Source organism: Excalfactoria chinensis, chromosome 1, assembly GCF_039878825.1.
Source record: "Excalfactoria chinensis isolate bCotChi1 chromosome 1, bCotChi1.hap2, whole genome shotgun sequence".
NCBI classification, from domain to species: Eukaryota; Metazoa; Chordata; class Aves; order Galliformes; family Phasianidae; genus Excalfactoria; species Excalfactoria chinensis.
In genome coordinates this window covers 143107820-143179908 of record NC_092825.1, presented here as the reverse complement: position 1 = coordinate 143179908, position 72089 = coordinate 143107820, and positions in this window count along the sequence as shown.

The window sequence follows — 72089 nt, the reverse complement described above, 5'->3', positions numbered from 1 at the left end:
ACTGAGAAAAAATGCTACACTTCAATGCCTTTATTGGCTCCTTAGGGAATTTTATCTTCCTTTATTAATCACTTACCTGATTTAGTCTGTAATCTTTTGTAGCTTCTTTAAGACTTCTAAAATGAAGTTTCTTCTTATGGATACAATTTACTAAAAATTAAACAACAGCTTTACAACATATTTTGTTCATATTTAATTTCTATTCAAGAGTAGTCATAATCCTACACTACATGCATTTCTCTACAGTTACCAGTATTATTACACAAAATAAAATAAAAAATATTTTGGAGGAGTAGAAAAGGAGAGATATTATATTTGCATTCTAAAAAAAAATATTCTTATAAAGTTTAAACAAAATTAAATATAGTCCTTCTAAGACTGGTCATTTCATTTTGTCTGATAGTATTCTGGCACAGTCTAGTACATCTTCGGTGATATATGCCTTTGTTCACTGTTATTCTGCTTCTTTTGTGAGGTCAATATCACCAGATTTTCATCTTAATAGATTCATAGATTCTGTTTTATGTCCATACACATAAAATGCAATATATATATATAGATTCTTTGTATGTAGTACATAAATGATTATGAAAAGCTAAAAAAATGAAATTGGTTATTGGATATTTTTCTATTTCAGAAGTACAAATATATTCTAAATATTTTAGAATTTTTCTTCTAGAATGGTACACTTAACCTGGAATCTGGTAACTCCTAGTTGTAATTTATCTGCTTGAAAAGTTTTGACACTTGTACATTTTCTTCACATTTCTTTTAAGCAGATAGTAATTTGAGGAAAAACCACAACAAAATAAAACTTATTATGACTTTTATTTTTCCTTTTTAAAACAAACAAATGTAGATTTCTTTTTAGCATTTAAAAATGACTGAAAATGAACATGTTTTCAAAAAATATAGCACTCATCAAAGATAGTTCTACTTTTTAATTAAGGGTATGCATATTAAGTTCTTTATTCCAGACATTCTTTCAGCTTTGTGCTTTAGGGCTTTGCTGATTGAACTTGTCCACCTTTACAGCTCATAAACATTTGTGTCCTGAGCTTGTGTATTTCACATACATTTATTAAGATTTGAAGAGGCTATATTTCTGAAGGACAGAGAATTCGCTTTCTTTGGTATTTTGCAGTTCTTTGATCTGTCTCCTCTCTTTTAAGAGATCAACTGCAGATAATACGTGATCTGTATTCCTGCAGGTGATTATATATCCAGTTACGCTTTTTTTTTAGCAGTCTGTATAATCAACAGAGAAGTTTTTCCATCCATATCCTATTTTCCTATTTGTCAATTACTAGAGATTATTACAATGTGTTTTTGCCTTTCTGTTGTCATTTTCCTTATGAGGAAAGTAAATCATGGTAGTAAGTAGCAAACAAAGATTCTTATCCAATTGTGGGAAGTGCGAATCTTTAGAATGACAAAGTTGTTGGAAAAATCACTGGAAAAAAAATCACTTTTTCCAGTGCCCTCAGATAATAAACTGGCTAACATATTTCCATTATTTCCTTCACAGTCTTCAAGCCAGATTGTTCCTTTTGAACTATTGCTGAAAATAATGATTAAATAGTTATGAAGTTTGTCTTTGTGCTATTTGAATACATATAATTTTTGTTAAGTTATATCACATTCTGTTACTGTATTTAATTTTCTATATGTTATTAAAAATCAGAGAGAAAAGAGCATTCAGCTAAATCTTCTATTTATGATTTACATATTTCTTTCCCCAGTGTACAGTAGCTAGCATTTTTGCTGCTTTGGAATTTCTGCTTAATTACTTCATATTAGGATTCATATTTTTTTACTCAATCCAAACAGGTTATTTCCTCCTAAAAAGCTGCCATGATTAGTCCAAAATATATCATACATATATTATAGCATATCTTAATTTGTTCAAATTTCAGCCTGTAGTAGAAAATAATTCAAACAATTTAAGAATCTAGCAAAATTTTATCTGTCTGAGAGGCATGGTCTAAGACAGGCATTTTAGTTTTCTTTATTGTCAGTGAAGGCAGGTATCACTAATTTTCAATTAATTTTTAAGATGTCATGAAGTGTCATCTGGATGTGATTATATTCTACTATCGTCTACTAGGAGTACAGACATTTCTCCTACTAGATGAATAAAATCATTCAGGATAAATCCCATCCATAGAATTGTATATAAAATACACTTTAAAAATTAACAATATACAACGTTGATTACATTCCGATATTCCAGTCTCGCTTTTTCGCATCCTTCAGCTTTGCAGTTTTATTAAATGATTTCAGTAGACTGACTCATAAGCTAAATAAATTAGCCATCCTTATGTAGAAGACATTCTGTGTAACATATATGCATAACATTAGTAAGTTGAAATGTGTGAATGCATGTAAGCATGTCTGAGTACCTGCAATTACATATATAAACTTAAAAATAAATAGAAAAATAAAATACCATCATAAAATAACACAACTGTTGAAGTGGAAATGGAATTTTGGTGATAATTTAATTCAACTCCACTGCTCAGTACAGGGTCAGATGGACAGGTTGCTCAGTACCATATCCACTCAAACTTAGAATCTCTGAAGATGGAAAAGCCTAAGCAACCTGATCAACCGTTTGACCATCCACAACACAGTAAGACTTTTCATGTTCAAGTTGTTCTTTTTTGCATTTCAGTTTGTGCCCACTGCTTTTAGTCTTGGCACTGGATACTGCTGAAAAGAGTCTGGCTTCATCATCTTTACTCCTTACCAAAATGTATACGAGTGCAGTGTAGTGTCATGGGTGGAACTATGCACTTTGTTTGTAAAAGAGAAACCAGAATATATTTATCGATATAAAACAGTGATTTAACAACGCTTAACCATGAATAAGACAGCAACTTAGAAAGTTACAAGAAGACAAGGTACACTTGATTTTTTACTACAGAGGACAGGAGTAAACACATTCATCCAGGAGACCCTCAAATTGAACCAAAAGATTCAGTCAACTCCTTTGGTTTCTGAGCTCCTTGAACCACAAAATTAAGGAGCCTAGATGTAGCTGAATCCACTCCCAATCCCAGACTTTGTCAAAGGTTTATGTCTAAAGGATTAAGTGTTCTAAGATATAAACTTTGTGAAGTTCCAATAGTTTAACAAACTATTTGTCACTTACAGAGGATCTCAACTGACACAGTGTCTTGACATCAAGGAGTAAAGAATTTCTGCAATAGGTGCAGCCTCAAGTAGCATCCTTACTCAAGGGAAAGATACTATTGTACAGCCCAGTGTTGTACAGGAGAGATCAAATGGTATTAGGCTGTTTAATATTTACTGGATAGCATGATTTGCTCACAGTCATATTGGATACCAATTGAGATATTGACCCAGATGTTAGTTCCCACAGTGTTCAGCACTGTGGTTGGTGTGCTGTGGGTTCACCTAGTTCTCAGCTGTGAAGCAGGATGTTAGTTACTCCATCAGTTAGCCTGGGCTGGGAAGTAGCCATTATTGTGGTTATGCCCAACATGAGAAAGACTTATGACAAAATGGTCAGGCAGGTGAGAGGGAACCACAATGTCACACACAGCACTAACATTATCCCCAGTATGTCCATGTCTGTACACTACTGCGGATCCCAGAAATGCATTCAGCACTTAAGACAACAGAGCTGAATAAAGAAAAAAGATCACCTTCCCCAGCTTACTACCAGAACTCTACCTAACAAAGCCCGGTAGGCTGTTCCAACTCTTTTCCATGAAGGTTCTTTGATAGTTTGGTGGATGTGGGATCTCAGGGTCTTCTCTTTTCAGTAAATGAAAGCTGCTTTCCCTCAAGTTCATCTACTGCATGTCATAGTTTTATGATTTTTGGTTATCAATATTCCACTTCATAACATTATGTAGATCATGTAGGACATTAGGAGTTAAAGAGTTAAAGCTCCAGTTCCATAGATCATGGATAGTTCTGGGTACCTGATTCTCAGTAGAGAAGAACTACATACTACATACCCTATAGAATCTTGAGTTATTCTGTCTGTCTCTATTTTCCCTATTTTCCATCCATTTGGAGGATCAATTCAATTCACAGATCAAGAGATGTCCTTTTTTTTTTTTTTTTTTTTTTTTTTTTCCCCTCTCTGCTAGCTAGACATTAGAGCAAGACCTTCAGTTTTTGGACATTCTCTCTCATTTTATATAGTTTACTATCTTCAATTCCAAGTATATTGTATTATGTTGTACTATATTGTATAGAATCATAGAATTACTCAGGTTGGAAAAGACCTTGAAGATCATCAAGTCCAACCGCAGCCTAACCAGTAGCCTATCTCTTAAAAAACAACCACAAAACAATACCACAACAACAAACCTCTGCTAAATCATATTGTGTTATCTTGCGTTCTTTATCATTTTAGTAAAATAGCTTTCCTCCTCAGATCATTGCCCCAGTTTTATTTCTCTACTTTTTCCCCTTTTCCCCTTTCCCCTTTCCCGGGGTGTGGCTCCCCCTGCCCTGCTTTTCACGGAACTGGGCTGAGCCAGCCTGTAAAACAGAGACACTGTACCAGTGCATAGGGTTATTCTTCTTCCTGGGCAGGACTTGGCATTTCTCTTTTCTGAACTTCATGAGATTGCTGTTGGCACATTTCTTCAGCCTGCTGATGTTCCTCTGAAAGGCAACACCCATCAGCTACATCAACCCCTACTCTGAGTTTTGTATTGTCTGTGAACTTTCTGAGGTTACAGTTGGTCTTGTCCCTGAGGTCACGAATGAAGATGTTAAATAATGCTGAATCCAGTATTGGTGCCTAGGACTCTTCACTAGTGACTGGTGCCCAGTAGACTTGATGTTGCTGATCATTATCCTCTAGGCCTAGTAGTTTGGGTAGCATTCAGTCCATCTCTTTGTCCATTTTTTTTTTTTTTATTGTGAAATCACTTGTGACCTCCTAACTAGAATCATTTAACTCAGTGTCTGTTAGGGACAATAGGTTAGTTGCTAGAAACTGCTCTTAGCTTATGTGGAATACAGTTCAGCTGGACCTAATTGGCATAGTGAAAATAAAAACAAAATGGAAGGAAGATAAATACGGATCAGAAACGTTATATTTCTTTTTGGTCCTTTGCAAGGATGCTATTGTCAAGATTTACAAATTGTTGTCAGTTACACTGGCTGTAAGACTTTAAGGTCATCTCATGAAGATTTTCCAGAGGAAAAATAAATAAATAAATAAATAAAAAATACTGATAAACACTGCTCTCTGACTTTTCTTCTTTTGAATGATATAAAAAGACTAAGCCAAGTAAAACTGCCTAACAGTAATTGCATTTAATTTTAAAATATTTTTGCATCAGCTTTTGTATGTGGCTCCCTGTCCATTTTGTTCTCATTAAAATGCCCTAGGGAATCAGTTTTGAATAACATTAACCAAATAACAAAGCCATACTTGAGATTAATCCTCTTTTTTGAAGAAACGTTTAATAAGCCTGCACATACAAAATCTACTTAGTCTGCCCACAATAATAATTGTGATCCTTGTTAAGAATAAGAGAACAAAAAGGTATGAAACTTAGTTTGCATTTTACATTCCATAAATTACCCTGAAGTATAATGAGCTATGAAACTATTTCAGGCAAGTTTGAATACAGAGCTTTACTGCTGGCAGTAAAACTATTTGAAAGTTCATTCAGTATTTCAGAAATTCTGCACTTTCCCATTATTGTGGATTTGATTTCAGCCTCATAGGCATTTATTTGCCTCTTACACTTTATTGATAGTTTAAAGCCATTATTATTCTAATATTTGAGTGTCCTTATACTTTTTTAAAAAGATTTTTTAAAATACATCGTTTTATTCAAAAGTGGCATATATATATTCACAATACATATACATGTACACTCATAGCAATATGCACTCTCTTGATACACCCTGACTTCACAATAACTGTGGTGCTTTCACTGCCTAGTCATTTTGCTGAAATCTATGTTGCTGCTTGGCCTAGTTTAGTGTTAACGATCCAGTGACAGGCATAGCAAAGTATGCCCCTGTCATGGTAGAAAATTAGTTGTATGGATGGAATTGCAGTCTGGATGATTACTGAAATATGGGATGTAAAGAGGAAAAATGAGTGCAAATGCACCAACATTACTGGGGTACCTTGATTTAATATCTTATTGTAGAATTGTAGAATCATCGTTGAATGGTTTGGGTTGATAGAACCATTTAAGATGACCTAGATCCAATCCCCCTGCACCTCCCTCTTGAACCGGTTGCTTAGTGTCCCATATAGTTCCACATTGTCTGATAAAGGGGGCCTTAAAGGGGGCTATGGCCTGGCCCTGAATTCTTCCAGGAGGGGGCATTCACAGCCTTGCTGGGCAATCTGTTTCAGTGTCTCACTAGCCTCACAGTAAATAATTTCTTCCAGATATCTAGTCTAAATCTACCCTCTTCCAGTTTAAAACCATTTCCCCTTGTCCTGTTGCTACACGCTCTTGTAATAAGTCTCTCCTCAGCTTTCCTGTAGGCCCCCTTATGTTACTGAAAGGCCACTATAAAATTACCCCAGAGCCTTCTCTTTTCCAGGCTGAGCAGCCCCAGCTCTCTCAGCCTGTTCTCATTTGGGATGTGCTTCAGCCCTCTGATCATCTTCGTGGCTCTCCTCTGAACCTGCTCTAACAACTTAGTGTCCTTGTATTTGGGGCCCCACAACTGGATGTAGTACTCAAGGTGGGGTCTCATGAGAGCAGAGTAAAGGGGCAGAATCACCTCCCTCGACCTGCTGGTCACACTTCTCTTGATGCAACCCAGAATACAATTTGCCATATCATCAACCAGTACTCACAAATCCTTCTCAGGGATGCTCTCAAGCTATTCTCCAATCACTTTTATCTGTGGTTGAGGCTGATTTGAACCAGTTCAAACTGATCTTGAAAACGTGTAGTGTATAGCTCTTAGGACGCCAGTGGCCAGTATTCTGATAACTCCAATAATCATCTTGAACATAGTAAGCAGTTAGATCATACTTCTAATTTTAAAATCCATAGTTAAATTTACAGAAATCTTAAATTACACATAAAGTTGCAAAGGGAGCTTGGGAAGGGAGGTTTCTTTGTCACAGAAGTATATCGTCATTACATGACATTCCATTGTGGTTATTTTGATAGGTGATAAATCCAGGCTGTACTGAACTCATGGCATTTTCCAAGACAAGTCTGGCACCTAGTTCTTGGACCAGTATTACTCTGTTTTGAAGCATATGTCCCTTTACATATCAGCTGCATTCAATCTGAATTCTGTTGCAAAGCAGTGATGCTTTACAATTCATTGTTCTTCAGAGAGACACTGAAAGTTCAAAACCGCGCTCAGCATTCATGCAGAACATATTTAAGAGAGACTGCAAATTGTTTGGCACCTCATTTCAATTTCCAAGGGAACTTTTTTTTATGAACAGAAACATTTAAGAATATCTGTTAAAAAGAAAAAACAAAAAAACAAAACAAAACAAAAAAACACACAAAAAACCCACAAAAATCAATCAATCAAACAAAAACCTATGCTACTATGCTCTGACTTTACCTCTTTGATATATACAAGGATCTATATTCCAAGGTAGATTTAAATATCTTTTTTGGACATTAGATTCTTACAAATAGGTAAAATACAATCTGAAGACCCCAAATTGTGTACCAGTTAGTAAAGGTAAAGAAGATACAGTAGTATAGGATAAGTAACATTGCAAGACTGAGGATACCCTTACATTCACAGAAGGTCTTTGAATTGTTGGATTTTGTGTTGTATTCTGTGAGTGGGAGGTGGGATGAAGGAATCAATGTTCATACCAAGTTATTTGTGAAAATTAAACTGATTTAATTATAGAAAAAGAAGACATATAGAAGATACTGTAGAATGGTACAAAAGTTCTGCAGAAACCAATGTACAGAGATGGAGGCATATTTATCTGCAGAGCAATAATGCTCACAACTGTGTTATCACTGATCAAATACTGACCTAAATGCTGTGTAATCACTGAGGAGCTTTTCTCAAAAAGTAAATCTGCAAGCCTTACTTGAGAACATACATTAAGCTATTTCTGACAGTGTTTCTTTACTACATAATTTTTACTTTGCTTTTTAAAGTAGAGAGGTAATAGGGATGTCTTCCAAGTTGTTTATTGTCCATTTACTACCTTTAAACATATGCAACATCTTAGCTATGACCAAAAAACTGGAACAACATACAAACAGAAAAAGAGAAGTGAGAATGAGAGTCAAGATTGATTCATTTTAGTCTCATACCCTTTAGTGTTTGACACAGCTAAATCTGAGTGCCTACATAAAGTGCCCACGACAGTTACAAGATTTCCTTATTAGCTTGGTTTGCTCAGACACCTAAGCAACACTCTGAGAAGATAAACTTGTCTAAACACCTTTTTGCTTCACCCAAAGCCCACTGAATTTTATCTGTGATCAAAGTTGCATTCACATTCCTGCCTATCTTTTCACAGTATGTGCAGAGGTGCGGTTTTCCTCTGAAAACTGAGGCTTGGTGTGTGGTAGAAAACACAGTTTCTTGCTCATTCTATAGTTTGCTAGCCTAGACTGGAGAACATCAATGGGACAACAACTGCTTAAAACTGATTTGAAAAATCTGCAAATTTGTGAAAATTCTTAACAGAATAGTTACAGAGACTGTGATCAGAACTTAAAATGGCAAATTTCCAGCAGTAATTTCAGTCTCTCTCTCTTTCTTTCTCTCTCTCTTTTATCTTCCCCTCTTCAACCTTTTCCCCTTTGCCTGAGTATGAGGAAAATCTGAATTGGAAAACTCAGACCCAGACATGTAATAATGTAATAATTATGAACTGAGAGTTTTCTTTTTTGGTTTTATTATTATTATTATTAATATTATTATTGTAATCATCATCAATTTATTTTTATTTATTTTTATTTTTTTAAAGCTACTGAATCTCACCATTAATGAACTGACACTTACATCTGTCTATGCCCAGGCTGTTATTACAGAATCACAGAATCATTAAGGTTGAAAAAGAATGCTAAGATCTAGTCCAACCACCAAGCTCACTCCCCTCCATGTACACTAACCATGTCCCTCCATGCCACATACACAGAATTCTTGTACACCTCCAGGAACAGTACCTCCCTCATCTCCCTGGGCAGCCTGTTCCAGGGCTTTACCACATCTTCTGAGAAGAAATTTTTCCAAATATCCAACCGGAACCTCTCCGGGCACAACTTAAAACCATTACTTCTAGTCCTATTGTGTTCTGTTGTTTTATTACTGAGAAATAAATGGATCTTATGGATTAAAAAGTATCTCTCCTTCTTTTCCTCTACTCCAGGAGGCCCTGGATAACAGCAAGTCATGACATTTTGAAAAATATCTCCTTGCTCTCTAGCAGCATCAGTGTCTTTAACCATTCTCGCTGCTACACACTGAGAACATAGCTGGGGTCTCCAAATCTTTAAGTATCACTTTGTGATTGCCCTATGTGTATTCAAAAACTAACCTTCTCAGAAGATCTCATTTCTCTGCTTTCTAGAAGAGTAATGCCACCATACTGCACGTAACAGAACATAAAAGCAGTTTTAATATGTTTCACCATTTTTTTAACAGAATTTATAAATTATTTCCAAAACTAACTAGAAATAATAACTACTGCCATCTAAAAAAATAAAAATAATAATAAAAAAAAATAATAAAAAAAAAAGATGGGAAGGAGCACTCCAGAACTTTGTCCTGAAGAGAGTCCATGCTGGAGCTAGTTTGTCTTGAAGGACTGCAGCCTGTGTAGAACACCTATACTGGAGCAGGGTAAAAGCATGAGGAAGAAGAAGCAGAGAGGAACTGCTAGTCATTAACCACGAGGAGTCATATAGAGTAGGTGGAGAATGAAGGAGTAAAGCTGAGCTTGGGGAACTTAATAAACAAACAAACAAACAAATAAATAAATAAATGTGAGGTGAAGAAGATTATTTTAGACTCTCTCTCTCTCTCTCTCTCTCTGTATGTGTTTCTCACTTTCCAATAAATGAATGTCAAATCACTTGACAATAAATGAATGCTCCCCAAGTCAAGTCTGTTTTGTCTCTGATGCTAAATGGTATGTGATCTCTTTGTCTTTGTTTGGATATGCAATCACTTTTATCTACTCTTTTAAGAGAAAATTCCATGTCCCATTGAGTAAAGAGAGTTGCTGTATGGGGGGGGGGGGGGGGGGTCAGGCAGCCAAGGTCAATTCATGTACAGCCTTATAGCAAGAAGGGACTCAGTCTATTAAATGTATACTCAAGGACTTTTATTATTTACAAATAGGAAATTCTGATGGTATTTATTCATTTATTTACATTTCCTACTGAATGTTGCACATATTGAAAATACTATGCTCTCAGTGCATTCTTTCTATAAGAACAAGGATTTATGTAGTAGACTGAAGAAATTCATTCCAGAATTTATTTATAAGCATTCTTAAATACAAAATTAAATGCTGGTTGCTCTTTATAGTCAAAATGACTTTTTCATAAGTTATGATTGAATCAGAACTACTTTAATACTTGGTTCTAACAGTTGATGGGAGAGCATGTTCATGGAAATCACTAGGAACAGAAAAAGAAAATAATCTGCAAAGTCAGCTGAAGTTTACATAATAATGTGGAATAGGAAACAACATAAGATACTATAATTCTGGATCAGTCCTTAAGAAGTGAAGAGCCATTACCTGAAATTCTTCTATGCTTTCCCTAACCTTTCAACTCATACTCTTGTAGAACATTGAACAGCTAACGTAATGTGAGAACTGTTTGAGCTGGAAAGTGCACAGTGAATTAAGTCCAGGACATTCCTCACTGAATCATAGAGGACACGTCCTTTGTGAAACCCGGACATGCTTAATTGACTAGCCTAGCTCATTTATGTTTTCCTATAATCACAAAAGAGAGGAGTCTCCAGAGAAAAAATAAAATTTGAAATTTGAATTACTTTCTGGAAAACAAACAACAACAACAAACAGTATAAAGTGACACTATTTCTTAGTTAGATTTTGGATACATGCTTAAGACTTTTACAATTTTCTTTTTCTGCAATATCTTCAAAAGACTTAGTATATTATAAACCCTAGAATTATTATTATTATTATTATTTTAACAGTAAAAAGTATAGACAAGTAGTTTCTCTTAATTATACCTTAAATTAGTTCTTATTTCATATCAAAACTATACATAAATAGAAATACAAAACTCATGTAATTTCAACACTTTCAGTACTCATACACATATGGTCTGCTCTTATTCTTGATCATATGTCCTTGGACACGTAAATTAGCTTCAGGAGCTGGCTTATAAATACTTATTAAGAAAAAAAAAAAAAGTTTATCTTTGTTGCCACTCTCATAGAAAGTAGGTAGAAAGCTCATATCCAACCTACTAGTTTTGTATTAAGTTCTGTAATTTATATATGTTAAAGATTTTATATATTGTATATTCAGCTCAAGACAGTTCCTTTTCACTCAGTACAGCCCAGGCAAGCCTAATGGTTGTACCTCCAACATTTTAGGTTGGTTTCAGTTTTGGCTCTACATTTACCAGTTCTGAGGAATGAATTGCATGTTACTATCAAATCCTACTAGGTTAAGTGCTTGCAGACATAGAGCGTGAAATATATTGTAATTACTCTACTAATGTATGTCCATGAATCAATGATTATGTCAATAAAGTTGTTATTTGCATGTGAGAATACATTTTATGTGCTTTGCTGAAACTGTCTATTCTGCTTCATTTGCAACCAGAAGTTGTGCTTGAATCAGCTATTCATCAGATGCAGACATCCTGAAATGAAACATACGCATCTACTTCTCGTGTTCTCATCTTACTTTGCAGATTGCAGCAGGACAGCAATGCCTCCTTCTCTGACATTATCTCTTCAGGATGTTATTTGCACCAAGTGATAAGCCACTGAGAATGTGAGAGTGCAACCCCAATATTCCTCCTAATACAGCTTTTACAATCACTCTCTTGATTGTGTAAAGGAAGTTAACATTGCCATGGCTTGCTGTGGAGCTGAGTCCAGATTTATTTTCCTCTGCTGTTGGCACTGCTGCATATTTGTGGTGGGAGTTGTGAAAATACAATTTAAATTAGGAAATATAAACTTCCATAAGATATTCACTCAGATAATATATAGACCAGCAATAAAGGATATAGTGTTTTCATACAGGTGGGCAGCTAAACTTCACCACTGCTGCTCTCACTCCCCCTCAAAGGATCTGGGGGAGAAAATACAATGAAAAAGGGTTTAAGAGTTGAGATAAGGACAGGAAGATCAATCATCAATTACTGTCACAGGCAAAACAGACTAAATGTAGGAAGATAAATATAGTGTATTCCCTATTTCTAGTAGATCTGAACAGTGTGAAACTAAAAGCAAATGAAAAATGCCTCCCTCAAATTCACCTTCTTCTGTCTACTCCCAAGCAGCACAGGGAGTGAATGAGTGCTGTGGTCAGTCCAAAATGCTTTCTCTCTGTTGCTCCTTCATGGTCTCACTCTTTTCTTGCTCCAGCATAGGGTTTCTCCCACAGGATGGAGTCCTTCCCAAACTGATCCTTCATGGGTCTCCCACAGCGCTTTTCAAGCACTGCTCCAGCATACCTCTCTACCATGGGGCCAAGGATTTGTGAATGTACTGCTCCACTGCAGGCTGCTCTTCACAGGCTTCAACTCTGGCCTGGAGTGCTCCTGTGGGGGCTCTACATGGACTGCACCTCCTTCAAGCCTCATCTGCTGCCCTCTGGGTTCCTCCGTGGAGATCTGCTCCATCTGGTGCCCTTGGGCTGCAAGGGGACACCCTGCTCCTCCATGGGCCTCTCCTGGGCTGCAGGGAGCTGCTCTATACCTGGAGCACCTCCAGCACTCCTTCTGTACTGACCCGTGTGTCTGTGGGGCTGTTTGTCTCACACTTCTCACTCCACTCCCAGCTGCTCTTGCACACCAGTTTTTCCTTTTTTTTCAAATCATTGCTCACTGGTTCAGCTCTGCCACCACTGGGTCCTTTTTGGGCAGCTGAAACTGGCTCCTACCTGACATGTGGCAGCCACTGGGCTCTACTTACCAAGTCCATGCCTGCAGCTTCCTCTGATACAAGAATCTTGGCACATAAACCCTGTAAAAATGTGAAAAAAAAGAAATAAAAATCACTTAAATATCTACGTGATCACTTTCCCATAAGCTTTCTCAGCAAATTTATGATGATTGTTGCACTTTTTTTTTTCTTTCATTTCCTGTTTCAAATGTTTTGATAATATAGTTACACACCATGAAAATTATCTCTTGTAGTTCTTTTGTTTTCTTTTAATTGGCTTTCCAGCAGTTGTTTCAGGACTGACAATTTTCAGGCCAAGTCTATTTCAAAACTAGCTGATGTGGTAAATTATGAAAAATTGCATTTACAGTAAAATTATGACAAAACTATAGGAAAGCAGAAGGGGCACTTCGAAGATAAGAATATCCAGCAGCTCTTTTTTTATTTTTTTATTTTTATTTTTTTCCCCACACCTATTTTTGCTGCTAGCCCTATAGAAGCTTAAGCAAGAAATCCAAATGCAAATCAGAATGCAAATCAGAATGCAAAATGACCAAATTCTACTTTCTCCTTAGGAAAAAAAAAAAAAAAAAAAAGAAAAAAAAAAAGAAAAAAAAAAGGAAAACAAACAAACAAAAAAAGAATAAAAGTTTGTTGTCAGCAGAATGGTTTCAAAACCTGACTCTGAACATAAATTATGGCTATGATTGATTAGTTAACTCTGAGAAAATAAATAAATAAATAAATAAATTAAAATCTTCATTTTAAATAAAATATGGATTTAGGATGAAAAAAAAGGTAGTAACATGTAGATGACTTCTCAGCTTCTTCTGCTACACTGCCAGCAAGGAGCTGGGAGGGTACAAGGAGCTGTGATGGGAGGGAACTAGGACAGATGATCCAGACTACCTTTAGTTTCCCTGTTGCCATCATCATCATAAGATGCAGCAGGTTGAGGGTCTGCACTAACATTTTGTGCCTCTAACTTAGCTATGCTATCGTGCACCTTGTCATGGGCAGGCTCAGTATCATCCCCTGCCCCCTTCAAAGCTAGTTTAAAGACCTGTCAATTAGCCTAGACTGTTCCTAGCCCAGAATTCTTTTCTCCCAGTGATCTAGATGGACCCCATCTATAGCCATCAGGCCAGCTGCAGAGTAAATTGCCCTGTGGCTGAAACAGCCCAAATTTCAGAGGCAGCACCAGCCTCTTAGCCGTGTATTTATCAGATGTGTTTTCCTCATCCTCTCAGTATCCCTCCCTGCCACTGAAGGGATAAAGACACATTTCTGGGTAGTCTGTGTTCTGTTACTAAAGGTAGCTTCTGGCTTTTTTTATTTATTTGGGAGGAAAAAAGACTGTCATGTCAAGAAAGATGTATTGCAATCAGTAAGGACAGTCATTTAAAAAATATAATCAATATAAGATGTTATAATTCTAGTGAATTGTCACACTCAATATCTGTCAAGTTAGTTAAGGAATTGTGTATATATATGTATGTATTTTTGTTAAGTAAGATGGTACTTGCTTAAGGACTGTACTGTGCTTCACATTCAGAAATTATCTATATTATCACATTCAGAAATTATCTATATATCTAGATCTGTGGTGAGCAGGACTAGGGAAGTCATCCTGCCCCTGTACACAGCATTGGTGAGGCCTCACCTCAAGTACTGTGTTCAGTTTTGGGCACCTCAGCACAGGAAAGACATGGAGGCACTGGAGCAGGTCCAGAGAAGGGCAATGAGGCTCATGAAGGGCTTGGAGAATCAGCCCTACGAGGAGAGGCTAAGGAAGCTGGAGCTGTTTAGTCTGGGGAAAAGGAGGCTGAGGGGAGACCTTATCGCCCTCTTCCAGTACCTGAAAGGTTCTTACAGTGAGAGTGGGGCAAGTATCTTCTCACTGGTGAGAAGTGACAGGATGAGGGGAAATGGCCTCAAGTTGCACCAGGGCAAGTTTAGGTTGGATATTAGGAAGAACTTCTTTACAGAAAGGGTAGTTAAGTACTGGAATAGGCTTCCCAGGGAGGCGGTTGAATTGCCATCCCTGGATGTGTTTAAGAGTCGTTTGGATGTGGTGCTCAGGGATATGATTTAGCAGAAGGTTGTTAGGGTACTATGGTTAGGCTGTGGTTGGACTTGATGATCTTCAAGGTCTTTTCCAGACTGGGTTATTCTATGATTCTATGATTCTTGAAAACTTGCTGTCACCTAACTCTTCTGAAATTCACACAGCTGAAGAACATGACCGCAGAGATCTGGATTTGCCCTCCCATAAAAATTATAGTCAGACAGCCACTCTCCTTTGCCATTGTAGAGGAGCTGGCATAAATGATATGTGAGGAAAGAATTAAACTAGTGAGGAATTATTTTCCAGCTTGGAGGAGATAACTATGACTATAGCAGTTACAATTAGAGTGAATAGGGAGAAAAAAGAGAGCTCAACATCTATTTCACCAAATAACTGTTTTGTTAAAACAAAAAAACATAAAACCAAACAAACATACAAACAAACAACAATCAAACAAACAAAATCAACAAACAAGCAAACAAAACCATCCTTTCTAGAAACTGAGACAAGTCCTCATTGGATTTATTTGTATGGACAAATTATGTGGTTGCAGAGAGTGTACTTTTTTCTTACTTTTTTTAGTCCAATTATGCAACACCCAAACTTGCTTAGTATTTTACACCAGGAGATACTTGCCTGTTATGTTCCATTGGTTCCTTGGTCCTCTAGACTTGATAGTTTATAAGAAAAATCACTCTTCCTAATCTGAGGGCTAATATTTTGTTAATCTATTTGGGAATATTTAGTTGTGTGCTTCATTTATTGTAAGTAATACAGCTGAAATACGTATTTTAATTAATGTCTTGATCTTTAAAATTTATATAATATAATATTGTAAATAAATCATTAGATGAGATTTTATGGAATATTAGAACTAATTTAATTTATCTTGCATATTTCAAAAGTTTTAAATTTCATTTCAATTAAAAAACAACAACTAGAATCCTTTATTGATGCATTTTTCCTGCACACAATTATTTTCATATGACAGTTTTAACTTTACTATTGTTTGAAGAATCAGAATATATGTAGTTTTTTAGAGTTCTCCTTCATCTGGTCAAGTTGATGAACAGTCTGCAGTAATAGCAGAATTATGAAGTGAAAGGGAAAAATAAAAACCAGACACAACCTCACAACAAACACCTTTCTGTTTTGTCTTTTGTTTGAACAGACAGAAAAAGAGATGGTGGAAGGGAAGAATGACATAAATGTCTTCATAGTATTCCAAAACATCCTCAATATTACAGAAAATTTTGTTGTTTTACTTTCTTTAAACTAAAAACAAGCAAACAAAAACAAAAAACAAACAAACAAACACATCTAAATAGTAAGAAATACCATTTGCTGATGGCATATTTGCAGTGTCAGCATGTAGTTCAGGCTTCCTCAGGTGCATTTCAAGTTATCATTTAGGAATATCAAGCTTGTTGTTACACAGTTTAGGACCATCTGATAAAACACAGTGACTGTTTTATAAAGGATAGTAAAGCAGAGTTAAAGTATAATTCTCCAGCAGATACTTGACAACGTTTTTCTGTACAGTTGCTTATTGAAAATAGCAAACTTGGTTCTTACTAACGTGAACATACAATATGTATATAAGCAGACTGAATTTATAGGAGTTTTATATATTTTTCTAAACTTTATCTATTTTAACTAAAAAATGAAAAAGCTTCAGAAAAATGACTGAAGCATTCAAGAGATTTTTAGCAAAATTTGTGAGTAATGATGGCATGCTTCTCCGTAGTGGACACTACAGGATGTATAACAAAGACATCAGTGCATGCTAACCTTGCATACAAACACTGTCTTAAACAGACTGAGAAGGTCTTGTCAATATCAAACTATTTGTAGCATAATATTTTTCTAATAAGAATCAAAGAACAGCTGAATCTGTGTCCTTTGGTTAAATATGCCATTGCAATTCTGTTCTAAAAGTAGACATTATGCTGTTCTGTACTTTAAAGTATTCTTGCATATTCTCTGTGGTTTAAGCAATTTGTACTAGCCATTTTCTCACAGAATTAAGACCTAAGCCTAGAGACTATGAAGACAAATTACTGGTGAAGACTAGCTGCAGAGAAAAAGGATTATTAAAAAAGAAAATCGCAATAATGATGTATTGTAAAATTCACAGTCTGTGTAATCCACTTATAACAATGCAATATCTTGCTATTAAAATACTTTTCCGTAATTAAGATTATTATTATTGTGATGCATATCGAATTCTAAGTTCAACAACTTTATTTTCTAGAGTGTGGATGCATTATGCACTTCAAAGAAGATTTAACTGTAACATTAGTTTCTTATTTTATGGAACTTATTAACAATAAGATTATTAGCAAGTAAAAAAGAATTGAAATGTGCTTGAAACATTTCACTGAGGGTGTGTTATAAATCACAACATAGTTTTCTATTTTATTTATTTATTTATTTTTATTTATTTATTTATTTTCTCTGTGGTACAACAGTACTCTAAGAAAGTGTATCTCTAGGAACAAGACACAATAGTCAACTCTGACCATTTAACTGTTAAACTCCTGTGCTTAGGTTGTGGATGAATGCTTCCAAGGTTGAGGCATTCACAACTTCTCTAAGCAACCTGTTCCTGTGTATCACCACCCTCTGAGTGAAAAACCTCCTCCTCATGTCTTACCTAAAGCTCTCTGTCTCAGTTGAAAACCATTCCCCCTTGTCCTATCAATACCCACCCTTGTAAACACCCTTGTTCTCCCTCCTGCATATACACTCCAAATACTGAAGGACCACAATGAGGTCTACTGGGAGCCTTCTCCTTTCCAAGCTAAACAAACCCAGTTTCCTCAACCTTTCTTCATAGTAGATATTCCATATATTTTATCTACCATGCTGCTATATAAAACATTTCATAGGAAATCATAAAGAGAGAATTTTAAACACTCCTCCTCCTATGCATTTTGGAATATTCAGTCTATTCAGTATATCTGTATATCATGGATGCGCTTAGATTAGGGAGAAAAAGAAAGTATTGAGTATCTGAAAGTAAAGATATTTTTGAAAACCCAAGGTCATTAACCATTTAGTTGTTTTAATAAATCTGTCTGGGAAGCCCTTACTTTCATGAGGAACATAGGAAATATTCACAGAATAAAAATCTTAAAAAGGAAATGTTTTCTTTTGTTTTCAAGAAGAAATGAGAAAAACCTCATACAAATGAAAATGGTTTTCATCTTGAAATTGACATAAACTATCCTTATACTAATGTACCAGTAGATATGTGTATTATATACATAAATCTTCAGATAGAACAAGCCATTAAAAATTGCTTTGTTCTGGTACTTCTTCCACGTGAGCAGCCTGCAGTGTGCTAGTGCATTCTTTCTGTCTTATCAGAGGTGCAGCATATGCACCAGTTTTTTAGTCTACAGTCAGGAAAGTTCAGCCTGAAGTTTTGAAGACAGTAAAAAACAAGCTAAACTAGGGAAAAAAATGAAGAAAATATAGGAAACAGAATGAAATAGTACTCTAAAGGAAAAATAAGTAACATAAAACAATTACGAAAAAATATACCAAAAGGATGCTTATTTAAAATTTTCTAAATATAAAGTTTGAAATGAACAATGTTCTGTGAATACATATGTTTTTCTTTTCTCTCCTTGTGGTTTTACCCTGATAGCTAAATTCCACAACACTGCTCTCTCAGTTCCCCTTCTCAAAAGAACTGGGACAGAAAATGCAATGAATAAGTACTCAAAAGTTGAGGAAAGGACAGGTTGATCACACACCAGTTATGGTCATAGGCAAAACAGACTCAGTGTAGGGAGACTGATATAGTCAAACAAAGTAGGGCACTGAAAATTAAAGCAAGCTGAAAGCACCTTCCATGGGTGTAGAGAAGCATGCGCTTTTATGAACTCAACAGTGTGTTAACTGCAGTATTCATTAGTGTTATCTGCAGGTATCTTAGTGATGGTTTACCAAGGTGATTAGTATTTTATAATTTACTTGCTTTTAACACTAGCATTTCTGATTTTAGCTTCATATTCCTTAAGCCAGCATGGAAGTACAATGTCAAGATAGGGAAAGGCATGTGACAAATAATTCTTCCCTTTTTCCTCTGATATTCTCAAATCCAATGGCGGTTGTCAGGAATTTTTGTTCAGTTTTTAGGCAAAAATAAAACTCATCACATTATATATAGTTTCTCTTATTTTTATTTTTGTTTTTTACATATTACTTGTTAAAGCTTCCAGCACAATGTAACTAGGACTAAAGCCAGGATTACAGGGAGAACACTGTTTATGCCCAACTTCTAAATCTGGCAGAAAAAAAACAAAACCAAAACCCAACCAAACCAACCAACCAACCAAACAAACAAACAAACAAAAACCTGTATTAACTGTTATTTTCAATACTCAGATAGAAGAAAGTGTGTAGAATAGACTGACAGTTCTGTGATGCAAAGGTAGTTTATCAAAATGAGATACCAAACTCTTTCAAAAATATGCCTTTTCTTAAATGCCTGCAAGTACAAAAAACGCTTTAGAGAGATAAAAATAAGAGAAAAAAATAAAATTAAATCTTCCTAAGTAGATCTTCCATTAATATAGGAGCTTAATATTTTGTTATCTCATTGTAAAGACAAAGAAACAGCATTTAATTCAATCCAGCATAATATGTGTAGATTAAAAAGTTATAGAATTTCAGACATGTGCTAAAATATTAATCAAACTGTAGTACTTAGTTACATATTTACCATTTTTTCATTGCATATTAACTTGGCAAAGATAGCAGGACAAATAGTTATTTGGTGTCATATTTTGCTTCAGTATTTTTATTTAATTTGGCCTTTTTTCATGGTAATATAAAGATTATGGTTTTGATGGTAGCTTTCTTTGATTCAGGTATAGTAATTCTGAGGCAGCTATGCATAAAAGGTGTACTGTTCTGCTATGTGAGACAGACTTCAACATGATAACTTTAAATGTTCCAATCATTTACTGACAGAGAAACCACCAGAACATACTGTATAATTTAATCTTCTCATTACATTGACGAAAAGCTAATTCATCTGATTTCTATTTTTCACTGATTGCCATTTAACTGAAAATCATCTTTCCATACATCATTATTTATTATCAGAGCATATGGAAGCATTAATCTGTGTACAGACGTACTTACATGTAAAAAGCAACGTATGTACATACCGAAGAGTATTTCTCTGATATCAAATAATTAGCTCTCCAGCTTGTTTCTTGGTTGTGGTTTTCTGTCACCTTCATTTTGAAAGGACAGATATACAAACAAAAAACCCCCCAATCTTCTCTAACCTCTCTTTGAGAACCAGTTTCCTTTGAAATAAAACCTGCTTACAGTTTTGGATGTCGTCTTGTACAGGAACTATTCTCAAAATGCCATGTGGGTATGACTGCACTGATTTCCTCAGTCCTGCAGAGTTCCCCAGCCGTCTCTCTATCCCTCCCTCTTCAATAAGACATCCCTTTGAAATTCTTTTCAGATCAAAGCTTTCCAGAATTTTTTAAAGTCATTATTATCTCCCCAGCTATTTCCAAGATGTGATCATGATAAAAATTAAAGCTTTCTTTTTGTAAGACAACGCACACACTAAAGCATTTTAGATGATTTTGTTACTGATTCATTCTTATGAAACTGTTTCTTTTTGTTTGTGTAATATTTTGACTTCTGTTTTGTTTGTGTAAGACGCATTATTTTCTTGGCATCCATTGCTTGAGTCCATTGCTAGAGTTTTTTATTGATATGTCTACATACTTGGATGTTTCTTTGCTTTGTTTGTAATTTTATGTAAAAATCCACAAGTCCTGGAACAGCCCTTTGAGAATCAATGGTATATGAACTGGTTAGGAATTAGCTATGTATTTCATATTGCAGACCAGCACACAACAGAAGAAAACTAATGACAGTCAGGACAGGTGAAAGCAATATCATGTTTTGCAGGATGTGAATGTCAGACAGCACAAAGGTTGAGCTGTAGGTCAGATGCAAAGATGTGAATCACATCATAGAGGTGGTGTTTTTTTGTTTGTTTGTTTTTTGTTGTTTTTTTTTTTTTTACTGCTCAGTTTTGGAACAATAGCACTGCAAAAATAAGAACGGAATTGCAGTTTGGGAACTCATGCTGTGAAGAGCATTATGTTTGTATTACTAGTGCTAGCTACAAATTGGACACAGAAGGCCACTCGAATTATCAGAATCAGGATTTCTTTATGACCTGTTGCAGAAATGTTTCTAAATATCACCGGTTCTTCAAGCACTTTCAGTATATAATTTGTTCATGAAAGGAAAACAAATACATTTTAAATACCTACAGGCAAAGCAGTTTAGGGTTACAGAAAAAGCAAAGATATCATCTGACAAGCAGCATTCAGAAATAGTATATTAACTATAGAAACCCAACATCCATCTGAGGTACTGTGTAGATCTCTTGGTTGACTGGTAGAGTGAGTACTCATAGTTATTACACTGAAATAAAGCATTGCTTGATGCTGTGTTTTTAAAATGAAACATAAGAGAAACAATGCTTCAGGTGCTAAAGTGCTAATTAATGTTTTAAAATCCTAAATTGCTTCAGAATAAACTCTTAGCGAGGAGCCATCAAGCTAACTATATATATATATATGTATATATTTATTTATTTATTTATTTGGCAAAAATTCATACTATTTTGATAGATCTGGTTGTTACTTGATGTAAATTGTTTTAACTCCATTGACTTCATTGTATTGAAGCAATTGAGGACTTGGTCTGATGTTAGTGTGAAAAAAAGAAAGAAGGAAAGAAAGAAACCAAAACATATTCCTGATGACTTCCTTTTGTTGTCCAAAATGTAACAGATGAATGCAGCAATGAATAACAAAGTTATGCATGCATTCTAATTACTTATTACTTATTACTCTATTTTTGCTATTCAATTGTGAGTTATGTGTTTTAGGTTTTTTTGTCGTAATTATAGGACACAACAGATGGTAAAGGCTTAATCTGTATTGAAATCTCAGCTGCCCACTGACTATACATTTTAAGTAACAGACATTTCATAATAACAGAGCTTAATGTTCAGCCAAATGCTTCGGATCTTCTATAGAAATTCATAGACTCAGAGAATCATAGAATGGTTTAAATTGGGAGGGAACTTAAAGATCATCTAATTCCAATGCCCCTGCCACTGGCAGGATACCATTTCCACCATGTCATATTGATCAGTACTCCCTTTGAAGTGGCCATGAAAATCTCCAGGGATAGGGCATCCACAGTTTCTCTGTACCACTTGTTTCAGCCTCTCACCATCACGAATGGTTAATAAAAATGTCATTTTAAGCTATATAGCTTCTTCATTTTTTTTCCCTCTAACTTCATGTCTTTATTTCATTCAATATTTTACCCAGTGGATACAAAAAACAAAACCAAAAATGTTAGATTGTTGAGTTCAAATAAAGAGGATAGAAGTTTTGTTTATTGAGTATGTGTAAAAAAGGAGATGAGCTTGCAAGGGAAACCTACCTTTCAGAATCAGAAGCTGCAGTGAGATTGCTCTGCTGTGCACATATATTAATTAAAAAAACAAAAACAAAAAACAAAAAACAAAAACAAAACAAAAAACAAACAAACAAACAAAAAAAAAACCAGAATGGCAGAGAAAGAAATGTACATCTCCTAACTATAGTTTCTTGTAAAGTCCTCTACTAAGACAATGTTTAATATTTCTTCCTCTCAATGCCTGTTTCCTGAGATAGTAAGAGGGGTACATGGAATGCAAAACAGTGAAAAATAGCAATAATAATAATAATAATAATAATAATAACATGCAATCACTTAAATTTTCTGCTTCTCCTGAATATTTGAGATAGCCATTTCACAGTTCCATATGCTTTCAGCCTGGGAGAACTCATGTTAATTTGGTGTAACCTCTTCAAAACAAGACTTAGAGTATCCATGTAATCTGTAGGGAACGGTTTATTATTCTATGCACTGCTGTGCACCATCATAATAATGTGCATTTACTCATGCAGAATTTATGGCTGCATGCAAAAATTATCGGATGACAGTTTTCCCTCTGTGTTAGAGGATGTACCAAATGGCTTAAATATCAGGTTAGTAATTATTCTTTCAGATTTGAAAACTGTTGAATAAATCTGTAACACAAAAGTTAAGGGGGGGGAGGGGGGCGGAAGAAAACAAAACCAACCATCTAATTAACCAAACAACCAATCAACCAATCACTCAGATATCACCATCACAAAAAACAAAACAAAAACAAAAACAAACAAAAAGACTATCAGGAGGTCTACTGAGAAACTGTCTGGTGTACCTGTATCAGGCATGTAAAGGAGAGATGCATTTTTGCTCCCAGATCTCAGTGAATCTAGTAGCTGTATCACAACAGCTAATAGGCAATATATGAAACTGTATTGATAACACAGTGTAGTAGGATTCATTTGAAAGAAAATCTTTATATATGGACTAGAGTCCATGTATCCTGATGTCTCAGTCCAGATGAGAAAAATATACACTATGGCACTCAGTCACCTCAAAATGTGGAGACTTGATTTTAAAACAATTTAAATTCATTTCACAACTAGTTTCTCTATGTCCTTATGATGCAATATTTCAGCTACATTTGAATTAGTCCTAAGTGAAAGTAATCACACAGTTGTTCACACTGAGGATTTCTTTAATTGTCCACACCCACCATGCATATGGAACAAGCAATTAAGACAAAACTTGTCTTTAACTTCTAAGTTCAACAATATGTCTTTTCAGTAAGGGATTATGTCTTCCTCTAAAAGCCCCTAAAAACTATGTAAAAAATATATTCACAAAATGCGAACAAATTAGCTGGTGTAGAATGGAAATAGAAAAACACTAGTCCTTTAATGTAACGATCACCCTCTCTTAAATTTATATTCAATCACTCTGTTGCATCTGGCTTTGTTTACCATTTTATTCTCTGTAACAAAATGACTCTAATAGTTATGTGGCTTTGAGTGATATAAAAATGCAGGAATCAGTAATGAGAAAGAATGATTTTTAAATTTCAGCTTTGTGATAAAGTGTGAGTAGCAGTAACTATAAATGACATCTGCATTAGCATTATTTTAATTATATGTTGTTGTGTGGTGCTGCTGCTTAATCATCAGTAGAGCATACACTGGAGTACTATAGAATATTAAAGTGTTTGTGGGCCACCATTTCAGACATCAGTACAGTAAAAAAAAAAAAAGCAATAATTCAATATGCACATCAAGCAAAACGTATGCCATTAACACATGTTGCATATTACCCTGAAACAGAATTGTAAGGAGAATAAAAATGTGGTTTTATTTTTCCATCTTGAGAAGTTCTGAAAGACAACTGTGAAAACTGCAAAAACATTTTCAATTGAACAACAAAGAAAACAGGTTGCTTTGGTTTGTTTGTTTTGAATATTAAATCAGCCCTGTCTCATGAGATTGTCCAGAAATTAAATGTAGGCTTCAGTTATTATAATGGTGTACACAATCAAACACACAGCTCCATGGCTAAATGAGGGCCTGAAACCCTCTGATTTTCTCTTAAAAAGTACAAGCACAAAATTTGTAGCTAAAGAGAGCAGTAGATAATGAAAGTCAATCAATAGAGACCAAGTCCTCAAGCCCATAACGATGCTATTCTTCTTTATGTTAAGCAAGCAAAAGTTATTGAAGTGTTTTCTGCATGCTGAGCATATACTAGAGCTTTTGGAAAGCTTGTGCTGATTTTCCTAACTGACAAATAACATTTTTCAAATATACTTCAGAGTACAATATTCCATGGTTTGTTTTCTGAAGAAAATGAGGTTGCAAATGCAAATTCAGAACAAAAACATCCATATACCAGCATTTGTCACTCAGCAGTTAGAATTGATTCAAATATGCTAATACACTCTAATATTTCCCTACAGAGCAGTAGAAAAGTGCTTTAACAAATTACTTCCCCTCCCCCTCCCTGCTTTTTCATATTGGAGCTACAGACTACTTTCACTATCATAATTTGCTTGTTTTCCTCATCTACAGGAAATGTTATTGCCCAGATTCTCTGCAAGTACAAAAAGTGTAACAATGTCAAACGCAGTGGGATGCTGGAAAAGAAAAAAAAACAAAACAACAGCAATATTGGATATGCAAACCTCCTGAGATCTGGTCCTAAACCAACTGATTCATTATTCTTATCTTTACCTCATTAGCACCTAGTGATGTGAAGCACCATAGGTGTTGTGTGAGCAGTTAGCTGCAGGTGTGCACATCCAATTTGTGACAGCAGTTCCCCAGTGAGATAGGATTCCTGTTGTTTATAACTGTGATCATTAGAAACTAAATTACAGAAGTAGGGATTACAACTGAAAGGAGCACACGAATCTCTTTGAAATCTACAGTGTAGCACAAATCTTAAAATCTGAAAACCACTGATATGCAGGGAAAATTATACTAGCTCAATGAAAATAGCAGGGTGCTGTTCTATTGCTGCTAAAGAAACCTCAGAAAGAAAAGCTGACACAGTATCTGCTTTAAATATTGGCTAAGTTAAACTGATATGCATATTGCTTGGGTAGTTATTTAAAGCAATGGTCTATATTCAGACAGGGCTGCTACTCTATGGATTGATGGCTATTTAGCCACTGTTTATATATGGAGCTACCAGTTTCTCAAATGGCTAAGCAAAGGCCCTCTCTGTCAGCCTATTTTTCCCCATCTTAAACAAGGAAATGTTCTCTAATGTAGAAATATCAGGGCTTTCATTCAGAAACCAGTTTTTCATAGTTGCACTAAAACAATCTATAACTGATGTCACTGATTTCAGATGAATAAATGAGTTCTAATGAAGGTCCACATAAGGCAGATGCAGTATGCTCTGAAATGGATCCAAACAAATAGCTAACAGCTGTACCTCCTGCTAGGAATTAAAGTTTGTGATTATCAAGTTACTGTGCTCCTGAGACAAACTATTACTTGAGAACAAAAAGTATCTAGACAGGATAAGGGTGGACTTTAATAGGAAGATAGCTGAATTGTGATCCTAAATCCATTTTTGGCATGTTGGTTAATAAGTAAAATTTTCTCAGCACTCAAAGAATTTAGGTACCATGACCTTGTCAAAAACACTGCAATTATTTGGTATACCACAGTTGATTACAAAGAGACAGAGATGAACAAAATGTAAATTCAGCTTTTGATGCTTCAGTGTAAATAATTACAGTCTCCATATCTCTAGACCAGAAGCTTTCACAGTCTTTTGTGCCACATTTAGATATGCCCTCAATTACATGAAGTTGGGCCCCTATTTTTCAGCTATACTTTTTGGTTGGTTGGTTGGTTTTTCTGCACAATGAAGATGAACATACAATATAGCATTCAGGACCTACCAGTCTGAAAACCACGCTCAGCTGTGTAAAAGTCTTGGTATGTGAGTGGTTGGGCAGAGAGACAGAAAGAAATAGAAATACACCTACAACTTTGTTAGTATTGTAGCAATTTCAATTATATTCATGTTCTCTGACACCAGAGCTATTAAACCATCACTGACTAAGAATTTTCATTTTAAGTATTTCTTTATCATAGAATCATAGAATAGTTTGGGTTGGAAGTGACCTTGATAATCTTCTAGCTCCATCCCCTCTGCCATGCTGCTGTAGGCAGAACAGCCACCCGATAGATCAGGCTGCCCAGGGCCCATCCAGCCTGGCTTTTAACAACTTCAGGGATGAAGCATCCACAACATTTTTGGGCAACCTGTAGCACTGTATAATCTGTAAAATTATTGTACCTTCTTACTCTTTTAACTATTTAAAAAATTTCAATTTTTGTAATTTAACCTGTAATGAATTTGAGTTGGCAAGCACAGATGGATTTATTTCTGTACATTTCTGTTTCTATACTTCATTGTCCCAATGTATTTGTGATATTAGAATGTAAACTCAGTACTCTTTGAAGTGACTTTGTAAGTACCTATTGTCTTAGGATGGGCTAAATTTCCATGTTGCATGATGTCGCTGTGGTATCTTTGCATACAGATTATTGATACTATTATTATTCTATTTGTGTCATTCAATTTAAGGCAAGATTATAGTATTTTTAAAGTTCTATAAAATTTTTATTACCAGTTCTCTGAAACAGAAGAAAATCAGTGATGAAACACTCTCCCTCAATTAGCTCTTTATTTTATAGCTAGCTACCATTCTTTCTCATCCAGTATATAATTAAAGAAAAAGTAATAGTTGTAAAATGCTGTAACATTTTATCATTCTCCTTTCTATTACTTTATCTAGGGCACAACAGTCCTCTTTATCTTTTTTCTGCAGACCATCATTCAGAAAGATTAGTCAGTACACAGAACTGCCAGATTTACTGTACAATATTTCATATTGATCTCTAAGCAACTTGCTACAATCATTCATAATTCAACACATACCATCTGGACAGAGTCCCATGTTCCACATTTTGTCCATATATCTCTATTGTTTTGTATTTATATATACATACATATATCTTATAAATGAAATCATCTTAATTCCACAAATTACATTACTAATTACTGAAACTTAATACATTAATAAATCTCTTAACAAAATTTACTGCATTAATATATTCAGCATATAAGCTTCTCTTTTTTTGCTGTTGTTTTTAAGAATTCTGCTGCAGTAGAAAATTGGATTAAGACTGGTCATAGAAATCTGAACAGGAAGTCTATAGGAAGGAAGTGACAGGATTAAAGTGCTCTGAGAATTTGATTATTCTGTGGACAGATGATGGCAAAATGTGAAAGAAGAGAAACACAAAATGAACTGATTTTATTATTTATTTATTTATTTATTTATTTATTTTTAAATTCACTAAATGGTATTAACATGTGTTTTGTCTAGAAATTCCCCATTACTAACATACAGGAGCACTAAGAAACTAAAAGCAAACTAAAATCACTCTCTCTGCACCCCATTCACTCTCTTCTACCTTTTCCCATCAGGTAGTGCAGAGAAATGAGGAATGGGGGATGCAGTCAGTCCATAACGCTTCATTTCTGTGACTCCTTCATGGTCACTCTGCCACTACTCCAAAATGGGGCTCCTCCCATGAGGTGCTGTCCTTCCCAGACTGATCCTATGTGTTCTTCCCACAGAATGCAGCTCTCCAAACTCTGCTTCAACTTGGCTCTGTACCACAGGGCCCACTGTACAGGAGCTGCTCCACACAGGTCCCTATAGGCAACAGCTCCTCCAGCACTCTTGACCTACCACAGGCTGCTCCCTATGGGCTGCAGCTCCAGCCCAGAGCTGCTTCTGCAGGGGCTCTGCATGGGCTGTACCTCTTTCAGAACTCATCCACTACTTCTCCATGGTTTCCTCCATGGTTACACATGGTGATCTGTTCCATGTGGTGCCCATGGGCTACAAGGGGACAACCTGCTCCTCCATGGGCATCTTCTGGCCTACAGAGAGCTTCTGCTGTGCACATGGAGCACCTCCTGCCCTCCTTCTGCACTGACCTGGGTGGTGGCAGGGCACCCCTGCACAGAAAGAGGCCAAGAGCTTCTTGGGCTGTGTTATTTTGTTACAAATTTGACTTTTCTTATACATTCTATACCTTGCTGTCCTGAACAATATTTTCTATTCCATCTGTTATCCCACTGTATTTACTGATCTCATCAGCAATCTCAGTACTCCCTTTCAATAGAGTTTTGTTGTTGTTTTTCCCCTGTGCTGTATACAATTTAATAAAAGCTATTCATTTATTTATTCTACCTGCCAGTTTGGTTACTCACACCTTTAGAAAGTTGTTTTTCTGCTTTTTTTTTTTTTTTTTTTTTTTTTTGACAGTTTTCTGCACATCCTGCTAAAACTCTCATTAAGTTACTTTATTTAAACATTCTTTTTCTTCTGACAAGAATCTGTTGGTGATTTCTGATTGTAATTGGGTTGGATAGCTCATGATAGTTGCTAAACGAAGTGGTTTCTGTGACCTGCAGTTTCTAATTCTATATGTTTAGATCTGTCCATTCTAAGAAGGGCATAATTTTTAGTACACAGACTGGAGACTTGATATCAGATGTATCAGTTAGAGACTACTAAATAATTTACCTATTAATACTTTGGCAAGTGCTTTAGTTTCTAAATTACGTAGGTCAGTCTGAGTAAACACCATCAGGATTTGAGAAAATTTAATCTCAGGAAAATGCAAGGAAGAACCATTTCCCTATCATTATAAACCACATAATATGTGAATACACAAATATTTGAATCATTTTTTCTTCTTTCCTCCAACTCCTTGGCACATAATGGAAAATCAAAAATATAATTGGATAAGTACTAATACACCAAAACCCTGTATCTCTGAGATACTAAAATGTTCATTAGCTTGACTGTAACATAATTAAAAGTCTTAGGTGAACACAAAAGATTAAATGCTGGAATCTCATTTTTCATTACAAAGCTTTTTTTTTTTTTTTACAATTTTTAACTTATTACAGATGACAAGAAAGACAAAATTAAAGCTTCAAAAATTCTGAAAGGAAAAACAGATTACTTCATGGTATTCCAGTGTGGGTCAAAATAAAAATTCATTTCTATAAATATGAGTGCTTCTTATTGGCTAATTGTGTTAACAAAGGTCTGTATCAAAATATCAAAGCAGTAGCATGCCTCATACCATAGCTATTAGCAGTTGGAAAAGAATTATCAGAATATGTGTTATCCTGTTGCAATGCTGAAAAAAAATGCAAACAAAACAAAACAAAACAAACAAACAAACAAAAAACAACAAACAAAACAAAACAACCAAACTGTGCTATATTGCACAGTTTTTCTCACACAAATCCTGTTTTCTATGTTAACCTAAGCATCCTTACCATTTCAAAACTTTTGGAATTATTAATTCAAAGCTTATCACATTTTGTGATAAAGCACATCATATGAATTTAATTTTATTTGACCAGACTGGTAGACAAGGGAAGGCTGTTGATGTAGTCTACCTAGACTTCAGCAAAGCATTTGACACGGTCACTCAGTATACTCCTGGGGAAACTGGCTGCCCGTGGCCTGGACAGGTATACCCTTCTTTGGTTAAGGAACTGGCTAGAAGGCTGTGCCCAACAAGTAGTGGTTAATGGAGTTAAGTCCAGCTGGTAAGCCATTACAAGCAATGTCCCCCAGGGGCTGGTACTGGTGCCTATCTTGTTTAATATATAATTATATAATACATAATTATAATGTTTAATATATAATTATATATATACATACATATAATACAATTTCTCAAATAAAGACTATGTCAGTCACCTCTGTTTGCTCAACAGAAACAATAGATATCAGTCTCAAGCCAGTTAAATGCATCCTTAGTTATCTAAATTCCCATTTGTTGAGAGTAGGTAATTCTCAGATGGATCAAAAGTAAGTATACAGTGAAATTTGGTGCAGTATCCAAGTTACCAGCCTAGGGCTAACAGATATGACCTAGAAAATCTGGAACCTTTCTGAAGACAAAGCCGAGTGTTAGATAGGGCTTTTCTAGTAATACTAAAGGCCACGTTTAGGCAACTGAGTAAGCTCCTTACACTGTATAAAACCCCTTTTGTTTATATGAAACCCCTGTTAAACGTTACTGTTATCTCCAGGATAAATGTTGTAATTATGTTGTTTTGATGTTTATATATATTTAAAAAAAAAAAAAAAAAAAAAAAAAAAAAAAAAAAAAAGCTAAAATCATTGTGTTAACTATTTCTTTAGTAATTTCCTAACAATCCAATTGCATCAAATATTCTGATGCTGTAAATGCATTAGTTCCAGAGTATGCCTGTGTCTGCCTTCTCTGCATATACTTTATTTTATTTTTCTGCTCAACTGGCAATCTCAGGGAGAAAAAATAGCTATTTCTGCACTGGTGTATTTGATTTATTTTTGATACAGCAAGTGAAGATGGACTGCCCAGTTTAGAAGATCAAGGTTCAGCTGGAGATTGAGTTTTCAAAAAGAGTAAACATTATTTCCCCCTAGAGTGCAGAGAAAAGCAGAGAAATATGGCTAGTTCAGCTGTGTCTGAAGTATTACACAGTCAGCTAGGAAACCCTAATCTAATCTGAATGAAGTTTCTCCATTTAATCTAGACATTGCTTTCTTGCCATAAATTTAACCAATATCAAATGCAGAACAGGAATTGATGCTGATTAGTAGCACAAGGGCTTTAAGCCATGATTTATTCTGCATTTATTACTAAATATTTTGAGGTCTCTTTCTTCCCCTAGAAAGAATTCATATATAAATTTGTATTACTTTTGTTTTCTTTCTGACTTGCTTTTTCAAATGATTTTCATGATACTGTGATAGTCTTCTCTGTTGCTTAGTTAAGGCCTGCACTTCTAAACACAGCTGTTAATGACAATACCTTTTCAAATATGACAAAGCTGTTTGAAATTGTAGAAAGTAAAACATGTTTTTACTGGATAAATATGTGGCAAGCTGCATTTTAATGGTGCTATCAAAAGGGTATGACTGTATGTTTTGGAGTAAAAACTGTTAAACGTGTGTTTATTTATCAGTTATGATAAATGCAATGCCTTAAGTGCTCTAAGTTTTATTGTAAATAGCAACAGGAAATTTCAAATGAGGTATCGGGATGCTATAAAATATTATTTTTTAGCAGGCATATTTATTTTAAAGGTTATATAATGTATATGATTTTAAGCTTATCTTACAAGCTTTTCTTTCACACACACACACACAAAATAATATATATATATATATATATTTCTTTTTTTTCTATTGATTTCTTCAGTTATGAAAGAAGTCTCTAAGAAATCAAAGAATCTGTGTATCCTCTAGTGTTTTACTTTCATCCTCCTGTAATGGAGCAGGAAACTTTAAGTTTGATCCAAAAGTAGCTCTGCCCTTCTGCAGCCTGAATGTCATTTGTCAGACACAGCTGGTTAGCCCAGGGTCTGCCTGGGTCTGGCATATGGGATCTGGAGACGACAGGCTTTGTGTGTCAGTGGTCATACTTCAAGTTCACAGGCACAGTGTGGTCTGACATGAGTTGTGCCTCCTCATGTCTATAAGGAGTTTCACTTACACTGTTGCGTTGCACACCAAGGCACACTCCAACGCCAACTTTTCTTTCTACATGGTAGATTTAAGGGACGATTAGAAGCAATGACTGTCATTGCAGCAATTGTGCAAAGTGGAAAGAAGACCTAAGCCATTTTATAATTAAGCCCTTGAAGCTAGAAGGTAAAAATTGCTTGAGATGTGCAGTATTGCCCTCAAAATGGAACTAGAGAAAATTTCCTTGCCATTAGTCCAATTGCTTTGCTTATTCTACTTTCACTTAAGGCATTCCAGTGCATTTAAAAAATCTAACGAAGTCCTCCACTCAGCTCTTGAGATAAATAACCTTTAAACTTTAAGCTCTTCAGGGCAGAGACTATGTCATTTTAACGTATGTGGAGTTTTAAACATTATGAGTCTCCTTTGAAACTTATGACTTTAATAAGTAATGATAATGCTGCCCAAATGCTTAAAATTGAGCTTTACTGGAAAGGTATTTTTGCAAAGAAAATGACAGGTGAAACTTCCTCTGATGAATAACACCAACACAGGAAAGCATCAGAATAATTGTATTAGCTAAGTTCTGCTGGCGCCTGTGTTATGAAATGAAGTCAGTGCCTGCTATGGACAGATAAATCAAGTATTGCTTCATAAAATGCAGCTGGACTTATTCAGTCATATTATCCATAAAAGTGTTATTCCCATCATGGCCATTTTGAACAGCACATTCAATGAATAAATAAATACACAATATGCTAATGTAATTTTTGGATGATTTAGTAATGGCATGCAAAATATACTCAGTTGCTGTTGTACTAGGCAAAGGAACACTTTATTCTTGCCAGAAAGCTATGATTTTTCAGTATTTATATTTCACCTATACAAGGTCAAAAGAAGACTCCTATCAGAATTGTTTCTTCCTTGTCTGCTTTTTGAGCTTGATACACAGAGATAGAAAACTTTTGTTTGTCCATCATTTATCTGAAACAATGCTGCAAGTATAGTAGGATCACCTCTTATTTTAGGATACCCAAAGGCTTTGATCATATTCAGAATATGTTAATCTATACTAAACACTTCCCAGCTCATGGTTTTCATTAACTGAGGCAAATGTGTGATAGAGGCAGATTTCATATCTAATTGTTATCATTTGGGTCTCAAATTCTCTTAGGAATACAGTACTAAAGATAAATGTATAAATGTAGGTGCCAGTATGAAAATCAGGTATCTATTTTACTGTAATGGTCAGTGAAGGAACAACTGAATTAACATTAGTTTTTAAGCATTAAGACAGCTGAGATCTTGAAGATATATGGATGCAGCTAACCGATGTGTAACATGCCAAAACCCTTCTGTAATACTGAGGGCACTCAGTGACATCCCAGGTGACGCAGAACATCCATGTTGAAGCAACTGAATCAGGTTTGTATTGATTATAACACTCTCATTTAAGAAACCATTTATATTTGGAATTGTGTTTAGATACCTATGCTTTAGAACTGGAAATTTTAGTTTTTTCCATACATGACATGCCTTCTTTTCTTGAGTAATTAGCTGTGAGGTAAGATGATTTATACTTTCATCAGTTTGTATTTCCTTTATTTCCTTTTTATCTCTTGGATGAATAACTAGATTATCAACAGAAAGCTTGTACTCAGATTGAATACAGATACAAATCTTATTGTTTCTATTACTCCTCTTAAGCAAAACGTTTTTTTCATTTTTTTTTTTTTTAAATGAACATTCATGAGTAGATGTTTATTAGTGTGTGTGTGGTATTCTATGCCTTGTCTATGTGTGTACACACACACTTTGTCCTTCTGTTGGATTTACTGAGGTGGTCTGGTGTTTTCCAATAAGTAATTTATTTTCATGTATACACATATAGATGTGAAGTGACTCCCTCCATGGAACTAAGCTAAGGATAAGTGTTAATTGTCTGGCTCCTGCTTTGAAATGTATGGAAATCACAAGGAAATTTCATACACATTCAGGAAAAACAAAACAAAACAAACAAACAAACAAAACCATATCTGTCTGTCATTATTTGTTAGTAATTTAATTAAAGCCAAAAAGTAGAATATTCTCAAAAAATACCACTAGAATATTCTCAGAAAATACCACAAACAAACAAATGAAAAACCAAAGACCTTAATTTAGGTATGAATAGATATGATTTTAATAACTTTACATTTCCATATGGAAAATTTTCCATGGCATTTAGTTCAATACAGTCTGTATTTGTGTTTATACTATTTATTCCTGGTTGCCCTAAATCCAGCAATATATACTTACAAACCATGTAGAACCATACAAATAAACCATATAATATATACACATAGTGCTTACAATGGAATATGTGAAAGAGTAGTAGAAATTTAAAGATAAACAAAACAGAACAAAAAAAGCTTCAGGATTCAGGCAGACTCTGATTTGACATTAGATGTGTTGGGAGTTGAAACTGAGCTTTGGATTAGAATTTGATCTAATTTTTAGTTACTTCAGGTAGAATTAAGCTAGGTCTTACCTCTTTGTTGGGACTTAGTTGCCTATGAAGAGACAAGTACCACTCAATAAGTCTAATGAAAACCTGAGCTTGTCTATTGCTGCATCAGTGGCCAGAAAAGAAACCGAAAGACATTATAAAAAACACTAAAAACTTTCCAATAACCAAATTCTATCCTCAAAACACACAAAAATACAGTTAACTAAATCTCTTTCAAATCTCCTTCTGTCTTTCAAATATCATAATACCTTGATCTTTTGAGATTTTGTTTTGGATGCAACTGCATTTAAGTAGACTGTTTTGTTAACAGTTAATAAGAAAAGATTATGGTTTCCTTATTTTTACTATATAGCATAAATTGACAACATGAAATTCTTTAGTACTGCATACAAATGTATATTTTTATACAATCACAAACTCATATGCCTGTTAGCCATAGAGTAAGTGGTTCACTTGAAGGATTAATCTGTAAAGAAAATAATATGTTTTAAGGAATTATTAATTTTGCAATACATGCTTGCTGTTTCACTTTATATGTAAAAATCACCATTGGAACTGGTGAACTTTGGAAGAAGCACTTGTAACTTAAGGTGAGAAGTCTTACAGCTGATGTTTGCCACATCTGACAGCGCAAAGAGTGCTGTCAATACTCATATGTTGTTTGTATATCCATGTGAAAACTGTCAAATGTTTCTGACACAGCTGTAAGGAAAGGTTCATATTTTTTCAGTACTGGTTAGGTCTGCTTATAGTGCCTGTTCCTCACAGCAAGACATGACATATAGCATGTCATGATGGCCAAATCTGCTTGTCTTTTCAACGCATTCCTGTAACACCTGCTGGCTGAGAGTATTTAGATATCTCCAAATTCCTTTAAATGTACAGAAAGATACAGTGTGAATAAGATTTATAAAAGTGGCTAGAAAAACATCAACAAATGAATTTCTATAAATATTCCCTGGAGGCATTGCTTTAGGTATTGATGACATATGACATAGAAAACAAAAATAATAGCTACAAAGATAAATACTTTAAAGCTACATGGAACTGATTTATATATAGTTGAACAAATGATTCTTCAAATGAGCTTACTGGAAAATTTAAATGAATGAAAGAATGTAAGAATGTTTTGAACAGAATTTTCTTTCAGAATCTGTCTTTTGAAATTTAAAAAAAAAAAAAAAGGATGAAAGAAAAATAAAAAGAAGAAAAAACAGAGAAGAATCTTTCTGTGAAACTTTAGCCAACATAAAACACCATTTTATGTCACTATATAAGCATTTATGTAGTTAATATGGGTGTGCTTTGTGGTTGTTTTGTTGTTGTTGTTGTTGTTGTTTTCTTTTTTTCTTTCCATCAGAGACATACTGAATTAATTTTTTAAACAATGATCTCTTCAGTCCAAGACAGGGAGATAAATAGCACGTGCTTTTCGAAAACTTTCTTTAAAAACTACTTCAAAGTTGTTTCTTTTCAATCAGAAGTATATTTCATAATTACTATACTTAATATCTTCCAAAACATCTGTTCACTTTCATGAAACATACACAAGTGTTGTATTCCTCTACTGTGGAGATTTCCTTCAATACTTTCCCCTTCAATACTTTCCCATTTGGTACTAGATCTGTTTAAATAAATGTATTCACATGGGGTTTAAGTGCTGTGTTAAAATTAACCATACATCTGAAAAGAAAATTTCATGTATGCTTTAACATTTATGGCAGTTCACCAGACATCTGTAAAACAAATTGACTCTCTCTCACATTTATGTCTGCAATCCCATTTTGCCTTCTTTTGATTTTAATAGGCTGTTTGTAGTTCTGGCAGATATTATTTGGGTTTTCCCCATTTGTGGGCATAATTTTTTGTTTTTCTTTTTTGTTTAGGTATGGTTTGTGTTTACAGTGGAAAAGGGTCTATAAAATTACACTGCCCATCAGCTTGTCCATCTATGGATTTTGATCCCATCAACCAGTTGCAACTTACTTTTAACAAGAGATTTGTAAGCCTAAAAGATAGGACATTCCTACAAATTTTGTGACACCAGTAGCTGAAAGCTAGTGCTCTCAGTGAGTCCAATAAAAAGGTACTCCTGTCTGATTTTCTTATCAGACAGGTGACAGTCAACACACACTTCTGGCTTTTAGGCTGGTATAAATATACCAACAAGCCACTCATACCAAATACTTGTTGAAAAGGGAGTATAAAAAAAATTTTTTTTCCTATGCGAAGGAAAGCAAAATGAGTAGTGCTTGTAGAAGAAAAAAATATTATTTATATAGCATTGATTATTATTACTTTTGCTGCTACACAGTTTTGTTAGAATTGGGTTATTTCTTGACATCTAAGAAGTAATCAATGTCTCTGTATTCCTCCCATGCTACCTCTCCTTACTTCTACTCACTGTACACTTTTTGGGTTGAGTTTGGCCAGGAGCAACTTGTTCATCCATGCTGGACTCTTGGCATTTTTGCCTGACTTCCTATACACTAGGGAGGACCACCTTGGAAGAAGCGATTCTTGAATATTAAGATTTTTTTGTGTCCCTGAAGGCTGCACGGGCTGTTGCATCTGTTAGCTGACTGCTGTGCTCTCTGAAGTTTTCTTTCACCTCGATGTTTATTTTCCCTTGTTTACACTTGCAGCTACATGATCACTATTTTAATATTTTTCTGTCAATGTTAGCAGGCTTCAGTATTTGTATAAAACTTTGGAAAAATCTAGAACAAACAAATTAATTCCTTAGATACCCTTAATAGACTATACTTGCAAGAGCTGAGTCTGTGAGAAAATAATGAATGTTTTGATGGGAATGCAAGGGAGAAGAGAACACTGAATAGAAAAATCTAGCCATGGATGTGCCTGGGCAGATAAAAGTCAGCTACTCTCTCTAGCTGATTAATCATTCTGAGAGGGAAGGTTTTCTTTTTGCAGTTTGACTCTTGTTTAGTATCTGCAAAATGCTGATATATGAGGATACCCCTTGCTGATTTGCACAAAGTGTTTTTCTTGGTGAAATTTTGAACTGCTGCTACATTTCACAGCATGCTTTTTATCTGCAAACATTCCTTATGCATCAACAGAAGATTCACTTCCTTCTATGCTTCTCAAGTTTAGAACTGACTTTCATCTGCCTCACTTGGACATAATGATTTCATCTCACCAGTGCACCTCAGTGGAAGTATTTCCAGAGTTCATTTAGATCTGTCATTTACCTGTAAAATTTATTACCAGTGGTTCAATACTGAATGTGGATTATATTTTGGCAGGATTAGGCTAATCTTTGAAGTCTGAAGGTAAGTCAGTGCAGTGGTAGGAACTGTCAAAAGCTGAAAAGTGTCAGAGAAAGGAGGTAGGACATATGGTACACCAAGGAGAAGGAATCAAGGACATTCATCAGTTGTTGGAAGGAGAGGTAATGATTGTACTCTGTATGGAGTAAAAGTTACTGATTAGAGAATACCTGAATTTTCATCGAGCTAAGTGCTTCCTTCAAATCCTAAAAGGAAATGTTAAGACTCAGAGCCCTCTGTTCTAGCTTTTCAGAAGACAGTTTTATGAAATGTGAAGTTTCTTTGGAAAGAATTTTTCCAAATATCTAAAAAAAAATACAGAACATCACGAAAAGTACTACTTTCTGCAGTGAATTCAAGGTGCTTTTCTTTGACTTTATCCCTGCAATTTACTTTACATTTCTATTACATAAAGCAATAAACAAACAACTAAATGCATATGTGCCTATAAAATTCTGAAAATAATAGCTTTGAATATCTGCATTGCAATCATATCTGCAAAGAATATGACAGAACTCAGACAGCACAAGTGTTACTCCTGCCTTTAAAACACTGTTGCTTAGATGCAACAGCAATAAGCGCTGTGTAAAATTTTGTGTGGGATGGAACTGGAATATTCTGAGATGGAGAGCAGTCTTTTTTTGGAAATGTAAAAGAAAGAATATGCTCCACTTACCTTCCGGTAACACCTTCAAAATATGGCTCAAGTAGAGTTTGAATGATGTACAAAAAAGTGTTTGGTGTCCCTCTAGTAAACTAAATTTCACCCATGATAAATCACTTCCTTCATAGGTAAGTAGCTCATAAATTCTTCATAGCTTTTCCACTTCTAAACTGAAGTGCCTCTAACTCACAACTAGCAAATCATAATCAAGTTATATGCTTCCACACAAAAAAACAAACATTTTCACACAGCTATTTTCCACTTTATTTTATGTCTGTAAAGAAAAGCTATCATATACAATATTGACATGACTATACATGTATTTATTCCAGTGCTAATTTTCATTTCTTTCTTTTTTTTTCTCCTATTTCTGTTGAAAATTTGACCAAAAAAATAAAAAAAATAAGCCCCCTCCCCTCCACCACCCACCACCCCCCAAAAAAAAAAAAACAAAACAACAACAACAAAAAAAAAAGCCACAAGAAAATAAATAATCTATAATTTAGGTTCTGGAGATTTTGAAAACCTTGACAAATGATATTAAATGTCACAATGATATGAAGTATACTGAAGTGTCATAATGCAGTTTGCACAAGAAATAAGGAATAAAATTTGAGAGGGTATAGAACTATTCATTCATGAAAAAGAAAAATAAGAATCATGCACAAAACTGAGTGTTCAAAATATTTTCTCCGTGATGATTTATGCATGACTAAATTCTGTGCTTAATTTTTTCACTCATTTTTGCACTTTTTAGTTCTCACTAATGGAAGTGTTTATAAACAGAGCCAGAAACCTTTAAAGAACCAATTGAACCTTAAATTATTTACCTATTTTCAATAACATAATCAGATTTAAAATATGTAAATAGATTGACTTGCAATTGCCTAAGCACTTCTCAAATACATCACCATCTTGAATATTTTCATGGAATCACAGAATCATTAAGGATGAAGAAGACCTTCAGGATTATAAAATCCAAAATTCCGCCTGACCCACCAAGTCCTATAAGTAAACCACACCCTTAGCATCACATCCATATCTCTTAAATACCTCCTGGAATGGGTGCTCTGACTGGTCCCCTGGGAATCCCATTCAAATACTTAACTACTCTCTCTTTGAAGAAGTTCATTCTAATATTAAATCTAAACCTTCCCTGGCACAACTTGAGATCATTTTCTCTTGTTTTATCAGTTATTACCTGAGAAAAGTATCTGATATCTTCCTTGCTGCAATTTCCTTTCCAGTAGTGGTTGAGAGTGATGAGTTGTCCCCCCAGCTCCCTCTATTCCAGACTAAAAAACTGCAGTTCCCTCAGCTGCTTCTCATATTTTTTTGTTTGTTTGTTGGTTTCCCCATCTTTTCTAGTCTCTTCATCTGCTTTGTTAGTCTTTACTGCACATGCTCAAGAAACTCAATATACTCCTTATAGTGAGGGGCCTAAAACTGAGCACGATATATGAGGTGTGGTCACATCAGTGCTGAGTACAGTGAGACAATCCAAACCTGCTGGCCACCCTATTTCTGATGAAGGGTATGCTTTCTTTGTCCTTCTTAACCACTTTGTTTCACTGCTGGCTAAGGTTCATATCTATCCCTCTTTAAACATAAAATAAACATAACAGGTACCCTTACAACTGCTAAGATATCAAAATCATCAAAATCCTGTTGAATTTTCAAAATAACCATATAATGAAGAATAAAGTGGTACTGGGGCAGGAGAGGGGGGGGTAGAGGGGGATAGGAGGGATGGTTGAGGGGCAGATTGTATTTAACCACAGATTGCAAGAGGATTTTATAGGAAGATTACCTATAATATGATTTACCCCAGTGGCATCTGTGACAATCTCTATTCAAAGATCTATAGAGTTACTCTTCATATTCATCTTTGCTTGGATTTCTTTGGAATTTTCTTCTATTTCCCTTTTGCCTTTGACTGTTTTTTTTTTTTGTTTGTTTTTGTTTTTTTTGTTGTTTGTTTGTTTTTGTTTTGTTTTGTTTTGTTTTGTTGTTTTGTTTTGTTTTTTTTAGAAATATTTCTATTCCTGCTATTAAAATACTTAAAAAAGAAGTAACTCTATCAGCTAGAGTAGGATTTATCTAAATTATTTTTAATCTTGCAGAAAATAATCAACACTTAGTGACCCCTCAAAGAGCTACCCACTGTTGTTTTAGACAACAAATTTTGCACCACAGAGTGTCTGGAATATCTAATGAGAACAGACTTCTGTGTTTAGGCAAGAAAAGTGCAGCTTAAAATCTGCATGAGTTGAACCTACTCAAAATGTTGTTTTAAGTTTGCCTTCAACAGCACCTTAAAGTAAAAAAATGCATTTTTCACAGTCTGTGGAAAGAGATGGGGAAAGTCCAGAGAAAAGTAAAATGTATGTGGACAATATTCTTTTTAAGCCTTTGCTGCCTTCGAAATATTTTGTTTGTACAATTTTCAGCACTAGGCTAAAGAATGCACTGAATAGTTTTCCTTGGGTGGTTGGTAAGTGTAAGCCAAACAATAATGTAAACACTCTTCTGTCATTTCAGTTTTTGAGATTGTTTAACATTTATCAACTCTTCTTATATATATAAAAAATTACTTTTCCAATATGTTTGTGTACAATTTATAGAGATTCATCTAGAAAATGCTACTTAAAACTCACTGACAACTTTTTCTTTTTTTACTTTTGCTGGTTTTAAGGAAAAGCTGTATTTTATAGTATTGAGTATATGAAACATGTATCATCTTTATATGAATGTCTTGGAATTAGAAGAAATGTGAAGAATGTACTACTGTGTAGTTACCTTTCTGTGCATGAACTAACATGTTCAAACTAGCCTTTGTTCAGCAGGCAGTCTTTAACCTACGAGCTTTCTGAATACTACAAAGCAGTACAAAAATGGAGACAGTTTCCTTCTTTTCTATGGCTTATACTTGGTTTATTTATCTCACAATTTGAAAAACACAAAAAAATATATCAAATGTAAATACCTTGATAAAAGAGTCTCACTAGGCCCTGCCCTCCTTGTCTTCCTGACACTGCTTATGAGATTGTTCAATGAGGCTTATTTTTATGGGTAAAACTATAAATAACAAATACGTCAGAGATGCTGATGAGGATAAATAAGAACAAAAGAATTGTCAATAATATAATACAAGTTTCTAAGAAACAAACATGAATGGGTTTCCTGCTTGGGTATGCTGAAGCAATTTTTGTTTGAAATAAATTAATTTTGTGACCAATATAATTGAATACAAAGTAGTATTAACAAAAGAATGATGCAAAACAAAACAAAAGCTTCAACATCTCCTTTTATCTAATAAAAGAATATAACTACTGCTTAATAAAGGAATACAACTATTGCTACCTTTATTAAAATAAATACTGAAAAGTTCATTGTTTTCACTTCTTACAAAAGATTCACAGACAATTAGAAGAGAGCAATGACAGTGACTGATAAGCTGATTGCAGTTGCTTTTTTTCTTTCTTTTTTCTGTGTTCAATATTGTTTATATTCCAGTAAGGTACTGGAACAGTCCACTCTCTGGTTACTTAAGGTTTACTTCTGACATGGATTTAAAATTTATTTTGGAAATAAAAAACATGCTTTCTATTTCTTTCTTGATAGTGGTTTTAATAGCAACACATTTTAAATATACCTTAACACATCAGAACTCTGCTAGCTCTTCATGAAAGCGCTTAGCTTCTTTGACTCATCTCTTGTACAATCCCACGTGAAGGACTGTGTTGAGCTCTGACGACATGAACATAAGAGAGACAGGGAGCTGTTGGAGTGGGTCCAGAGAAGGGCCATGAAGGTGGTCATAGGGCTGGAGCATCTCTCTTATGTAACAGGCTGAGAGAGTTGGGCTTGTTCAGCTTGGAGAAGGCTCCAGGAAGACTTCATTGAGGCCTTCCAGTATCTGAAGGAAGCTTATAAGCAGGACATAAAACAACTTTTTGCACAGTCTGGTAGTGATAGGAAAAGGCAGAATGGTTTTAAACTAAAACAGGAGATTTACATAGGTGGCTCTGAAACTATTTTATTCTGTTTATTTGCATGGAAGCTACAATAGCTACAAAGAGAACAAAACTATTTCATAGAGCAAACATTCAAATTCTCAATTACTAAATACTATTTTTTAACATGGTCACCACCATTAGGTATGCACTTTTGACAGCAACAAACAGAAATCTGCATGCTGACTTTCTAAAAGTCTGCACCAGTTGGGGTGACCGACTGTCATTGTCAGCACTGCGTATTGGTCACTACTGTCTTGAATACTGTGATTTTTTATTTTTTTTTCCCCAATTATTTGTCTCTCCTTTCTCTTCCTCCTCCATTATGTTTAATATTAATGGAAATTAACTGAGTATACATGACAAAAATATATATAGAGAGATCTTTTACTTTCCAGAAAAGTGGCCACTCATTAGTCATAGGTTAGTCTAGGAGTATATAACTCTATTTCTTATTGGAGCTTTACTGAACATAATTTCAAAATTTAAGGAGAGGATTTACTGCCTATAAAGGAAAAGAAAATTTTATTTAACACACTTCACCTTAATTTAGCAGAAACTTTATTGTATACAAGCAGTAAATAAAATGAAAATGCATAAAAGGATCTCCAAATTTTTTATGCCAGGTGATATTACCTCTGTACAGTAAGACTAAATGAAGTGCTTGAATACACTTCCATCTTTCTTAATCAATGCTATTCACGTAATTGAGGGTGTAATATGTAGGCAGCCATTATAACACCTATTTGAAATACGAATGTATTCATTCTTTAATTGAAAACTATAAAAGATATCATAGGTGATTCTAATGCTGAAGTTGTAAAACATTTCAGTAACTCTGACAATATCAGAATAAGCAGTAAGTGTATTCAATGTACACATGTATACAATTTTGACCATGTAATATTGATTCAGAGAAATTCACACAGAAAAAGTAAAAGCAGAAAAACAAAGATACAAACAAAAAACAGCTAATGCTAAAAAGTAAAGAAATAAGTAGGTACACAGTAGTATAGATGTCGCCTGTGCAGCCCCTGATAATTTTGAAGATTAATTTGACTTTGCTCATAAGCAAATACTGATCCTTAAACAGTTCTTCAGAAAACATAGAATAAACTTTATGTCTTGTCAATGAGGAACTTTAGCCTTCTTAAAGAAATTTACTTCTTCTCTGTACTACCCTGATTTCCAGTCACTTCTAGTTTTTGAAATAATTTTGTCAAATATAGGTATACATAAGTTGAAACTAATTTGGACATGATGAATAATTTATTTCATGATAAATAAGAATTTAGTTGTTGTTTTTTTTTTTTTTCTTGTCAACTTTTTTTTTTTTTTCCCATTCTCAATTCTGTTCTTTTATATATATATACACAAATATTTAAATTAGTGTACATGAAATATCAGACAGCAGAAATATTGAATGAGTCATTATGTTTCATACACTTTATCTCTAAACAGAGAAACTTACAATCCTTTAATGAAATTCTTTAATGAAATGAATTACATATATTCTGTAATGAAAGTAAAAGAAATAATTTCTGGCATAGCACTGACTATAATTGGAAAGTAGTATACCGAATATACTTTTGATAGTGATTTGATTATTATTATATGTTATGCTCTAATATTCATTGCTTTCTATTAATAAATATAAAATATTGCTGAACATAGCTCTATGTCAATAATTTATTTGAATAATCCTGTTGAAATTTATCATCTCATAAATACTTCTGTGTGTTTATTTTTCAGATTCCTCAGCGTCTCTTAATCTGCATTATAGTTAAGTAACTGTGTGAATAGGAAATATATATATATATATATAGTATTCTTGGGTTGAACACTTTTTAGCATCTTTATCAGTGACAAAGCCAGTGGGATTGATTGTACCCTCATCAAGTTTTCTGATGACACTGAGCTGAGTGGTGCAATTGACACAGTAAAAGGGAGGGATGCAATCCCAAGGGACCTGGACACACTTCAAAAATGAGACTCTAAAGAGGTTTAACAAAGCCAAGTGTAAAGTATAGCACTTGGGTGGAGACAATCCCAGATATGACTACAGACTGGGAGAACTCCTTGACAACAGCCCTACCAAGAAGGAGTTGGAGGTTCTGGTGGAGGAAAGACTGGACATGAGCCATCAGTGTACACTTGCAGCCCAGAAGGCCAACAGTATCCTGGGTTGCATCAAACGAGGGGTGTCCAGGAGGGAAAGGGAAGTGATTGTTCCCCTTCTACTCTGCCCTTGTGAAGCCCCATTTGCAGTACTGTGTTCAAACCCTCATTGCAGTAAGGAACGCTGAGCTGTTGTAGTGAGTCCAGAGGAAAGCCACGAAGATGATCAGTGGGATGGAACACCTCTCCTGTGAAGAAATGTTTAGGGAGTTGGGGTCTTTCAGACTGGAGAAGGCACTGGGAAGACCTCACTGTAGCCTTCCAGCATTGAAGTGAGCTTATAATTAGGAGGGAAACTGAATTTTCATATTGTCTGATAGTGACAGGACAAGGTCCCCCTGCTTGAAACTAAAGTAGGGTAGATTTAGGTCTGGTGTTAGAAAGAAATTTTTTACTCAGTGTGTGGTGAGGCCCTGGGACAAGATGCCCAGAGAAGTTGTGGTTGCCCAGTCTCTGGAGGTTTTCAAGGCCTGGTTGGATAGGAACTTGGGCAGCCTGATCTAGTGGTTGGTAACTCTGCCATCGCATGGGCAGTTTAAGTCCCTCCAAGCTAAACCACTCTATGATCCTATGGTTCTGTGATTGTTGGCATCTAAAAATGTACAAAAAAAAAAAAAAAAAATTACAGTTTTATAGAAGTTGATACAGAACTGTACTCAAAACTCTTTCACTGTGTAATGTCATATTGCGTTATGTCAACAGTGTCACATTATATTACATCATGTTTTGATGTGGTCATAATCAATACAGCATGAAATAATGTGCACGTCTGGCAAGAAAAAAGATTTGGGGAATTTTATTACGTTTCTCTACTACAGGACAGACTCATTTATTGGAACCAACAATGGAAACTGAAGGTTTTTTTAGAAAGTTCGGTATTGGAGTCCTCCACTTGGGCCCGAGTGTCCTAAAATCCTTCTGAAGTGAAATTTTGGTGCATTGTTACAGTAGGATTGTCAACTCTATTGTAGCTCGGAATATTACCATGAAAAAAAGGTAACAGAAGTATCATCTCAGTCTGAAATCTGCATTCATCTAAATGGGAGGTGTAAAAATAGAAAAGAAGAAAGAATGAAATAATAACTAAACCCAAAACATAATAATAGCAACAGTAAGAACCCACAAATACAATTCATGTCAGTATGTAATACTTGAAAGAGGTGATAATAGTTTTGTAGAAAAATAGTTTTTGATGAAAAGCAAACTGCAAAGATGAAATTTCATTCTAGATGAAGTCAGTCATCATCCTGACTTGTAATTGTCAAGTCTTCATTTAGCAAAATATTCAAGGCATCCTTCATATTCTGAAAGTATCTATTAAAGAGATGGATTTTGATCATTAATTTCTACTGGAGAACTGTGGAAAGGTTTGAATACTGAAAAGAAGCTGAACAAGTAATACATTCTCTACGAAATTCCATTCTACTCTTTCCTTTATCCACCGTGCACTTTAATAAGGCAAGTAGCATGAGTTCATGGGAGTTACTCTCCTGGCAACTCTTCAAGAGAAGCGTATGTGGTTTGAATGAATCATTTCATGTGCAGATCATTCAAAAATGGGTATTGCAACCTTGAGAGAAGTAAGGCAGAACAAAACACAAAGAATTCACAGTACGTTTCTTGACTGAGAAAATTCAATGTAATTTGATTGGTACTTACCTGTGCCTGAAAAATAATGAAAATCTTCTTTAAATATATTTGTTTTCTGGAAATATATATAGCTGTTATGCTTATGTACAATCTGAAATGATTCTTCAAAGTTAGCTATAAGCTAAAATTTAAAATTTAATATTCTAGATTCAAGTCAGAATGGACATAGAAGAATGAATGTATCCTTTTCTCTCTCCAAACTCAGAGAAAATATATATGTTTCTGGCAGATGTATCAACATTGGTAGCAGATTAACAGGAAGACAGAGGAGAGGAGAGGAGAGGAGAGGAGAGGAGAGGAGAGGAGAGGAGAGGAGAGGAGAGGAGAGGAGAGGAGAGGAGAGGAGAGGAGAGGAGAGGAGAGGAGAGGAGAGGAGAGGAGAGGAGAGGAGAGGAGAGGAGAGGAGAGGAGAGGAGAGGAGAGGAGAGGAGAGGAGAGGAGAGGAGAGGAGAGGAGAGGAGAGGAGAGGAGAGGAGAGGAGAGGAGAGGAGAGGAGAGGAGCTGGTTGTTCTTATGACGGAGGAAATAGACAAAGGAAATATTCAGTAAACACTTGAAGATAACAGTATAAATTCAATACTTTGAATAAATGCTCTATGTATGTCAGCTATTGGCAGAGCTACATGTCCTCAGACAGTAGATATTTGAAGAACAGAAAGATGTGAATCTTTCTGTTAAAAAAGTAGATCTCTAGAGTCCTGAACTTGTATACAAATTCTCTGCCAGTATTCACTGAAGGACTTACTGTTCTTTTTAGAACCAAGAAAATGTCAGAAAGAGACATGCTAGTAAGAGTAGAAGAGCATATCACTAATAGATGAACTGCAAAGAAAATGGACAGACAGGTCATATAATATGAGTGAAAACACTTTTAAATCATTCAAAATAACTTTAAAAGGATTAATGCTACATAACATGTTTAATGTCTTTAAAATATCTAACTATCTACAGGCTTATATGGAATATAAATTATTGCTTTCAATGACCTTTCTAGCTTCATAATATATTCTAGGTACCCTAACTATGAGAGATCATTTTATTCCCCAGAAGACATTGCATTAATAAAGAAGTTATAGATTTTCAAAGTTCAGCCTTCAGTTCTCAAATACTCATATATAATATGAAATCTTCTGAAGTGCTGGAGTAAACAAAGTAAGCTGGAGCCCTACTGCAGACAGACATTGGATGTTTTTTAAGTATTTTTCTTTCTTGGAGTTGTATCAGTAACATGATCATTACAGACAGAAAACCTGTGTTTTTCTTCTTCATTCTTCATTGTGTGCCTCCGGTGGCGCAGTGGTATAAGTTGCTGCTTGCAACACCAGAGGCCCGGGGTTCGAATCCCCCCTGTGGTGTAAGTGGAAGAAATGCTGCTCTGCTACACAGAGGGCTCGAATCACGGGAGTTGGACTCTATGATCTGAGGTCCCTTCCAACTCGCACGATACTGTGATTAATGAACAATCATATTTCTCATGATTACAAATAGGTATGGTTTATGATGTACATTTTAGTATACCAATATAGGCATCTAGCTTGCACGATCAATTTCTACTGATCACATAGGAATTAAAACACATACTTTGAAAGTCATATATGTCTAAAATATAAGAGTTCCTGAGGTTAATGGTCTAAATATCAGCATGCCCCAGATGATGATGTATTTTTACCATTCCTCTCTCTGCCACAACGCTATATATCATATCCAGTCTAAACCTACTTTTCTGGAGATACATTTCAAGGTTATCTAAAATGACTACTGAACAGTTACTTTAAATTTACTTCATATGTTTACTCCTAGTTTCTTTGCATTACAGTAATCTCTCATGTCTTGTTTTACAATTTAGTTTTACTTCACAGGAAAAGTGTGATCTGTGGACTGCAAATGTTCATATTAAACTGTTTTCCTTCCTGCTGTGATCTGTGAAAACAGAAAATACTTTTATATGAAGTATATTTTTAAATTTTATTTTAATTAGAGACTTTTTAGTTTCCTTATTTCTTTACATGCATTTTTAACTAAATTGCTGTAAAACTTTCATCTTAAAGATTTTTCTTATAAATGCGATTTTAATAAGGCAGCTACATAACAGCAATGCTGTGAAAATACACATTTATTCCTTATGTTTTTTCTCTTCTTTAATTATAACAGAAGAAACAAAAAAGTTGGTCAATGGTTAATAAGCCACTCTTAGAAGTTTTCAGTGAAAAGAGAAGTAAAGTTAATTTAAGATGATGCTCATTTTAGTTGGCAGACAGTACTGCCAACTGAAAATCCATTAAAAGGACACACAACAAATTTCATATTTTATGATGTTACACAGAAATTTGAAGGTCCTGATTTAACATTAAGCAAAATTATATGAGTATTTTAATTCTAACTTTTTACGCAGTAAAAGATTTAGTTTGATTTGTGGATATTGTTTGAATGCAGCTTCATCTGTTATATTTTTTTCTAAAATCTTTTGATTAAGTAAGATATCCTAATGTCCACAATACAGCAGCAAGGACTTGGAATCTTTTGGCTTTTTCTACAAGCTGAAATCATCCTTACTACTTGAAATTTACATTGATAGTTCAAAACAAGTCATGTGTTTAATGTAAATTTCTGACATTCTGTATGAAGTCAGGTTGCTTTATGGCCAGAATATGTCACATTCTGTTATGTCATAAACTGTCCTAAATACTATTACAGTAACAAGCTATGACAAACCAATGAGACATACTAAAAGAAATGAAGTATTTTTAAGACTATTTCCCAATTGCTGGAATAATGAGTATCCACTCTGAATATTGTATATCAAAGGATGAATGTGACTTCAGCTGTTTGTGCCTAGCTGTCAAGTTAAATCTCCTTTTACACAGAATTGTTCTTTGAGTATATGCAGGTATAGGCAATTTAAACACACACACACAACAAGATCATTTCACATCTTATGCACAGTTTCACATAATGAATCTAAGGCTGGCAGTGTGGTGTACTGGCTTTATCAGTATATTTCCATAAAAAAAAACAAAACAACTAAACAAGCAAACCCACAGCTAATTAGTTAATTCTAATGGATGCATCAATATCCATAGTATCTATGCAAAGTTTTCTTTAAACCAAAGTGTGAAGGTGGCTACTGTGGTCTTGCTACCCCATTCTTATCTTTTGATGCAAGATGGGTAAGAGAACCTCTTTAAACACTTCAGTTCAACTACAAGTACGTGACAATTGCTGCAGTGTACTTCGCTGAAGGAAATATATTAAAAGGAATGACTGTCACGCTCAGAACAACTTTTATCTAAAACGACTGAACAAGAAATCCTGCTCAGCCTATAACCAGAGTTTCTATGGGCATAAGCAGAAATGACATGAAAAAATATATTTATCTACTTATATATATTTATACACATGATTTTTAAGATAATCTTTCACAAATGTACAAAGATTTACTTTTTTCTTCAGAAATAATAATAAAAAATTGGAAAGATATTAAGATTTCTTAATATCTGGAGACTTCTTCTCTGGAGGGCATTACATCAGAAAAGGGAGTTTTTAAACTGCTTTCTCACAGTTAACACTGTACTACATCCCAAAGGGAAGCAAATAATTACTTGCATCTTGTTCAGAACCAAGTACATTATCTATGTCCAGTATAATATTTCTCTCCTAGAGAAATCTTCTGTAGAAAGAGCTATCTAGAAGCCCTGGAAACATGAATAACATGACTGCTGATGATCTTTGATTTTCATATCTTTAGTAGACGAGACATACAGATTGGAGTCCCATGGTTCTCTTTGATTAGTCATCATATCGTTTATTTTCCATAGTTACATTTGCCATAAATTGATCCTGTACAAGTATTTATCAACGTAACAGTAAATCAACACTTGTTGAAATATAATGTAGTGAGTTTGACTCTGAAAACTGCCACATACATCTGATTAATTTGAAAGATATATTCCATATAAATATACAATATATATGAACTCAGGAATACTGAGTCCGGATTTAGGAACACATAGTTTCTGCTGATGCATTTGCATGGATTCAGTTTGGTTTCTGATCATGACTTCAGTCTAGAACTACATTCAGTCATCAAATACAAAAAGTCCCACCAAACACATGTTGTACCACCACTGGGCAAATTTCTTTTTTTAGATAAACATTGATGAATGTAATACATAGAGACTGAGGAACTGGCACATGCTGATATTTGAATCAGAAATTCACAACATAACCAGCATCATTTTTTCTCTTTGGTGCCTAAAAATGGACACTGGGGATTCACTGACTTTTATGGAAGAAGAGCTTTCTAACTTATTACCTGTTCTAAAAGGATTCTTTCAGGTTCCTGTAAAATTTAATTGATAATAGAACTGCTATAAAATTCTTCAGGACATATGAAACATTACAGAAGAAAAGCAAGTCTCATTCAATTTCGTAAGTATTACTTCCAAAAAATTCACCTATAATATTATTATCCTATGTTGTATGACAGGATCTCCCCTTGAGTAGGTGCACCTCTGGAGATTACTCCCACTGCAAAGATCTTTGATATCAAAAAAGCCTTGCTATCAAGATGCCTTGCCATTGCAGATCCTCTATGACTGGTAGTTCTAACACTAGCTTTGCAAAGACTGTGCCTTATTGTACACATGTAATCCCTCAGACAAAAACCATTGACCAAATCATTGGACAATAGGACAAAGAGTGGGTTGAGACAGATCTACAGTCCACTGAGAAGGAATTCAGAAAGCAATCTTGTGACTCAATTGGACTCAATTGGATGAGTGTAATTAATCCTACCCTCTTTGCTGTAAATAATAAAGTGTACATAGGTTTAGCACAGTATTTATAAGCTGACTATACACTGATTAGGATATTGTTTTATTAGTAAAACCTACTTTTTTTTTTTTTTTAATGTTTTATTTAACATTTTAATTAATTTACATTCCAGTACACTGAGTGTAACTTCAAATACAGTCACAGAACTTTGCACATTTACTTCAAGTTTGTCTCATGCACACCAATGGAAGATGGTTTTAATATCTGAAAAAAGTTCATGAGAATTAGGAAGCAGAGGGGATGACAGAAATATTCATTAAAAAAATAAGCTTACTGTAAGTGAATGTATTCAAATGCAACCAATGAATAGATTATGAACTTAAAACTGAGTACTGGAAAAAAGCCAAAGGTAAAAATTAGGAGTATGGAAAAATTTCAGAACAAATGATTACCAACTTCACAACTTACATTTTATATTATAAAAATATTTTAATTTTCATTTAGAATTGCGCTTTCAGGTCAGATAAAAATATGAGGTGTTTCAAACTAATCTTGTCAAGACCATTCTGAATAAAAGCTAAAGAAAGGAATTTTAGTACTTGCTATGGGCATACACTGTTCTGTGCAGTTCCAAAGTCTTGGTTCTGTATGGAAATCCTTGGACTGTGACCATACAACATGACAAGGTATGCATGACATTATTCTGTGTAGTTTAATTTCTTTTTAGGATCCATACAGAAAGTCTGTGCAGTGAGAAGATGTTTAGGGATTTATTATGAAGTATATTGGCCCTATATATCAAATCGGTCATTAGTGATGAAAGATTAGAAAAGGACCTTTCTGTAGGTTATACAATAATCTTAGTAGTAAAGCCTACTATTCCTTACTTTAAATAACACAAGATATAAAAATGTTTGGAAATAATGGGTGTATCTTTGTGCAAAATATAGAATCATATAGAATTATAGATATTTTCTCTCACAGCCTCACTATGGACAAAATGTAAAGCATGCAACTAGATGAGTATGTAAATGAACAACTGGCTGATGGGTTAGGCTCAAAGGATTAAAATAAATGGAGTCACATCCGTCTGGTGACCAGTCACTAGTGAGGTTCACCAGTGGATTTTAGGGACAGATCTCTTCAGTGTTTTTATAAATTATCATCAAACTAAGTAGATGAGTAGATGACATTAAATTAGGAGGAGCTGTTGAGTCCCTTGAAAGTGCAGAGGTCTTGTAGAGAGGAAACAACAAATAAGAGGGGTGGATAATCATCAGCCATGTAATGTTTGTCAAGAGCAAGTGTTAGATTCTGCACCTGGGATGGAGCAATCCTGAATATATGTACAGGCTAGGGAAGGAGAGCTGGAAAGCAGATCTGTGGAAAGGGATCTTGGGGTTCTGATTGATGAAAAGTTGAATCTGTGCCAGTAGTGTGCCTTGACAGCCAAAAAGGCCAGCTGTATCTTGGGATGCACCATGCCCAGTACTGCCACCAGGCAAGGGAAGGGACTCTTCCACTCTGCTCTGTTCTCCATGGCCTCTACCTGCAATGCTTCGTTTAGTTTTAGGTGCTTCAACATAAAAAGGATATAGAACTGTAAGAGCATCCAAAGGTGTACAACAAAGGTAGTGAAGGGTCTAGAAGTAAAGATGTATGAGGAATGGCTGATGTCCCTTGGTTTGAGCCCAGAGAAGCAGAGACTGAGGGGAGTATTCAGCTTCCTCATGAGAGGGGTGGAGAGGCAGACACTGATCTCTCCTCTCTGGTAACAGCAACATGACTCAAGAGATTGGCATGGAGCTATGTCTGGAGAGGATCAGATTAGGTACCAGGAAAAAGTGCTTCGCTGAGATGGTGGTTGAGCACGAAACAGGTAGTGGCCACAGCCCCAAGCCTGCCAAAATTCAAGAAATGCATAACTCATGATGAGATGTTTTTGTACCTGCTCTGAAAGCTGGATGATAACAAGTCCATGGGGCCAGAGGGATTGAACCCTAGAGTGCTGAGGAAATTGGCTGATGTGATTGCCAAGCCATTCTCCATCATCTATTGACAGTCCTGGCTAACTGGGGATGTCCCAGAGGATTGTAGACTGGCAGATGTGATGCCCATCTTCAGAAAGGGCTGGAGAGATGATCCTGATAGCTCCGGAACCATCAGTCTCACCTTGGTGCTGGGGAAGGTTATGGAACAGATAATCTCGGGAGTCATTGTGGGTCAGTTAAAGATCAACCAGGGGATCAGGACCAGTCAGTGTGGGTTTATGAATGGTAGATCGTGTTTGACAAATCTAATTTTGTTCTATGACAAGGCAACACACTTAGTGGATGAGGGTACAACTGTCAATGTGGTCTACCTGGATTTCAGTAAGGCCTTTGACACTGTCTCCCACAACATCCTTGTGTAGAATCTGGCTGCCCATGGTTCAGATGGGCATACTCTGTGATTGGTGAAACACAGGCTGGATGGCTTGGTCCAAACAGTTGTGATCAATGGAGTTAAATCCAGTTGGCAGTTGGTCATAAGTGGTGTCCCCCAGGGCTTGGTACTGGTCCACCCTCTTATTCAATGTCTTTATTGATTATTTTGATGAGGGGAATTAGTGCACCTTCAGTAAATTTGCAGATTACACCAACTTGGGATGGAGTGTTGATCTTCCCGATGGGAGAAAGGCATACTTGGATGGACTGGATCGATGGGCCAAGGCAAACTGTATGAGTTTCAATAGGGCCAAGTGTTGGGTCTGAATTTTGGTCACAGCAATCCCAGGCAACCCTATAGGCTTGGGAGGAGTGGTTGGAAAGCTGCCTGATGGAAAGGTACCTTGGTATACTCATAGATAGTTGGCTGAATATGAGACAGCAGTGTGCCCAGGTGACCAAGAAGGCCAAAGGCATCCTGTCTTGTATCAGGAATGGTGTGATGAGCAGGACTAGAGAAGTCATCCTGCCCCTGTACTCGGGATTGGTGAAGCCTCACCTGGAGTACTATGTTCAGTTTTAGGCACCTCAATGCAGAAAGGACACAGAGGTACTGAAGCAGGTCCAAAGAAGGGCAACAAGGCTTGTGAAGGGCTTGGAGAATGCACCCTAAGAGGAGCGAATGAAGGAACTGGAGCTGTTTAGTCTCAGAAAAGGAGGCAGATGGGAGACCTTGCTCTTCCAATATCTGAAGGGTGCTTAGCAAGAGTGGTACTGGTCTAATCTCACTGGTGACACATGACAGGATGAGGGGAAATGGCCTCAAGCTGCACCAGGATAAGTTTAAGTAAGTCAGACATAGACTCCCTAGGGATAGGTGGTTGAGTCACCATCCCTGGATGTGTTTAAAAACCATTTGGATGTGGAGCTCAGGGACATGATTTAGAGAAGGCTTGTTAGAATTAGGGTAGTATGATTAGGTTGCAGTTGGACTCAATGATCTGTAAGGTCTTTTCCAACCTGAGCTATTCTATGATTCTGTGATTAAATACTCGGACAGCACTCTCAAGTATTTAATTTTTAGGTAGCCCCATGTAGAGACAGGAGTTGTACTCAACTATCCTGTGGGTTTCTTTCAACTTGGGATATTACCAAGTTTCTATGATTCTGCATCTTCAGAATGGAAAGGCATGAGACAGAATGGAAAGGCAAGACAATTATGTGGATGCTATTATTATTAGGAAATAGCAGAAAAAATGTTTCAAGATTCTAAAATGAAATATTCTATGTACAGAGTTCTATAAATAATGTAACTTATGCTCTTATAGCTTCTTATCCTCTTGATAGACTACATACTGCATAGTATATCCTTAATTCTTTCACCACTGATTTTCACAGGCACATAGGTGGAAACACAAAATAGATCCACAACAATAGTAAGCAAAATTTACCAGTCTCAGCAAATATGAGTTGAACTTACTATCACATGCTATTATGTCAACTGTTTTTCTCCTCAAGAAAAATGGAAGTTTCATTACAAAAGGAAATAATGTTGAAACTTATTAAGGCATATAATACTGATAGCAAGTATTTTAGAAAACAATAACAACAAACAAACAAAAACCTTTTACATGGAATAATGTGTTTCCTTTGTGCATTCCCTTATATATTGTACAGAAAGTGTACAATACAAAGTGTTTTTTGCTGCAAAATTGTCAGCAAAGCTGCAATAATTTTAATTATTATTTTATTTTCCTCAAGGGAGCTCTGCTGTTCTGAAAACTTAATTGTCATTCCTACAAAAAATGGAATTATGTATGTGAAATCCAGTTCTTTATGTACCTTATAAATCTTACTATCCCATGGGTAACATCCTTGCTGAAAATGAATAAATAGATAAATAAAAAATAGAAAAAAAATCCAACCCATTCCCATCAAATACAAAGTACCATCCTCCCAGAATATAGCATTATGCAAACAGAATTATAAAGAGGAGTAATCAGTAAGGCAGACTGTGAAATCAACAAAAGACTACACAGTTTTGTAGTTGTTTAAATGACACTATAATTTTATGATCAGATTCTGTGGAGTCATTATGTTGGAATCAAGTCAGAAAGAACCACTTAATTGCATACATGAGACAGAAAGAGTACTCTCTACAAACACAAAGGCTAGTATAAAATTTTCTTCAGGGAAAATGTATCCACTTCTCATATCTCTCATTTTAGAATTTAGATTAATGTACATCATGTATTTGGCTTCTCTCTATGCTTTTCTTTCCCAGCATAATTTTTGCAACAGATTTGCCCTGCAGCATTTACTACCCTTGATAGTTTTATCTCTTACTGTCTGATTACTTACTTAGCATAATGACTTTTCTGCTTTTTTAAATTAGTGTGGTGTCACAGGAATTACTGGCTAGAAAGTTGACTTAAACGCAGTATGATAACATCAGTAATGGGAAAATATACACAAAGTTAATGTAATTACATTTCAGATGTCCTTAGTAACCTTTCAGAATTTTCATGGTATTTTTGGCCTGATTGAAGTTTAAAAAGACATTTTAAGTATCCAGAACTGTGATATGAAAATAACAAAACACATTTGAACAAAATTTCCCAGCAGAACTTTTTTTTTTTTTTTTCCAAATTAGGAATGGAATGAAAAAAGCTGCTGTGTCATTATTATTATTTTATTATTATTATTATTATTTTTCTGCTATTATTAACTTGACTTACCATTACAAGATATTCAATTATGATCATATAAACCATACACTCATGTAGTATTTCTGTAAACAGATCTTCTATAGTATTTATTAGACTTTATAAATTGTGTGAATTGCAAATTATGCATAAGTTCCTTTTTCAAATTTTAAAAATAAATGGAAAGAAATTATTATTATTATTTTTCTCAAAAAATGTCTGTAATGAGTTTACAATTTACATTTCATTGTAAAATTGTAATATTTTATATTTTGTTCAAATGAAGGACTTTTTTTTTTTTTTTAAATTGGAATTTGCAGTGGACACAATTCTAATTTCTCATCCCATCTATGATTTAGTCAGTCAGTAGTGTAGAACATTGTTCAATCACCCTTCCATTTGGTTTTATTTAAATGTAAAAAAAAATAATGGAAAGAATTCTCACATATAGATGATTTCTGATTCAATAAACACCACTGACAGTGAAGGGTTTTTGCTGTCAGATTTTTACTGTTGTTGTCAGTGATAAGTTTAAGCAACTTAACAGTAAAAACAAGCCAACATAACCTTTCCAGGAGTGTAAAGTTTTCTTCTTTCTTCCTGATTCATGTGAAAAATAGTACTGTGAGAACTTCCGAAGGGTATAAAAAGCAGTTTATTTTTAAGACATTAGATGGTTAAATTTTATAACTCCACTCATTATTTTGAGGGAATCTTCACACAAGACAAGGATTAACTGGTAAGAAGGAACCAATGAGTGTTTTTGTTTTATTCTCTTCTGAATGGAAAAGATCTCCTATACCATATGCTATACAAGAAGAGAAATAAGTATTTCTCATAAATAAGCCCCTGAAATTCTATTCTTTTGAGTATTAAAACTATACTAGCTCTGTTCTGCTTAGTTTCTAAGCCCAGGGAAATGCAGATGTGCATGTGGATGCAAACATTTTTTGAAGAAATCAAATAAATGTTACATTAAAAACAAACAAAGCAAAACAATACAAACAAGCAAAGAAAACAACCATCACTTTTCACCATATAAATATTGCATTGTGCATATAAATAATGATACACTCATATAAATGTTTACCTAATATAAGTAAATGCAAACATTTACATATAATAGTCACAATAGTTTCATATAAAAGTGGCTAATGTAGTACAGCTGCAAAGAAATATCATTAACTTTCAAGTACAAGGAATGCTTAATACAGTAATTATAAAGGAAGCCTTGAAATAAACAGCTCGAAGAAAATTAAAATGGACTCTTAAAATAGCTAACCTGAACAAGCTTCTAACTACTAGTACGAATAATGTAGTTCTCAGTGTATTTACTATCTATTCTACTAATCACTTTAATGATTTCTTTCAAAATCTCATTATACTGGCATGTAATCAAAAACATAATAACTGAAAACCAAGGTTAATGCTCCTGGAAAAATGAGATTAATAACACTGGTATGAGTTAACTATTATGTGAGATATATTGTTGCATTTGTCAAATATAGCTTTGGCACTGCTCTTCAGTTTCTGATCTACGTCTGCTTCAGTTAGCTAGTAAGCAGTATAATCGTTTGAACAGATTAAATATATTTTAATTAATAGAATTAAGCAAATTTTATCAAACATCAACGTTTAATGGAAAACTTGATCCAGGACTTTTGAAGTACTGACTTAGAGCCTAAATGTGCTGCTCGCTCCACCCCTTATCAACTAGTTCAGGGCCATTCATTATCTTATCTTTGGGTATGGATGATACACACAAATATACTTCTGTATTTTCCACATCTTCCTTTCTGTCAATTTGAATGCTTTTCCTTTCTTTTTCTATGTATGAAGCTTAGTGTTGAAATATCTGTGCTTTAAGGCTTTTCTTCACTTTGTAAAAATTCTTCAAAGATTTTTCACACTGTAACATCCAAAAATCTCAACCACTCCCTGAGGCTGGTACTACATTTCAGTACATCCTCCTGTAGCCACACTGAATTTGCTGGCCTCATGTCATTTCTGAAGATAAGCTTTAATTTCCTCCAAGAAGAGGCCTCCTAGAATGTATCTTTGTTTCCTCCCACTTTGCATGTCCATTAGAGTGTTGAGCTAACACAGCTCCTCTTAAATGTGCAGGAGGGACAGAAAGAGACTAGACTTAGTGCCAGAATTTAAGGATGTACTGTAGGACACACTCCCCTCGTATGAACAACCTTTAACTGTAGAATATATTGCATAGTTAACATGGCACCATCTTGCTACTTCTATTATGTGTCAGGGATCTGTGTATTATACCATCACTAATAAATCCTGTTTAGTAAACAGGCACAAAATGACAAAACAAAACGTCAATCCTCAAACCAGTAGGAACAATTTTTTTCAATCATGGAGATATCTAATTAGAATTGTCTCTTATCATAGAATCATAGAATGACGTAGAATTACCGAGGTTGGAAAAGACCTTGAAGATCATCAAGTCCAACCACAGCCTAACCATAGAACCCTAACTCTAAAAACCCTCTGCTAAATCATATCCCTAAACACCACATCCAAACAGCTCTTAAACACCGATGGCGATTCAACCACCTCCCTGGGGAGCCTATTCCAGTACCTAACTACCCTTTCTGTAAAGAAGTTCTTCCTAATTTCCAACCTAAATTTGCCCTGGAACAACTTGAAGCCATCTCCCCTTGTCCTGTCATTTGTCACTAGTGAGAAGAGACTTGCTGCACTCTCACTGTAAGAACCTTTCAGGTACTGGAAGAGAGAGATAAGGTCTCCCATCAGCCTCCTTTTCCCCAGACTAAACAGCCTCAGCTTCCTTAGCCTCTCCTCAGAGGGCTGATTCTCCAAGCCCTTTATGAGCCTCGTTGCCCTACTCTGGACCTGCTCCAGTACCTCCATGTCTTTCCTGTGCTGAGGTGCCCAAAACTGAACACAGTACTCGAGGTGAGGCCTCACCAATGCCGAGTACAGGGGCAGGATGACTTCTCTAGTCCTGCTCACCACAACATTCTTGATACAAGCCAGGATGCCATTGGCCCTCTTGGCCACCTGGGTACACTGCTGGCATAAATCCATGAACTTGGATCAACCTGTTGTTTAAGTAGGCAATATATGAACAGACACTTGATTCAAACAACAAAAATAACCTTGAATTGTTCAACTGCTCAAGGAAGTGTATCGCCAAACTATACAAATAACATGCCAATCATTATGAAATGCAGCATGCTGAGAATCTGGAAGTATGCCTTTTGACAGCCAACAGAAGCAACGACAAACCAGAAAGCAACTATGTAGACTGAACAGACCTGACGTCAAGGTGGTATACCATGTATAATCCTGTAACTAGGAAAGGAAAATAATTCTGAGAGAAAATAGAAAAATAGAGGCTCTAGGCAGTCCCACCCCAGCACCAAGAACAGCTAGACCCACTAAACCAACTCCTACTAGACTGCCTGATTGCTTCCAGGACATAGGGAAATTGAACAAGGAACTGCTAAGCTGAAGCACCTAACATCTGCCAGTTAGTACATTTCTCCCCTAAATAAGGAAGTCGTGTTATTTATAAAAATGCAATGTTTGCAATGAAAGAGTAGTTTGAAATCATCATACAAAGAAATAAACTATATGTAGATTAGAGAATGTCCTTTTTCATGAAGATTCCTAGATTGCTAACTATATTATCACTGTTTGCTAAAGCTTTACTTAGGAAAAGAAATGATATGCAGTATAGTGAGAAGTGATATCTAATCCAGTGAGCCTTAACTACTGTAGAGGAACCTAATCTGGCCACAGAAAATTATATACATAGGTAGAGAAACATGAAAGAAATAAAGTGCTTGATCCTGCAGAGCTCAGTCCATTGAGACTGGGAGCAAATGAATAACCATTTGAAAGGCTATCAAAGTATTGTGCTCATATTAAATAGCTATATTAAATAGCTTTATGAAAACAGACATTTTGCCTATCAGTGTGTATTAAAATAAGTTTTAGTTAGCTCCACTCTAAACAACCATTATGAAATTACTGTAAGTCTTAAGTTTGTTTCACTAAATACTCAGACATGCAATCACACTAACCAAACTGACTAGGAGCTTTTGAAAGAGTGTTTTTTGAAAGAGTTCTTGGTCTCACACTGATTATGTCAGTGCTAAGGAGGAAGAAAAAAAAAAAGTATGAATGTATTCCTTATTCTATTCTGAACTTAACAGTGGCATTTTATGAATAATCCTGTTGCTATCTCAAAGATTTTCACAGTTGTAATGAACTTTTTGCCTCTTGCCAGGGAACAAATAGTACACAGCAAACAGTATCACCAAGTTCTTTTGCTTGTTGAATATGCTCTACTTTCAGAATGTTCTATCAATAACAGTAACAGACAGCTGTTTTAGAAAAGTATTAAACTACTATCAATAGTTATAGTATTTATAAATATTGTGGTATACTTATATATATATTTTTTTTTTTTACTTTGTAATTTTATTTTTAGAAAGAAAATAATAACTCTAAATTCAAAACTATATGTGTGGGCAGATAGGATGCATCATCTCTTTGTTTTGGTTCATTTTACATGGTGATTTTACTAAGTATGCTAATATATTCTTTTGCTTGGCTCTCCTTGGGCTCAGAGAGGGATTCTTCTACCCCACAGAAGTGATGTTCAGATGCAGAATGGAAAAACAAACAAACAAGCAAACAAAAACAACAAAAACAAAACAAACAAAAAGTGCTAAATTATTATAAAAGAGAGTAGATGGGCAGATGATTATATGCCTTCTGTACTCATTCTGTATTTGTGGGGAAATGTTCTCTGCACAGCACTTTGTTCAGGATAAGGAAATAATCTGCACTCATAAATTATATCCTTTAAATCTTTCTTGAACTAAAAAAGGCACAGTCCTTATTCTACGATTAGATATTTCAGAGATCCACCTAGGTCTTCAAAACCACCTTCAACACTTTTCTCGGTGCAAAGCACACTTAAATGTAGATGGGTTTAAGCTAACTTTCCTAGGAGAGTCTTTAAAGCTGAAACTTTTTCGTTACCAACTTATTTTCTCCATTACTTTTAATACAAATGGTTTTGTTTTTGTTTTTTTTTTTTAATGATAAAAGCTTTTGTTTTCCAATTCCTTAAACAAGTATTTCCTTTATCTATGTTTAATCTCTTTAATTAAACAAGATAGATATTTTTTCCCTCAACAACAACAACAACAAAAAATGTTATAGAGAACACTGACAATATGTTTTAATAAGTGGTTTTATTTGCATATCTTCTAGCAAAAATAACTGGTTCAAGGAGAGTGAGATTATCTAAAGACATAAGAAAAAGAAGTTTGCTGATCATAGTCAGGAAAAATATCCTTGAAAAAACTTTTATTAATAAAACAGAGAGCTTGTAGGTTGTCATAAGTATCCATCTAAAGCAGAAAGACATATGGAATTTAATCAATATTATTGATTTTAGGGACACACTCTAATCATTTTTTTTTTCCCCTGTGTGAACACTGTCCATTTTTCAAATTAAATTCATTATGCATTGCCCTTGTTAATATTGGCAACGGTATTTAATTCCTGGTTTTCATAAATTCTGCATTCAGTGTGTTTTTCATCACACTGGCATCAAATTATATGCTATCTGATAGCTTGCATGTGTTTTTTGTGCATCTGCGTGTATATTCAAGTGTGCACTAAGTAAGCGTACTAAAAACATATAGAGCAAATAGAAAAGTGCAATAACTTGTGTGTTGAGATAGTGACAGTTTAATAGGAAAGGGAAAAAATAAAATAAAAGGGAAAAAGAACAATAACAACAGCAATCTGATGACAAAAACAAACAAACAAACAAAAAAACCAAAACAAAAAAACAAAGCAAAAAGTGTACAATGCAATTGCCCACTAGGTGACCAGTGCCCAATCAGTCCTCAACCTATGGCCTGGACAGGTATACCCTCTTTTGGGTAAGGAACTGGCTTGAGGGCTGTGCCCATCTGGTAGTGGTTAACAGAGTTAAGTCCAGCTGGCACCCTGTTACAAGTGGTGTCCCCCAGGAGTCAGTACTGGGGTCCATCTTGTTTAATAACTTTTTTGATTACCTAGATGAGGGGACTGAGTGTACTCAGTAAGTTTGCAGATGACACCAAGTTGGGAGGTGGTGTTGACCTGCCCAAGGGTAGGGAGGCCCTTCAGAGGGATCTAGATAAGCCGGATCGCTGGGATGAGGTGAATGGAATGAGGTTTAACAAGGGCAAGTGCCGGATCCTGCACTTCGGCCACAATAACCCCATGCAGCGCTACAGGTTTGGGGCTGAGTGGCTGGATGATTGTAAAAAGGGACGTGGGGGTGTTGATTGATGCTCAGCTGAACATAAGCTGACAGTATGCCCAAGTGACCAAGAGGGCCAATGCCATCCTGGCCAACATCAGAAATAGTATGGCCAGCAGGAGCAGACGTAATCATCTCCCTGTACTCAGCACAGGTGAGACCACACCTCAAGTACTGTGTTCAGTTTTGGGCCCCTCACTGCAAAAAAGACATTGAGGCTTTGGAATGTGTCCAGAGAAGGGCAACACAACTAGTGAGGGGTCTGGAGCACAAGTCTTATGAGGAGTGGCTCAGGGAGCTGGGATTGTTTAGTCTGGAGAAGAGGAGACTCAGGGGAGACCTCATTGCAATCAGTTTCCTAAAGGGAGGCTGTAATGAAGCTGGTTTGGCCTCTTCTCCCAGGCAACAAACAGGACCTGAGGAAATGGCCACAAGTTGTACCAGAGGAGGTTTAGATTAGACATAAGAAAAAACTTTTTCTCTCAGAGAGTGGTCAGGCACTGGAATGACCTGCCCAGGGAGGTGGTGGATTTGCTGTCCTGGCAGTGTTCAAGAGGCTTCTGGGTGACGAGCTACGAGATATGGTTTATTGGCTTGTGGTAGCAATGGTAATGAGAGGACAGTCTTCTAGGTCCTTTTCAACCTTATGATTGCATGATTCTAAGTAGCGGCAGCACCCACTTGACCCATTTGATACTCCTTTGCTCATTTTGGGTCAGCTGTACTCATTCTATCTCATCACAGTTCCTAGTGCACATCCAACCTCCTTGCTGGCAGAGCCTCTTGCGAAACCTGAACAGTCCTTGCCTTACAGTGCAAGCACTGCTCGGCAACAGCTAAAACACTGTTATGTTATCAACATTGCTCTCATCCTAAATCTATTTCACAGAACCATACCTGCTACAAGGAAGAAAATTATTTGTGACTTAGATTAAACCAGGACATGGATGTGGCTTTAAAATCTTAAAAGAATGTGGAAGTCTCCAGTGTTTATTAAATGTAGAACAAGAGTGGAAAAAAAAAAAAATAAATAAATAAATAAATAAATAAATAAAAACAAAAAAGGAAAAAAAAGCAAGCTGATAGCTTTGCCTTTGACTGCCACTGGATTACTCATGTGTAAATTAAGCACATTCATAAAGGCAAATTTTCATGTCTAGGGCTCCAGGCTACCATTTGTGTTGTCTGATTTGCAATAAAATTATTTTCTTCATTGCGCCAATTACTTTCTGAACCACTTGCAACTGCTTCCAAATAGATCATTAGCCAAGTAACAATTACCTTGGGCAAAGAGTATCTCTTAACAATGCCCAAACTACTTGGCTAATGGAAGCAGTGATACTTGTTAAATGAAACTGCAGATTAGAGAGAGATCTTTAACAAGCGACTTGCAATTTCAAACATAATTTATTTATTCATCTATCTATCTATCTATCTATCTATCTATCTATCTATCTATCTATCTATCTATCTATCTATTTATTTTCAAGTGTAATTTTTGGTTCCAGACAAGTTATAATTTCAGTATTAGTGAAATGAGATTAGCATTAGTACTGAATCATTTGCTTTACAATATTTGATATTCCAAAATAAACTGAAGTAACATATTCCAAAATAAAATGAATACATCGGGCACTGGTTACTGGCAGTTTTATTTTAAAACCATTGATTTTTATATAAGGACAATAATTATAAGCCTAGGCAAGTGCTAAAAAAACACAGTCTTAAACTGAAAAAGAAGTCTATTTACTTACTATTTATAAATATTTTACTGTTTAACTATAGGCAGTTATTCTTTAGTAATATTATCGGATATAATCAGTGGATTCATGTTTAAGGAACCAGATGTAGTAAGAAGCAGTTGGAACTTGAGACTCTGCTTCTATTAGTGGATCCATTAGTAATTTATCACTACATGTTATTTCCTACCTTTTATAAAAAGATGTTTTGTTTGGTCCTGAACATAACATTGGTCTTTTCCAACCTTGGTGATTCTATGATTCTATAAATGGTATCAACAGGAATTTACTTCTATTCCTGTCAACAGTTTACAGGCTGGTTTGGCCCAGTTCCATGACTAGCAAGATAGAGGGATGTGGAATACCAATAAGCAAAAAACATAAAACTGTGATAATCCCATATTTCTGTAATATCATTTTGTCACTGGTAGTCACAGGCTAGAGGATGTATACAAAGGCCCTTTGAATGGCCTCTGAGAAAAGAAGACTGAGAGGAGACCTGATCCAGGTCTATAAATATCTAAGGTATGGAGGGCGAAGTGGTGAGGCCAGGCTCTTTTCAGCAGTGTGCGGAGACAGGACAAGGGCAAACGGCCAGAAACTGGAGCATAAGAAGTTCGCATGAATGTGCGCAAGATCTTCTTTATGGTGAGGGTGATGGAACAGTGGAACAGGCTGCCCAGGGGGGTTGTGGAGTCTCCTTCTCTGGAGATATTCAAGACCTGCCTGGATGCCTACCTGTGTGACCTGGTGTAGGGAACCTGCTTTGGCAGAGGGGTTGGACTCGATGATCTCTGGAGGTCCCTTCCAACCCCTATGATTCTGTGATTCTGTGAAAGGCCTTGGTACTAAGACATTGCTCTGTCTGAACTTATCTTGATCTGCTTGGTGTTTCTTCATTTGGTTTAGCAGAAACAACATTTTTAATTTTTGCCCAAGTGAAAATGGATGATTTCTTAAACTCTTCCTTTACTTTGTGAGTTATAGACATAACTTTTATGAAGGTACCTGGAAAAAGTGCATATTTTTTATACATTCTGCTTAGAAATTGATATTCACAACTTTAACAAAATGATGTAAGTACTGAGAACTACAGAACCGTTACAAGAACAGAGACCTTGCTGTACTTTGGAGGAGCACAGAGATGGCAAGATAAGACAGTGACACAAGATATAAAACCCACAGAGACTAGCTACAAGCAGTTCCTAGAACTACCTACAACTAATTAGAACTGTTTTTGAGAAGTCACAAAGAAAGCAAAGAAACAGTATACAAGATGCGTAGAAGACACAGTAAATTCAGAATTAACATGGACCCGCAGGCTGTGGACAAAGGAGTAAACAAATGCTAGCAACATTTTAAAAAAGGTCACAAGTGAGTCCAAGAGAAAATAAGCCACCAACATGAACATCAGATCTTTGACCAGGCAAAAGACCACAAATGTAGACACGCGACTTGTGGAAAAATACCTACCACTGCCAATAGACCTTTCTAATCACTGACTTTAGGGCTCATAGAAGCAGTGGAAGAGTGAATATAAGGTGACAATGGTTTTTGGACTGGTTCAGCCCAGTTCCATGACTAAATGAGGCAGAGGGACCCACCGACCCAAGCCTTGAGAGAACAACCCTCTGCTAAATCATGACCCTGAGCACCACATCCCAACAGTTTTTAAACACATGGTGACTCAACCACCTCCCTGGGGAACCTGTTCCAGTGTTTAACAAAGCTTTCTGTGAAGAACCTATTCCTGATAGCCAACCTAAACTTACCCTGGCACAACTTGAGGTCATTTCCCCTCATCCTGTCATGTGCCACCAGAGAGAAGAGACCTGCTCTGCTCTCACTGTAAGCACCTTTCAGATACTGGAAGAGCACAAGAAGGTCTCCCATCAGCCTCCTTTTCCTCAGACTAAACAGCCCCAGCTCCCTCAGCCTCTCCTCATAAGGCATATTCTCCAAACCCTTCACAAGCCTTGTTGTCCTTCTTTGGATCTACTCCAGCATCTCAGTGTCCTTTCTGTACTGAAGTGCCCAAAACTGAACACAGTAATTGAGGTGAGGCCTCACCAGTGCTGAGTACAGGGGCAGGATGACTTCTCTAGTCCTGCTCATCAAACCATTCCTGATTCAAGCCAAAATTCCATTGGCCTTCTTGTCCACCTGGGCACACTGCTGGCTCATATTCAGCTGACTGTCCATCAGTACACCAAGGTCCCTTTCCATCAGGAAGCTTTCCAGCCACTCCTCCCCAAGCCTGTAGGGTTGCCTGGGGTTGTTGTGACCAAAATGCAGAACCTGACATTTTGCCCTATTGAAACTCATGCAGTTTACCTTGGCCCATCAATCAAGTCTATCCAGGTCCCTCTGTAGTGCCCTTCTCCCCTCAGGCAGAGCAACACTTGGTGTCATCTGCAAACTTACTGAGGGTTCACTCAATCCCCTCATCAAGATCATTAACAAAGATGTTAAATAGGAGCAGCCCCAGTACTGAGTCCTGGGGGACACTGCTCGTAGCTGGCTGCCAACTGGATTTAACTCCATTGATCACAACTGTTTGGGCCCAGCCATCCAGCCAGTGTTTCACCCAGTAGAGTGTATGTCCATCCAAACCATGGTCAGCCACCTTCTCCACGAGGACGTTGTGGGGGACAGTGTCAAAGGCCTTACTGAAGTCCAAGTAGACCACATCAACAGCCATACCCTCATCCACTAAACAGGTCACCTTATCATAGAATGAAGTCAGGTATGTCAAACAGGATCTACCATCAGTAAACACATGCTGGCTGGACCTGGTCCTCTTTCCGGGCCTTTTTGAAGATGGGCATCACATTTGCCAGTCTACAGACTGCTGGGAGTCCAGCTTTTGGAGCAGGTCCCAAAACAACTCATCATGGATCATGGATCATACAGTGCGTATTCTGTTCCCCATCCCCATCCCCATCTACCAGCACAGGGGCTGTGTTCCCAGGGAGTAACAAGTGGCAAAGAAGGCATTAAGTACCTCATCCTTTTCCTGATCCTTGGTCACCAAATTGCCCTTTGCATCCAACAACGGACAGAGATTCTCCCTAGCCCTCCTCTTGCTGTTGATTTATAGAAATATTTATTGTTTTCCCTTACCTTAGAGGCCAAGTTCAGTTCTAGCTGGGCTTTGAATTTTCTAATTTTCTCCCTGCACAGCTTCACTACATATCTGTAATCATCATAAGTAGCTTGCCCACTCTTCCAGAGACCATAAACTTTCATTTTTTTCTTGAGATCCAGCCAAGGCTCTCTGTTCTGTCAGTCTAGCCTCTTTGCCCGTTGGCTCACCTTCCGTGACTTGGGGATGGTCAGCTCCTGCACCTTTAAAATAACTTCCTTAAAGTATTCCCAGCCTTCCTGGGCTCCCACACTCTCCAAAACTACCTCCCAAGTGTCCTTCTCAGCCATGGTTCTAAAGAGGTTAAAGTCTGTCCTCTGGAAGTCCAAGGTGGCAGTTCTGCTGACTCCCCTCCATGGTCCAACAAGAGTGAAGAAATCTAGCATCTCATGATCACTGTCTCCCAGACAGCCTCCAGCCTTTACATTCCCCACAAGTCCTTCTCTGTTAACAAACAGCAGGTCCAGGATTTTGCTTCCCCTCATTGGCTCCCTCACCATCTTTGTCAGGAAGTTATCTCCCACACACTCTAGGAACCTCCAGAACTGTTCCCTATCTGCTGTATTATAAATCCAGCAGATGTCTGGGAAGTTAAAGCCCCCCATGAGAACAAGGGGGAGAGAACTTGAGACCTCACGCAACTATCTATAAAGTGTCTTGTCCACCTCTTCATCCTGGTTGGGTTGCCTGTATCAGATTCCCACAGTAATATCACTCTTATTAGCCTTAGCATTTATTCAGACCCATAAGCTCTCCACCCTATCATCACCATCATTAATTTCCACACATTCACATTTTTTTTTTCTTAACATAGAGGGCTACATCACTGCCTTTCCTGTCTTGCTTATCTGTTTTGTAAAGTCAGTAGCCATCCATCACAGCACTCCATCTGTGTGAGTCATTCCATCACATTTCCATGATGGTGACTATATCGTAGCATTCCAACCACACAGTGTCCTCCAGATCCTCCTGTTTATTACATATGCTGCATGCATTAGTGTAAAGGCACCTGAGCTGGCCTCCTTTTGAGTGGCTGCAGCCCTAATACCCTGTTGCCGCCAGCAACAGTAATGTTGCATCTGGTTCTTCAAGCCTGTGTGCTAACCCTTGTGTTTCTGACCAACCGCTTGATCAGGGCCAATAACTGCAGGTGTACACCAATCTGGTGAGCAGCAAAGGCGTTTATTGTAGGAACATGTCTATTCTTATAGTCCCCTAGTACATTCATCAATTCCTAATTGGTCTGAGATACAATCTCCTATATACTGTCTGGGGGGCTCAAGCAACACACCACATCAGCAATCTCCTTAACAATCTTTCCTCCATTGTTTTATGTCTTGATCAACTCCCCAAAACTTGTTTACTACTTCTTCAAGGTCATACTGACTTTGTGGTGGACAGAATAACAGACTGACACAAATATACTGATATCCGTCTTCCAGCTTTATTATGCGGAACAAAGAACAAAAAACCTCAACTGTCCCACAAAGCGAACATTCTTATTGTGTTAAACAAACACAGCTGAGCCCCCACTGGCTCCCCTCGGCATTGTGCCCAATTCGTATTGGTTGTTGCCAGACTTTCTCATTAACTCCTGTCAGGATCATCTCAATTAGCCTCTCAGTACACTGAGTTGCTCACCTCCAGCCGCAGTAGATCATGGCCCCATTCCATCAGAAACATCTCCACAATACTCTCAAGACCATGCTCAGGTGTTTCCACAGCCACCAACCTCACACCAACTCTGGTGTTCTTCCTACAAAAGGGTGAGTTGTCCTCCTCCTTCACCAAGACACAAGACTGTGGGATCTTACTAGCACATCCCTCTCCTACAAGCACTGGGACATTACATACATGCTCTGTTCTAGTGACCCCAGTTACACCCCTGCCCCCCTTTGTACCTAGTTTAAAGCTCTATGAATGAACCCTCCCGACTCCCATCTTAAGACCCCTTTCCACTGGTGGGAGAAGCTACTCCTATTGGTTGCCAGCTGGCCTGGTCTCATGCAAACAGAGCAGAGGTCAAAAAAACCAAAACCCCTGTTAGGCACACGAGGTTCAGAACCAGGTATCAATCCATTGGCCCATCATATTTAGTCCCTCATTATTCCCTATAACTGGAGGGACAGAGAAGAACACAACTTGCACTCTTGAACCCTTTACCTGTTGTCCCAAGGCTCTGAAATCCTTTTTCAGAGTCTTTAGAGAATTTCTTCCTACATCATTGCTGACAACCTGAAACATCAGCAGGGGATAGAAATCTGAGGACTGAACTAGGAAAGGAAGTTTCTTTCTCATGTCTTTGACTCTGGCTCCCAGGAGGCAGCAGACCTCCCTGTGTAGAGGGTCTGGTCTACATATTGACCCTTCTGTTCCCTTCAGCAGAGACTCACCAATGACAATGATCTATCATTTTTTCTTTGCTGATGAAGTTTTAATGCCAAGTGAGGAGTGTTTGAACTTTGGTAACACCACCAAGTGGGGAGATCCATCATCACCACCATTGTCCAGCCGTCCCTGCAGAGCACTGTAGATGTGTGTGGGAGGGCACACCTGCATCTCTGAGCAGGGACCTTCTGCCACTGCCCCACACCCCCCTGATTCTCCACCATTGTTCCTAGGGGAAGGAGAGGACAGAGGGCTCTCAGCAGCAGGAGCACTGCCTGCCTACTGGTTCCCCTCTGTCACCTGCTTTCAAGGCAGCAGGGGGTGACGTACTCCATGTGGAGCCCCAGCTGGCTGCCAAGATCTTGAGGTCGATAGGGTTTGGCACCACCAACCAATCTCCCTCTCACATTCCTGCATGCTCCTCAGCCTCTCCACCTCTTCCGTTAGGCCAACCACAAGACTGAGTAAGTCATTGAGGTGATCGCATCTTACACAAGTGCTGTCTCCCTCACCTAGCACTGCAAAGGCCAGGCTCTGGCACTCACTACAGCCAGAGACCTGCACCCTAGCATCTTGTCTTGGGACCTCAGTCTGAGTCTCCAGAATTTTCTTTGCAGCAGCCTTCCTTTCATGCATGCACAGGACCTCAGTATGGGTCCCCACATTTTTCTTAGCCACTGCTTTCCATTTACATGAACATGGGACCTCTGTATGGGTCTCCACATTTCCTGGCAGCAGCCTTCTGCCTGGGGGGCAGCCATGGCAAACCATCAGATTCACAAGCACTATTCAGGTAGCCTTAACAGAGTGTGACTGATCAGCCCCTCGATAGCCTGCGCCACGTTACCAGGCCCTTAACAGGTGCCCCCATACTTACTTATCACTCGCTTCATAGTTATAGCAGCCCTCCTCACTGTGTAGTCCCATGAATAGGCAGCTTTTGATTTCCCCGCATTTGAACGGCCCACGTGATTCACTCACTCCGACTCCTCCTCTTCATCCCTGAGGCTTTTTCAGGGCAAGGAATGCAGAGCTGTTCTGGCAACACCCATGCAAGTCAGCCCCTCTTGCAAGAACTGCTGGGCTGCTCTGTTATCTCGGGGTTCCCTGGGTGAAGGAGCCAACTGAAACCCTCCTGTACTTCCCATCAGTGGCTGCTGTTCGGTCCAGGACAGCTCCGAAGCAGCAAACCTCGGTGAAAGAAATCTCATTTGCAGAAATCTCTACCCATCCCTTTCTGCAGGGCATGGGTAGGGTCACAGAGACAGAAGGCTGTTTATGGAGTTTCTGGGCGAAAAAAAGCTGCTTAATTATTGAGATTCAGACTTCTTTTATTCATATCCTGGGGGAAACTGAGACACTTTGACCTTACTGTAATGCTATTTTGGATATATATGTATATAAATTTGCACAATTACCTTATATGATATTAAAAATTCAAATAGAAACTCGTTTCAAAAATAAACTATTCTGGCATAAAGCACATGGTGTTCTTAATATCATCAGAAAAAAAAAAATCTTGGCATGTGGCCAGTAGATTAATGGTGAATCCTATTAACTAAAATGCAAATTGGATGGAAAAAAAATCTAAATATTATACTTCAAATATGTCATTTATTGAGTTTAGCCCAGTCCACCAAGGTTACTGTAGTTGCATTGGAATAATTGTCTTTCAAGTAAGACATTTCAAGTAATGGTGTTTGACCCTTTGTCAGTGTTTGTTAAAGTTTGCTGGAACTTCTGTCTACCTATTAGAATTACTGTATGTGTATCTAAAATCACAAAAGCACCCAGAATTGTAGAGGCTGGAAGGGATATTGACAGGTATTTAAAACTGTTTAAGCAGTAAGTTAAGAGGAGGTTTGTTAGAAACTTAGTTCTTCTGATATTGTCTTTGGAGAAAACATAATTATACATTGTGAGATTTTTCATTTTTTTGAGTAAGTAAGAAAAGTAGGAAAAAAAGAGATAATTATTATATCTTTTTGTCCACCTCCACCTTAGGCAAATTCATTTTTGCTCACTCAAATTTAGGAATTATATCATTCACATTCTCCATTTCTCTATTCTAGTCCCACCTCAATGGAGT